This window comes from Crotalus tigris, unplaced genomic scaffold (assembly GCF_016545835.1).
Source record: "Crotalus tigris isolate CLP2741 ecotype Arizona unplaced genomic scaffold, ASM1654583v1 scf7180000018172.2679963, whole genome shotgun sequence".
NCBI classification, from domain to species: domain Eukaryota; kingdom Metazoa; phylum Chordata; class Lepidosauria; order Squamata; family Viperidae; genus Crotalus; species Crotalus tigris.
In genome coordinates, this window is record NW_024096864.1 from 356,337 (window position 1) to 428,425 (window position 72,089).

Consider the following 72,089-nt stretch of genomic DNA (forward strand, 5'->3'; position numbering starts at 1 on the left):
AGAAGGAGCAAGGATTAGACCACGGGTGTCAAAATCGCCATATCACGTGACGTGTTGCGATGTATCGCAACTTTTTTTGCATTGCCGGAGCTGGGGTGTTTGACACCCCTGGATTAGACTGACAGCCAAACTTGACTTTTGTGACCCCTACCAGCTGTGAATGCCCGTCCAGAAGAAAAGGTTCTTGTCAGGCGTGAAAGATCAAGTCCACAGATGAAGTTCCAATTAAAACGATTTGTTGTTACTCATGTCTACGCACAGGAATGTTCTCAACAAATGGTTAGCACCTGCTGGGAGTTAGATAAAGGGTCAATGAAATTCAAGAAGGGTTGGATTTAGAATGCTTGTGACTACGTAGGGATTCTGGTTGATTCCTCCTTTAACTCCACCCTCTGATTCTGCCACTCCTTATCCTACTGTTAGGAGGACCATTGTGCACACCACTTGGGAAATCTCATTATGACAGAACTTTTCCATTTCATAAGGAGCCTCCAAGTATACAAAATATAACTGAGTGGGCCCATAAAGACAGCAATGAAACCAGCACTGCTTATCTTCCCACACAGTGATGGCGAACCTTTTAGGGACAGAGTGCCCAAAACCCGCCTCGCCCCTGCCCCGTCCCCATGCCTCCTGCCCGCAGGGCCACTCACGGCCCGCCACAGCAGATTGCCCAGGTGGCCCAGCAGCGTCATGGAGGCCATGCCCTCTGCGCCCCGCAGCATCATCTGTACGCAATGGGGCGCGAGGATGGAGTCTTGTCCCCACTGCCCAGCTGTCATGTCCTTGGCTGCGCTTATCTGCACAGGCCACGCCTGGGGCGACTCTCCTCCAGAGGGGGCTGCTGGTGAGGTAGGGGCCATTGGGGTGGCAGGGCTGGGGTGATGGCGTGTATGCCCACGGAAAGGGCTCTGAGTGCCGCCTCTGGCACCCGTGCCATAGGTTCGCCACCACTGTTCCCACAGTACAAGATGGATGTTCATTGCACATGCAGGTATCCTTGACTTATGCCATAATGGGGCCTGACAATCACGGTCGTACGTCATGATGGTTGTAAACCAATGTGACTGACCCGATTTTATGACCTTTTTCGCTCTGGTTATTAAGTGAAGGCTGCAGTTGTTGAGTGAACACTGTGGTGCTTAGGCAAACAAATGGTTTGCTAGGGCACGGTTTTGCTGAAAACCGGAAGTAAATGCTGGGGGTTTCAGCAAAAATCACGGAAGGCTGGTTGCCGAGCGCTTGAAGCATGATCACATGACTACAGAGGGGAGGGGGGGGCACTGAAACTTGTAAGTACCCCCAAGGGGGGCCCTTATAACTCTGAATGTTTGCTAAGTGACGCGTCGTACATTGAGAACTACCTGCACCCCAAATACAAGCTATACATTCACTCACACAAACATCACTAACAACATTGTTGATGTCAGCCTAATAGCCACTTGCAAGTCAAAAAGCCTTTTGTAAAAAAACCTAAAAACCCAGCAATCTTGTTTCAATTATATTTTAATCAGGAATTAATATTAGTTCAAAGTTAACAAACCAGAAATCGTCATACGAACCGGTTGATCTTTTTTTCAGTTTTATTAGTTCCATAAGTCACTAAGAGCAATAAAACGTTCTTTTTATAAGCCAGCAAAGGAATGGCATTATTTTGTAACTGGAAATTACCCTAGGAACAAATACCGTATTTTCTTTTCTTTCTTTTTTAATGCAACCACTTTCTCTCCTTTTTGGAATTACTCACAGGTCTGTTTCAAATCAAAACTTAATGTTACGTTGGATAGTTCAAGAAAAAGTGGTTGTTTCCATGCCAACCGGCTCTTTTAAAATATTTTCTGCCATTTTATGTTCCACCTTCTCCCCTAAAAATAATAATAAAAAAATGGGTCCCCTTTGGCAGAGACATCCTGACTTTATAGAGTGATAATGTTGCAAGAGAAATTTGAAAGGCAGTCTGAAGTTTAGAAGCCGGTGTCTCTGCTAAGAATTTCTCTGGGTGCATTATAGTTAGTCCTCAGTTTACAACAGTTCATTTAAATGAATGTTCAAAGTTACAACAGCACTGGAAAAGTGACTTACGGCCATTTTTCACACTTATGACCGTTGCAGCATCCGTGTGGTTACGTGATCAAAATTCAGAGGCTCGGCAACGGACTCATATTTATGACGGCTACATAGTTCCCGGGGTCACGTGATCCCCTTTTGCGATCTTCAGTGGGGAAGCCAGATTCACTTAACAGCTGTGTTGCTAACTTAACAACTGCAGTGATTCACTTAGCAGCTGTGGCAAGAAAGGTCGTAAAATGGGGCAAAACTCACTAAACAAACGTCTCGCTTAGAACAGAGGTCCCCAACCTTTTAGGCACCAGGGACTGGTTCCGTGAAAAGAGGTTTTTCCAAGGATGGGAGAGTGCGTGGTTTTGTGTGCTGCCTGCATCCTGTGGATGGGGCTTTGCTTGTTTGTGTGGACCGTTTGCTAGCATGCTGCGGCCCGGGGGTTGGGGACCCCTGCCTTAGAACAGAAATTTTGGGCTCAGTTGTGGTGGTAACTGGGAACCCAGAATGGGGTGGAACCCATCAAGTGGATTGTCTGATTGATTGTTATCTCTCTCTCTCTCTCTCCCTCCCTCCCTCCCTCCCTCCCTCTCTCTCTCTCTAGATTAATGTTTTTACTTTTTGTCAGGGGTCTTCAAACTTGACAACTTTCAGACTTGTGGACTTCAACTCCCAGAATTCTTCAGCCAGCCAGGGCTGGCTGAGGAATTCTGGCAGTTGAAATCCACAAGTCTTAAAGTTGCCAGGTTTAAAGACCCTTGCTTTTTGTATATTGTTTTTTGTTTGTTTGTTTGTTTTGTAAGCTGCCCAGAATCTCTGAGAGTGAGCGGGTGGCCAGTCAAAGTTTCTTTTCATAACTAAATAAAGATTTCCCCAAGTTTCCTTCCCTTATGAAGAAGGCTTCTGTTGTCCTGCGAGGTGCTTGGAACGTTTCTGAGCATCCGGTTTTGTTAGCTATGACAGCAAGGGTACCCCAGGGTGGTTTACCGTGATTCATCCTTCCATTGGTTTGAAGCCTCCCTGGCTGCTGACGTTTCCCTAATCTGAGCTAGCCGCGCGGGAGGAGTTCCCTCTTAATGTTTTTGGGATTTAATTAAAATGTGGGAAGGCGGCCGATTCTGCAGACTGTGGGAGAAAAGATTGCAGAGTGAGAGAGACGGGAGGTTCACATACATTCCCTGTGGCCACCTCATCTCTCAGCAAGGGCAAAAATGCCACACCTGTCCCTGAGAATTTCAGCTCAAATGCTCTTCCCTTCAGGAGGATTTGCAGAGCCAATCTGAAACGGTTTAGGGTTTCCTGCCTGAGCAGGGGGTTGGACTAGAAGACCTCCAAGGTCCCTTCCAACTCTATTATTATTATTATTATTATTATTATTATTATTATTATTATTATTATTATTAATTACACAGTCAGCTAGATGTTCAGGCTGGATTTGGCATTTTTGTCTACTTATCGAGTCCTTACCAAGGATCTGGGATAGGCAGATGTGGATGTTTGCATTGATGATATTACAGATCTCGTCGCAGGATGGAAGCTGTTCCTAGCAAGGCTGCCTTTTGCAATTGACTGATGGCGAATTTGTCAATGCCGATGGTGTTCAGGTGGTGCTCCAGTGGTTTTGGGAATTGCAGCCAAGGCATCTATTACTATTGATACTACCCTTGCTTGCCTTTGCCACAGTCTTTCTATTTCTATTTGTAGGTCTCTGTATTTTGTTATCTTCTCCAGTTCTTTCTTGTCTATTCTCCGGGCACTGCCATGTCCACGATCCAGACTTTTTTTGTTGTTCTTATTGACAGTTGTTAAGTCTAGGGTATGTGGCAGGTGCTTGTCTGTTTGAATTATTATTATGATTGTGATTGTGATCCTTCCTCAAGCTGAAGGAACAGGGGGAGAGTGGAAAGTGTCAGCACAGAACTAAGAAGGACTTACAGGTAGTCCTCAACTCAATGACCACAATTGAGCCCAACGTTTCTGTGGTCAAGCGAGACAGTTGCTAAGTGAATTTGGCCCCATTTTACATTTCTAGCCACGGTTGTTAAGTGAATCCCTGTAGTTGTTAAATTGGTAAGATGGTCGTTAAGTAAAACCGGCTTCCCAGTGGACTCTGCTGGTCAGAAAGTCACAGAAGAGGATCACGTGACCCGGGACGCGGCACATGTCATAAATACGAGTCAGCTGCTGAGTGTCTGACTTTTGATCACATGACTCTGGGAACGCAGCAACGGTCATAAGTGTGAAAAACGTCTATAAGTCGCTTTTTTCAGTGCCGGTGTAACTTTGAACGGTTACTAAATGAACGTAAGTCAAGGACTGCCTGTAGTTTTGAGTTTAGAGCAGTGGCTTGGAGGACAGAAAAGAGTCAGTCCTTCCATACTTTATATTCCATAATGTAAGTCCGCAACCGAAGTCTTCTGACACTAGCCAGGAAAGGCTGGTTCAGCTCTCCTTAGTAAGTTCAGGGTGCAAATTCCTCATCATCGGGCTGAGTCTCCATTTGAGAACCATCTCCCACAGAAGAAAGGAAGGAGCCTTCGGGAGGGAAACACAAGCTGGCAACCGAGAGGCGATGCCACTGAGTCATTTCCCAGCTGATCAAGAGTCCAAACTTCCTTGCCTCCAGTGGACATTGTGTTTCCGCTGACAATAATACAGCTTCTTGGGAGGTGTCACTTCAGAACAAGTTGTCCTGGGATCTTTGCCAAGCCACGTGACTGATTCTTGTGGGATTCCAGAGAAAGACCGCGGGTCAATTGTCCACTCCTGTGGTATCAGAGGAAAGGGTGCACAAGGTCAGGGTCATCAGGCCAGATTGCGGAGATGTAAAAGGCAGGTTCTCCCACCAGAGATGAAGAACGGTTGCAGGAACTGGGTATGGCTAGTCTAGAGAAAAGAAGGACTAGGGGGGACATGATAGCAGTGTTCCAGTATTTGAGGGGCTGCCACAAAGGAAGAGGGGATCAACTTATTTCCCAAAGCCACCAGAAGGCAAGACAAGAAACAATGGATGGAAAATAATCAAGGAGAGAAGCAACTTAGAATTAATTCTCGACAGTGAGGACAATCAACCAGTGGAACGGCTTGCCTCCAGAAGTTGTGGGTGCTCCATCACTGGAGGTTTTTAAGAAGAGTCTGGACAACCACTTGTCTCAAATGATATAGGGTGGTGATGGCAAAACTTTTAGAGACCGAGTGCCCAAAAACCGTCCCGTCCCCCGCTCCGCTCCCCTCCCTGCCCACTCCACCCCACCCCACAAGCTCCACCCCCATTCCGCCCTGCCCCACCTGCCTGTAGGGCCACCTCCACGGCCTGCTGCAGATTGCCCAGGCAGTCCAGCAATGCCATGGCAGCCTCGCCCTCCGCCCGCTCTCCGCAGCGTCAACTGCACGTGACAGGCCACGAGGGCAGGGTCTCGTCCCCACTGCCTGACTGCTATATCCTTGGCTGTGCTGCTCCACGTGGGCCACGCTCGGGGGTAACTCTCCTCCAGGGGGGCTGCTGGTGAGGAGGGGGCTGTGGGGAGAGGTGGGGCTGGGGCAACAGCACATGTGCCCACAAAGAAGGCTCTGGGTGCCGCCTCTGGCACACGTGACATAGATTCGCCACCACTGATATAGGGTCTCCTGCTTGAGCAGGGGATGGGACTAGAAGACCTCCAAGGTCCCTTCCAGCTCTGTTCTGATTGATTGATTGATTGATTGATTGATATCTTCTACCTTATGCTTCAATTGGCCCCAGCTTCTCATTAATCCTGTGGGCTGAAGGCTTCCCAGTAATTTCTTCTTTATGGGGCAAGCTGGGTTGAGAGAAATCTGGGGCAGGAAACTGAATGCTGAGCCGTGCATTTGGTTCTGTTACCATGTTCCCAAGCTTCTGCAGGCAGTCCTGAACTTACAACCATTTGTTTAGTGACAGTTTGAAGTTACAGTGGTGCTGAAAAAAAATGAGTTACCACCCGTTTTCATACTTAACCAGTACGGTATCATCCCTGTGGTCACGTGATCAAAATTCGGATGCTTGACAACTGACTCCTATTTATAACGGACGCAGTGTCCTGGGGTCGTGGGATCCCCTTTTGCGACCTTCTGACAAGCAAAGTCAATGGGGGAAGCCAGATTCACTTAACAACCGGGTGACTAACTTGACAACTGAAGTGATTCGCTTAACAACGGTGGCGAGACAGGTTGTAAAATGGGGCAAAACTCACTGAACCATGGTCTCGTTTAGCAGCAGAAATTTTGGACTCAGTTCAGGTCATTAAGTCGAGGACTACCTGTATTATCATATCCTGTAACAGTTAAGTAGTGTTCCAGTAATTCACCTCACTGCTGCAAGGCACTCCAAGTTTTTTGTACCAATCTATTGTTAGTGGGAACTCTGACTCTTGTTAAAAACAAGAAACAAACAAGTAGCTTGAAAGCTACCTGAGAAAGGATTGATTTCCACAATGTTTCCCACTTCGAAGAATGAATTTGAAACTGCCAGGCCTTGGATCTGTGCTATCAGGCAGCGCAGATATCCAGAATATTATTTCCATTAACATGAAACTGGTGTGGAGAGCTGCACTTGTGAGCAGCAGATTGCAAAATAATCGCTCAAGGTTAGCAAAGAGATAAAGAGCATTGCATTGCGTCACGGCACATCAGCGTATTTACAAGCTTCCCAGGCAAGGGTGACATTTGGACCACTGTTGTGTTGTGTTAAAGTTTATTTCTCTATAATGTTCCACAACTCTTGCTGTTTAGGGGAAGGCTCAGATCTTTTCATCTTGTGCAGCTTTGCCTGTCCACCGAAGGAGAAAGGTGAGAAGGGAAACACGTGCTAAGAGGATAATAATAATAATAATAATCCACATCTGCCTATCCCAGGTCCTGGGTAAGGACTCGATAGGTAGACAAAATGCCAAATCCAGTCTGAACATCTGGCTGACTGTGCGATGATCCATAATAATAATAATAATAATAATAATAATAATAATAATAATAATAATAATAATAATAAAGTTGGAAGGGACCTTGGAGGTCATCAAGTCCAACTCCCTGCTCAGGCAGGAAACCCTATACCATTTTGGACAAATGGCTGCCCAGTCTCTTCTTAAAAACTTCTAGTGTTGGAGCATTCACCACTTCTGGAGGCAGGTTGTTCCACTGGTTAATTGTTCTAACTGTCAGGAAGTTTCTCCTTAGTTCTAGGTTGCTTCTCTCCTTGATTAGTTTCCATCCGTTGCTTCTTGTCCTGCCTTCAGGTGCTTTGGAAAATAGCTTGACTCCCTCTTCTTTGGGGCAGCCCCTGAGATATTGGAACACTATTATCATGTTAAATTAGACATACCCAATTTCTGCAACCGTTCCTTATATGTTTTAGCCTCCAGTCCCCTGATCATCTTTGTTGATCTTCTCTGTACTCTTTCTAGAGTCTCAGCATCTTTTTTACATCGTGGTGACCAAAACTGGATGCAGTATTCCAAGTGTGGCCTTACCGAGGCATTGTAAAGTGGTATTAATACTTCACGTGATCTTGCCAGTGGGAAGTAGCCATTTCTGGAATTGACCTCCTGCAGATGTGTGGGGAAGGGCACTCAGAGATGGTCTTCCTGAAGCAGCTTCGATTCATGTTCTGGCTCATGATGGACCCTCTGGATCAGAAGCTGCTGCCATTGAAGGATCCCCCATTCTCTGCAGTGGTTTCTGTCAAAAGTGCTTTCAAGCAGGGCACATCAACACCCAGTACTAATGTGGAATAATAAACAATCACTAGAATAATGATGTGTCTGCATAATTACTGGAATAATGCTGTGTTAGTAGCATGTGACTAACCTAATGTGCATTGCACTTGGATACAATGTATGTAGCAAACTCTCTCCATTGTATACCCATGAGAAACGAACTTAATGTATTACAATGTGTATTCCAATGTGTATTCCTTTGTTCCTGAGGAAAAAGAAAATATAAAACTGAAGTCTGAACCCGCCCTCGGGGTTCAGAATTGCTGGTTGCTAACTGCTTCTGAACCTGCGCAATAAATCTCTCTGCTAAAACCCTCTGGAATTCGTAAGAGTCCTTTCGTTTCCCACAAGAGTACCTTGGTTTTTCCCTGAATGATCTGAGCTCCCAACTGGTGGGGAATTGACCTGCCCCCCCTCCCCCCATTTCAAGTACCCAGATTGATGATTGAATTAGAAGCCCATTTGCAAAACTGCCATCCTGCTAGCAGCTTGGAGGCAAGACTTTTCCATCCCATCTGGAAGCAAAACAGATGCCGCATTGAAAGGGAAGCTGACTGCAAGCATCTCCAGACATTCCTTTTATTCCATTTAGCAATTATTTTTACTTTTAAAAAGAATACCGTAATCATACGTCTGGAGTGATTGATCTCACGAGGCAGCTCTCTTATTGCCTACCCTTTGGAAAACAAGACGGAAGAAAGACTCCAAGCGCTTCAATTTTACCATTTATCCAGTTGAATGAAGCAGTTATTGTACATTTTATTCCTCTTAGAAGCTGCTTTGGCAGCACGGTGGAAAAGCAGGATACAAATTTACCAATAAACCAAGAGAGAGAGAGAGAGAGAGAGAAGGAAGTAAAAAGTAAATGCTGTTCTCCTTCAGAAGAGGATGTATCTACAGGTAGTCCTTGACTTACCACCACAACTGAACGCAAAATTTCTGTTGTTCAGTTTTGCCCCATTTTACAACCTTTCTTGCCGCAGTTGTTAAGTTGATAAGTTAATAACCTGGTTGTTAAGTAAATCTGGCTTCCCCATTAACTTTGTTTGTCAAAAGGTCGCAAAAGGGGATCACATGACCCCGGGACGCTGGGACCGTCATAAAGGTGAGTCAATTGTCAAGCATCTGAATGTAAATCACATGACCCTGGGGATGCTGCAACGGTCATCAATGTGAAAAACGGTTTTAAGTCACTTATTTCAGTGCTGTTGTAACTTCAAACAGTCACTAAATGAATGGTTGTAGGTCAAAGATTGCCTGTCTAGATTTCTGATGGCTTTTTCCCCCCTGCTCAGTCAGGCAACTGTTGTGATTTTTCTGAAAGTGCCCCTTTTGAGTTAGACATAAGTATATAAAGTATTATTTATGCACAAAGATATTTCCATACTCCAGCTAGCAGAGAACTGACGAATGAAGTGGAAGGAGGGGGAGGGGGTTGGATAAGTCAAGATTATACAACAGGCCTTGGATAAATGAACAGAATGATGAATGTTTCTGCCTGTACGGAAGGAAGGAAGTGATTCAAAATAAGAGGGGCCTGATGCTTTCAGCTTATATAATTGCATCAACTGTTGAACCTGATCTAATTCCTTATCTCATTAAAAGACTAAGTGCAATTCTATACTTCCTATTCCAAAAAAAAAAAAAAAAAGATTCCGCTGGGGTTTAGTGGAGCTTATTCTTGAACATAGGCAATAGCAACAGCACTTAGACTTATATACCACTTCACAGTGCTTTTACAGTCTTCTCTAAGCGGTTTAGAGAGTCAGCAAATTGCCCCCAACAATCTGGGTCCTCATTTAACCAACCTGGGAAGGATGGAAGGCTGAGTCAACCTTGAGCCGGTCAGGATCAAACTGCTGACCGTGGGCAGAGTTTTCCTGGAATACTGCATTCTAACCATGGCTCTAGTATAGGAATAGCACTTAGACTTATATACCGCTTCACAGTGCTTTACAGCCCTCTCTAAGCGGTTTACAAAGTCAGCATTTCAGTGATCCTCATTTTTACCGACCTCGGAAGGATGGAAGGCTGAGTCAACCTTGAGCCCGGGCAGGATCGAACTGCCGAACTGCAGGGAGCCAGCAGTTCAGCAGAAGTAGCCTGCAGTACTGCATTCTGACCACTGCACCACCACGCCACCAATCCTCAACATACGACCAGAATTTCCACTGATATGAAAGGTGGTTGTTAAGGGAGCCGCCTCCAATTTTAGGACCTTTTTGCCATGGTTCTTAAGCAAATCACTGCAGAGGTTAAGTGAGTCTTGTGATCATGAAGCCCATCCCGTTTTCCCATTGACTTTGCTTCTTGGAAGTCAGTGGGACAAGTTTCCAATGGTGATCACAGGACCACGGGATGCTGCAACCGTTGCAAACACCCGCCAGTTGCCAAGTGTCCAAACGTTGACTACATGGGGATGCTGCAATAGTCATAAGTGCAAGGACTGGTCAAGAGTCGCTTTTTTTTAGTGTTGTTGTAACTTCTGGTGATGGCTACACAGATGTTGTAAGCAGTGGTGGGATTCAGCCGGTTCGCACCACTTCGGCAGAACCGGTAGCTAATTTTTTGTTGCCCAGATCCAGAACGGACTTCTGGAAGCGGCATCCACAGACAGAACTGGTTGTTCACATATTTGAATCCCACCACTGCCTCCCTCCCTTCCTGCCTGCCTTCCCCCTTTTCCTTCCCCCCTTTCCTTTCTTTTCCTTCCCTTCCGTTCTTTATCCTTCCTTCCTTCCTTCCCTTCCTTCTTTCCTTCCTTCCCTCCTTCCCTTCCTTTTCCCCCTTTCCTTCCCTTCCCTTCCCTTCTCTCTATCTCCTCCTTCCTTCCTTCCTTCCTTCCTTCCTTCCTTCCTTCCTTCCTTCCTTCCTTCCTTCCTTCTTTCCTTCCTTCCTTCCTTCCTTCCTTTTCCCCATTCCCTTCTCTCCCTCTACTCTCTCCCTCTATCCAGTGGTGGGATTCAGCCAGTTCGCACCACTTCAGCAGAACCGGTAGCTAATGTTTTGTTGCCCGGGCCCAGAACAGACTTCCGGAAGCGGCATCCCACACAGAGAACCGGTTGTTCCCCTATTCGAATCTCACCAACCGATTGTAAGTCAAGGACCATCCGTATTCAATCAACTACCCTCGGCTTAGGATGGGGGACCAAAACATCACAATTGTCCCAACACACAAAGAAGACACATCGCTACCAGCTGTTCCTGAGCCTTAAAGTTCTCCTGTTAGTATCAGCAGCAAAGCTGTGCCTGGAACATACAAACACCAAGCAGAATTAAAAGCGGGGGGGGGGGGGATGCATGCACGAGGTTCACTTATTTTTGGTTTCAAGACAGAGTGGGTGGCCATTTCCCACAAAAAACGCCATTCCTGATTTTCTGCCAAGGATACTTAATTTCAGCAGACTCACTTAGAAAGGGATGTGGGGGAAAAAAATATTTGCTTCCTTGCTGATGTTAAGCAAACAAGCTCTTGGGGGGGGGGATCTGAGGCAATCCACATTAAGGCATTCCAAGTCAAAGGTTTGTTCTAAATTGTCTTTTTTTTTTTTAAAAAAAAAACTCATGGAATTGAAGTGACTTCCCTCCATAGCTCTCGGGGGTTACACGCATTGTTATATGGTGCCTTCTGGACGAATTTAAGTTTTTCACGTATTTTACTTCTGCATTATTTGCAAACAGGACAATATCTTTGCCCATTTCAATAGTCAGGAAAAAGCGTTGGAAAAGAGCAGAAGGAGAACGATTTTCAGAGTGAAAAAGAAACAAGTTTAATACAGGTAGTCCATTCATTTAGTGACTGTTCAAAGTTACTACTGGAAAAAAGTGACCTACGACTGTTTTTCACACTTACGGCTTGGTCATGTGATCAAAATTCAGATCCTTGGGCAACTGGTTCATATTTATGACTGTCCCGGAGTCACGTGATCAACTTTTGTGCACTTCTGACAAGCAAAGTCAATGGGGGGGAAGCCAGATTCACTTAACAACTGTGTTACTAACTGAACGACTGTCATGATCCACTTAACATCCGTGGCAAACAGTCGTGAAATGAGGCAAAACCCACTGAACAAATGTCTCACTTAGTAATGTAAATTTTGGGCTCAGTTGTGGCCGTTAAATCGAGGATTACCTGTAAATACCCAAACATTCAATGTTTTTAAAAAATGTATTGGTTGTCCTCTGCTGCTGCTTTGAAATCCTTTTTCTTATATAATAGTGGGCTGTTTAGTCCTTCAATAAGCAGATAACTGAGGCACGTATAATAAATTGGATGCAATCATCCTGCTAGGAAGTGCTAACCAATGACATCACTGAAGATAAAGGAAGATATTTCAAAGGGCAAGGCAGATAGTCCTTGACTTACGTCCATAACTGAGACCATTGCATGTTCTTAAGTGAGTTGTGCTTGATCTTACAATCTTTTTCGGCACAGTGATTAAGCAAATCAAGGAAATAATGCAGTTGTTAAGCAAATTCTGCTTCTCCCATTGACTTGCCTTGCAGAAGTTGATTGGGAAGGTCACAAATGGCAACCGTGTCACCCCAGGATGCTGCAATTATCACAAATACATGCCAGTTACAAAACACAGGGGTTGCCACAAAGAGAAGGGGGTCAAGCTATTCTCCTGAAGGCAGGACAAGAAGCAACGGATGGAAACTAATCAGAGAGAGAGAAGCAACCTGGAACTAAGGAGAAACTTCCTAACAGTGAGAACAATTAACCAGTGGAACAACCTGCCTCCAGAAGTTGTGAATGCTCCAATAATACTGGAAGTTTTAAAGAAGGGATTGGACAACCATTTGTCTGAAATGGTACAAGGTTTCCTGCTTGAGCCGGGGGTTGGACTATAAGACCTCCAAGGTCCCTTCCAACTTCTGTTGTTCTTGTTGTTGTGATAATGATGATGGTGATGATATTTGATCACCTGACTATGGGGATGCTGTGACAGTAGTTAAGTGCAAAGACCGGTTGAAGGTAATTTTTTTTTTTTTTAGTGTCATCGTAACTTTGAATGATTCCTAAAGAAACGGTGTTAATTTGAGGACTCTCTAATTCCAGACCAAACGAACCTTCCACTGCAAATCAGTCAGGAGGGAAGGAAGTAGACACGCATGCAGGCAAAGAAGTGGGTAAAACACTATGCTTTTCCATAGCTTTCTTGGCAGTCCAAAAGGTGCTTTTCCAAAAGGCAACTGGATTTTCTTTCTTTCTTTCTTTCTTTCTTTCTTTCTTTCTTTCTTTCTTTCTTTCTTTCTTTCTTTCTTTCTTTCCTTAAAGCAGTGGTTCTCAACCTGTGGGTCAGGACCCCATTTGGGGTCGAACGACCATTTCACGGGGGTCGCCAAACAACGCAGTCCGCCATTTTTTCCCCCTTTTCCTTAGCTGTGCTACTCCCTTGTATTCTATTGGCTTTTGAAAGCCAATAGAATAGACTCTCTTGAATAGAGTCTAATTCTATTGGCTTTCAAAAGCCAAAAGGAATTGTCCAGGCTGTCTCTGCCCTGCTGAGCCCGCCAAAAGTCCCATTCTGCAAACGGTGCTGCACCAGTTGAGTAGTCCTCGACTTACGACCGGTTGGGGGTTACAGCATTAAAAAGGTTGAGAACCACTGCCTTAAAACATTTCACTTCTCATCCAAGAAGCTTCTTCAATTCAGAAGCGAAACATTTCAAGGAAAAACAAGCTGGGAAAGTCCAAGTTGCCTTTTGGAAAAGCATTGTTGGGACAGCGTGACCTGGATAACCAAGAATCTCCATAGACAGCTTTCCCAATTGTTTTTTTTTCTTTCAATTAAACCCTGATTTGTTCCTTGAATTAAAATCACAGGAATATATTAACCTTACTAACATCTACTGTAAGGCTGAGCAAGGAAGTCAGCAAAGGTGCTTTGGAAAAGCATCTCCCCAGAAATGAAGCCTCTCTCCCTGTCCCTGGCTGAGTCCCCAAATGTCGGCCTAGCAGCCCCTCTGCTTTCACCAGGGAATGGCATGTAGATGTGCAAACAGCTGGGGACACCTGTGGACAAGTGCTCAAAGTAGCCGTGCAGCCCTGGCCAAGAACGTGTCTGCTTTAATATGTTGAAGAGAAACGCTTTGTCAGCACTAACCTGCTTTTGCAGAGCGCCTCTTTCGAATGCTTTGCATTGCCTAATATCCAATGCTTTCCCCCAGAGTATTCTTTACATGAAACATGTTTTAACTAATTCCATTCTAAATGGTTTTTACTGCATTTTAGTATAACACGCAAGTCCCCTGGACTGCAAGGCGATCCAATTGGTCAGTCTTACAGGAGATCAACCCTGACTGCTCTTTAGAAAGCCAGATCCTGAAGTTGAAACTCAACTACTTTGGCCACCTAATGAGAAGGAAGACTCACTGGAGAAGGGCCTAATGCTGAGAAAGATGGAGGGCAATAGAAGAAGGGGACGACAGAGAATGAGGTGGCTGGATGGAGTCACTGAAGCAGGAGGCGTGAGCTTCAATGGACTCCAGAAGATGGTAGAGGACAGGAAGGCCTGGAGGAGATCAACCCTGACTGCTCTTTAGACGGCCAGATCCTGAAGCTGAAACTCAAGTACTTTGGCCACTAATGAGAAGGAAGGACTCCCTGGAGAAGAGCCTGATGCTGGGAAAGATGGAGGGCAAGAGAAGAAAGGGACAACAGAGAATGAGGTGGCTGGATGGAGTCACTGAAGGCGTGAGCTTCAATGGACTCCAGAAGATGGGAGAGGACAGGAAGGCCTGGACGAACGTTGTCCATGGAGTCGCGATGGGTCGGACACGACTTCACAACTAAGAACAACAAAATATAACGTGTTTGGAACTCTGCACCTTGATATGGCCCCCGGGCTATTCAATAAAGATTATTATTATTATGAAACAGAGAAACTGGCACTGCAGTAGCAGTACTAGAAGGCTAAAAGAAAAGAATGGAAATGATTGTGAGTATCTTTCTGAAAAAAAAACTGGGGTTTTGTTTGTTTGTTTGTTTTAAAGTCAAAGGGCCTTTCTGAAAGGTAAGCAGGAAGAATATAATTGGCAAAACTGTTCTCTTTTCTGGGAAGGCGAGAAAGTGTGGGAAAGAGGTTCGCTGAGGGAATAAATAAGTCAATGAAATGAATTGCTGGTCAATTTGGATCTGAAAACAGGAAGTTCCTTCTTTGTATAAGGCGGAGTTTGTTGACGGGGATTCACAGTTACAAGATAATTAGTTTCGATGGTGTTAAAAGGGAATTAGGTTGAAGCCCCGAAAGAGAGCCGATAGGGTGGGCAGCTGATAGCTGAGTGGAAAACAAGATTCAGTGATGGCCATCACATTTTAGTTGCTGAGGAGCAGATAGACAATAATCATAGCTGCAAAATGTTTTGTTGATCTCTTGTGAGCATCTGGAGAAACGGTGGCAGGAATCAAGCTACAGGTACTGGTCAGCTTTTATGACCACAATTGAACCCCAGATTTTTGTTGCTAAGTGAGACATTTTAGGACCTTTCGTGCCACAGTTGTTAAGTGAATCACTGCAGTTGTTAAGTGAGCAACACCGTTGTTAAATGAATCTGGCTTTCCCATTGACTTGGCTTGTCACAAGGTCGCCAAAGAGATCACACGACCCCAGGACACTGCAATGGTCATAAATGCGAGTCAGTTGCCAAGTGTCTGACCAGGGGGATGCTACAACGGCCGTAAGTGTGAAAAACGGTCATCACTGCCTTTTTTCAGTGCTGTTGTAACTTTGAAGGGTCACCAAATGAACTGTTGTAAGTCAAAGACTACCTGAATATTCAACTAATCCTACGGGGATCTTTTTAAGTTCCTTTGTTTACAACAGTAACACCTCTGCAGTCTCACATCTAAATATTTTTTCCAACTTTTAATGCCATCTTAACCTGAATAAGGTTAATTGGGATAAATCTAACCAAAGCGATGGAACTTACCTTTAGTTGCAAAAAGATTTGTTTGGTTGAAGTGGAATATGTCTTCAAAATAATTATCTTTCGATGTCAAAGATCTTTAAAAAAAGAAAAAGATAAAACACTCCTCCCCCCCAAAAAAAACATTCTAAATGTTTTCTTTGTTGACTCTAGATTCTTGTTTTTCAAAGCTTGCAGTCGTTCAGCTTTACTTTGATGTGATGCTGTGAAAGCAAGGTCAGTTTGACACACAGGTCAAGGGTATGTCTTCCTTCAAAAAGCTGGCGGCTCTTTCAAAGTCTTTCTATAGGTTTTTTGTGGACTAATCCGTTGCTCTGATGGCCAGTGACTCAGAAGAAAGGTAAAAAAAAATCCAGAGATACTGTGAGACTGCTTTGTTTTTCTCCTTTGGACCTGGTTTCATGTCACCGGTTGTAAAGGTTGCTGAAGATCTTCTCTAGATGTTCTGCATCTTCCAAGGTAGTGGCTGACAGACAGTAGATTTTGGAATGAGAAGCATATACAGGCAGTCCTCGACTTACTACAATTCATTGGGTGACTGCTCAAAGTTACAACGGCTTTGAAAAATGTGACTTAGGACCATTTTCACAGTTATAAGCATTGCAGCATCCCCAGGATCAAAATTCAAATGCGTGGCGACTGGTTCATATTTATGACGGTTGCAATGCCCCAGGGATTATGCGATCACTTTTTGTGACCTTCTGACAAGCAAAGCCAATGAGGAAGTCAGATTCACTTAACAACCGGCTTACTAACTTAACAACTGCAGTGATTCAGTTAACAATAATGGCAAAACTCAACTAACAAATGTCTCACTTAACCACTGATGTTTTGGGCTCAGTCGCGGTCATAAGTCAACAACTACCTATATAAGTCTACTCATAAGTAATATTTTTCAAGTAGTAGGTACTCAAAAGTAACAAAATAGACCTGCCACTGAAGATAGCTTATTCCTTGCGCCTCAGGTGTCCATGGAGATAAGAAAAAAAAAAGTGACATTGTGATTATAACCACCCAGTGTAAGAAAACCAAACTTTTTTTTTTTCCAGAGGGGGCTTCCCTCATGCAATCACAGTCCCCATCTTTTCATGACAAGTCAAAACATGAGCAGCAAGTCAAAACATGAGCAGAACCATGACGAAGAAGTAGAGCAGACATGTCAAACACAAGGTCCGGGAGCCAGATGCGGCCCGCAAAGTGGTTTCATGTGTCCCGTGAAGCCATCCTGGAAACAGTGAGGGAACAGCCCCCACTGCCTTGGCCCTGGCCCAGGCCAGCCGGGAGCCAATGTACAATTTTGTGGTGGCCATCTATGCTGAAATGCATTCAGTCTTAGCTCCACGAGGCCGTCTAGAACAGTGGTTCTCAACCTGTGGGTCGGGACCCCATTTGGGGTCGAACGACCATTTCACGGGGGTCACCAAACAACGCAGTCCGCCATTTTTTCCCCCTTTGCCTTAGCTGTACTACTCCCTTTTATTCTATTGGCTTTTGAAAGCCAATAGAATAGACTCTCTTGAATAGAGTCTAATTCTATTGGCTTTCAAAAGCCAATAGGAATTGTCCAGGCTGTCTCTGCCCTGCTGAGCCCGCCAAAAGTCCCATTCTGTAAATGGTGCTGCACCAGTTGAGTAGTCCTCGACTTACGACCGGTTGAGTAGTCCTCGACTTACGACCGGTTAGGGGTCGCGGCATTAAAAAGGTTGAGAACCACTGGTCTAGAAACAACGAGGAACCAGCCCCTGCCATGTCGGCCCCGCCCCCTGGGTGCATGCTGGGGAGGTGTCACCCTTTGTGAGCAATGAAGAAATGCACCATCGTCTGGAAGTGGCCAGCAAATGGCCCTCACCTACTTCACATATCCGGATTGATGGGCTCCGGCGGAGGGGTTTCAGCAGGCAGTGAGGCTCCTCCAGTGGACCATGCCTTGGCACTTGCCCCGGTCCCACCCCCTTCTGCCAGAGACCCTCAGATCTCTCCCACTCCTGCCCAGGCCCCCCACAGGCACCCTTGACGCGAACGATGTAGAGCTGGCCATGCCCATCCAATAGGCCACACCCACTCCGTCCACACCCACCCAGTAGGGAGACCTGCACCATAGCAGCACCACTAAGGGGTGCATTAAGCAGGCATTCGATCCAACAGGTGGAGGGAAGTCATTGTCAGAAAGGGCTCATTCACTTAAAAATGTTATGGGCCGGGGGAACGCAACACAGCATGATGTACAAAGAAAGTCGCCATATTATACGTGATTACAAAAGGTTTGGTACACGTGTGCCTGGCTGAGAAATTCTGGGAGTTGAAGTCCACCAGTCATAAAAGAGCCAAGTTTGAAGACCCCTGGTTTAATACAACAGTGTGGTGTCTTTGAGGCATGTTGAACTAATAATTCCAGAGGTTTGAAAATAAAAGTCTAGGCAACATTTCTTTGTCTTTCCAAATTTGATTTATTATGTTGAGAAGAGTACAACAACAGAAATTGATGTGGCAGTATGACTTTTCCCATTATTTCCACATTAAATCCTGCTGCTAAAATGTTTTTAATTTTTCAGACGTGGCTGTTAGATAATACTTCACTAATAATGCAACACTGGAAACAAAATCTGTAATCTTGAACACCATGTTGATCATATAAATCCCACTGCTAGAGAAGAGTGGCTAATTTATTCATATCTCAACCAAGAACAATACAAGCAATTGTTTTGTTCACGGTTACACAATGGAATTGCCCAATAATGAAAGAACTGCATATATGTAATTTAGGACCTGTTTTTCCATCATAAAAAAAACATTAAATGTAAATATAATTATTGTGGGTTCTGTCCAGTACAGTCACATTTACAATAAGAAAAAAATGGCACTTGAACCTGAATTATTTCAACTGGCTGTAAGGGGTCTATTTTAAGTATAAAATAGGGTGAATCTAATCAATTGATTACTGTAATCATTATTCATCTTCTAGTCTACATTTTTGTTAAAAATTGGGTGGAAAGTAAATCTTGATAATAAATGATTAACAAGAGTAAACAAATGTTGTCCCTGACAACAGAATCTCAAGCTGCAGTTACTGTAAATATTGGATGATACACAAGTTCCCCGTTCTTTCAGTGAACTAAAAAAATATTTTTCTTCCCACAATATTTTATTGCTTTTAACAGTTCACTTTTTAAAAACTTTTTAAAAAGTTTGCTATGAAATTAGTTGAAAATGTGAAAGCACAATGTGTATCTGTAGTAAGGCAGGATATCAAGTTTCCCCTTCCCATTATAAACCTAGGGGCATAAGCCTTAAAAATCTTATAAAATCACAGGATAGTTTATAATGTCTTTTGTGCAAAAGAAGTAACTTAGGAATAAGCAAGGAACAAGTGAGGAAGATGCTGGAGAGTGGATAAATCCAGCCTTGGGACGTGGACAAATTTGCATGTGTTTCTGAAAGTGATAAATAAAAAGTACGTAGAATTCCAGATTTGCCTGCTGCTGATAAAGTTACATTCATCAGGAAAGATATGTTTTGGATTGTCACCTTAGCTGAATTTCCAAAGTGTAATCTATAGAGAAGTTTTAAAACTGATTTTTAAAAGGGATAAAGAATAAAAATCAGAAGAAAAAAAATCCATTTTGGAAGAAAGATAGAACAAGAGGAAATCCTAGCTTGGCTTATGTAAAACTTGGGTCTTCCTTCACATTTTGCATTATGGTCTTGCTGACTATCCCTCACTTCAGCCTTCAAAACTAAGACGTTGGACACCAAAGAGTTACTTTGACTCCTGAGCTAAAACATAAGAGTGTTGCAGAAACAACAAAAAGTCAAGCAAACAGAACTCGGATATCAATTCATCAAATAATTGAAGTAAGTTCATAGAACATACTGTCCTGCTTGGAACAGGGCGGGGCTGGGCATATAAAAATGCATCTGCCTGAATGAGTTCCAGTTTGTGCCAGGTGGGATTCCATGAATGGTATGCCAGGGTTGAAAAAAAAAAAAACCTTTTCTGGCCATAACCCATTTTATTTTAGATAGGAAAGACAATCTCACGACCACCTCAACTGATAACAGGTGGCTTCTAGATCCTCCAATGGTAAAACGTGGTTCCTGAGCTTCTGAGAATAAGACTGTTTCATCCAACTCAGCTTACTGGTGCCCAGAAAACTCACCAGCTGCCTTCACGCCTTTCCCTGATCCCAGTTTGAAACTAGGAAGTCTAAATGTTTGGGGAGATTCTCAATCATCCAGGTCATGCTTGTCCCAAAGGACTTTCTTGAAAATGTTTCATGTCTCATGGCAGATCCAGCACAGGCTTTAGGTACTAAACCTGGAAACTGTTCAATCTTTTCTGTGGACACTCATTGTTTGACAGATGTTTAGTGCTTTCTCCACTTCCTTCAGATTAAAGATTCTTTAGGAAGGCAATCAATTCTGTCTTCTGGTGAAAATTTACACCAAGACTACCCACTGTTATGGTTCTTGGCATGATGTTATGGTTCCGGCTAATGAAACACTTCAAAGAACTTCCAGGCATTGATTTTCCTAAAAGTCATTTATTGTTACAAAATGTCGGCACAAGCATAACGAAGGCTATGCCAAGATCTAAATTCTCTTCCCCTGAGCAATTGAATTATCAGCATGTTCCCTCCCTAAATTAGCTGTCATATATCACGTTATCCAATTAGTGTGAAGGTCAAAGGTTCCCTTCCTCTCTTTTTCCCGGGCTTTTCCCCCCACCCTCTTCTGCTCTGCATTAACTCTAAAAATACCAGACAGTTCTGCATATTGTCAAAGCAAGAATATACAGTATTTGCAGCGTTGACATCCACATTCTGGTACAACAAGCCTCTCTTCCATACAAACTTACAGCCATTATAACCAATCGTATTAAGGCCCCATCACCCAGCTGAGTACTGAAAAAGCCTGAGCTATTGATATGATCATGACTAAATAGCCTGAATACTTATGGTCTGTTTTAACTGCTTATCCCAAAGATGTTTTGCCAAAAGGCAACTGGGCTTTCTTGGTTTCTTCCTTAAAAATGTTTCACTTCTCATCCAAGAAGCTTCTTCAGTTTTGAACTGAACTAAATAAACTGTATGCTATTCAGGCTATTTAGTCATGATCATATCAATAGCGCAGGCTTTTTCCGTACTCAACTGGGTGATGGGGCCTTAATACGGTTGGTTATACTGGCTGTAAGTTTGTATGGAGGAGAGGCTTGTTGTACCAGAATGTGGGTAGTCTTGGTGTAAATTTTCACCAGAAGACAAAATTGATTGTCTTCCCAAAGAATCTTTAATCAGAAGGAAGTGGAGAAAGCACTAAACATCTGTCAAACAATGAGCTTCCACAGAAAAGATTGAAGAGTTTCCAGGTTTGGTACCAAAAGCCTGTGCCGGTTCTGCCATACTCAACCCATTAGGCATTCATGCTGACTCACAAAATTGGATTTCAGGGGTCTGTTCTACTGCAGGAAACATTTCTTAACAGATGAAATGCTTGCAAACATTTCAACTTTCCACCAATCTGATCAAAAGCTTCAGGGCTGCCAATAACCAGTACTGCAAATCTCTCAGCATTTTAAATTAGCAACCACGTGGAGTCTTTGGTGCTCTATGAGTTTGGCTGTTTTCTTGTAGATATTTCATGACCCAACTAGGTAATATCATCAGTGCTAGAAGGGAGTTGCCTAGTTGGGTAAAGAAACCTCTGCAAGATAACCACATGAAATTTTCCACAATTCAACCCTGAGCTATACATAATCCCTTCTATCGGTATGAACAACTGTTTTCTGACTTCTAAGAGAAATGTTTGAATGGCCAGTTTCAGTCTCAAGAGCTTTGCTAAAACCAAGTTAGTCCCCTCCATAACTGCAACAACCCACTGGCTTTGGCTACTGTGTCTGTACAACGCACCTACATTCTTCTTGTTACAGTACTGTAGTTGCTAATCCTTCATACGATAGACGATGACGTTAAGGAGAAATATCATGTGATGGAATGAAGGAGAAACTTCCCAGCCGTGAGAACATTTAACCAGTGGAACGGCTTGGCTTCAGAAGTTGTGGGTGCTTTATCACTAGAGGTTTTTCAGAAGAGACTGAACAGTCCTTTGTCTGAAATGGGGTAGGGTCTCCTGCATGAGCAGTTGGTTGGACTAGAAGACCTCTAAGGTCTGTTCTGATTGAGAATTGAATTGATTGAGAATTCTATCTTTAGCCCTTCCGTGTTACCCTTATCCTGTACACCCTGTCCTAGTAGAAATTTCACCAAAGCTAATATACATTCATAAAGAGAAACTCTGCAGGACTGTTTATCTTAGTAGCATGTGCGCGGGAACTGTACACCCATCCCCCTCTGTACCAGCTTACAAAACAAACTTCCTGCTGGCCACACGGGCGAGAGTACACTGAGGCTGGCGGTGGGCCAATGGAGCATGTTCCTTTATGCAATGCAGAATGGAGAGTGATGACTCAGAGGGCCTTTAAGCAACAACTGTTTATCTGAGCCACTCCCGAAGTTACTATATGTAGGTGAGCTCTGCCCAGGACTACGAGGAGTAGTCACAGAGTAATCGTAAGAATCTGAAATGCGTAAACAGCTTCAGAGCATCTGGTGGATTTCTCTTTCATGAACATTTGGCACATGCCGGACTTTCAATGCACGGTCATTGTGTGTCCTTTGTGCGCAGGCAAACAACATGTGGCGCTCTTCGGGAAATGGCCCACAATAAACAGAGTTTGTGTTGACAGAGAGAGGCACCGGGATTATGATTTCGTTCGGGTTTGTTCGTTTTAACTGTTCTAAATTAACAACTTTATCTTTGGTTCATTGATCTAGGAAGGAAATCCTGTGGTTTATGTTTCAGGTGAACTTTAACATATCCATAAAGTTTCCGTCACGTTTATCCGACACCTACAATCTGATTACAAAGGGCTGCTATCAAATATAAGGAAGGGGGGGGTCAAACAAACATATCTAGCATAGCAGGGAGAAAACTAAGTGAGAAACATGGCCTCTTTGATTCTTACTTTGGGGAAAAGGTTGTTTTTTTTTTTACTGTTCATTCTCATAGTTTTGTCTTTTAATACAATGTCTTTGGGGTTGGTCTTCTAGTACAAGTTTTCTCTCTATTCCTTTCATCTTATTTCCCATTTGGTCGCTTCCTTAATTTCTTTCCACGCTTGTTCCACATGACGTTGACACAAAGTTGGAACATTCCCATGATTTCTCTGATTTTCCTAAATAGATACCTTATCCTTTCTGGTCTGTTATTTTCTATTTGTCTTCACTCGGAATTCAGATATAACTCTTTATCTCTTTTCAGCTGTTACTGGATTAAGTTCTTTAATTTTCCCTAGATCATTCTGGCTTTTGCCAGTTTCTTTTTCCTCTTAAGCTATTTTCATGGCCTTGTTTGATACTCTGTATGTTGTTGCCTTCTGGCTCTGTTATACTGTATATTTGCTGGCTTCCAGTTTTATACTTTGGATAGGGTCAAAAGACTAAATCAATACAAATTCTATTCTGTTCTGTTCTAGTCTAGTTCTTCCCCTTTTACAATCATTTAACGTCTTCCCACAATTCCTTGGGCTCATGTCCACTAGGTACAGGACTTTGTCTCTCAATTTTACATACTTCTGGGAATGGATTCTAGGTTGCGCCTAATTGGGATCCAGTCTTTTCTAGGCTTTTTCAGTCTGATGTCTATTTCTGTGATTAAGAACCAAAGGACTGAATTGGTCATTGACAATTGTGCAATTCAGCCTAGAGTTTTTCCATTGTTGCTACAGAAGGTGAAATGTATATGATTTGGAGAGGTCCAGGTGTAGAACCATCTTTTTGTGCTGTTGAAAGGTGTGTCACATACCTTACTTCCTATACAGAAGTCTATTAATCATTGTCCTGCACCACTGGGGGTTCCTAGTTCAAATTTTCTAATGTTTTCCATAGAGGTCTCTCCAACATTTGCATTAAAATTGTCAATTATGAGAACACCTGTTTTTGGTGTTTAATCTATTACTCACTGTAAATTTCCATGGACTTCTTCAGCATCCATTGTTGGTGAATACACCTGTATACTCATGAAATGGAATGGCTGCCCTTGGATATTGATGGGAATTATGATGTCACTGACTGAGTATATCTTATTCTAGTGCAGTAATAAGTTTGGGGATGCTAATTGCTACTCCATTTTTTTCTGTTTCATTTCCAGAATACAAGTGTGAATTCATTTGATTGGGAATGTGCTATTCCTGTTTGTTTACTTCTAGACCTGACTGTCCTTATCGGTGTCACATAAAAAGACCGCAGTACAGATATTTGTTTAACAACCACAATCGGGACTGGCAACTTGGTCATTAAGTGAAGTGGTGGCTAAGTGGTGGCAACTTGGTCATTAAGCTAAGTGGTGGCTAACTGCTTATCATCTGAATTCAGCTTTCCTGTTTTACAGAACAGTGAAGGTCACAAATGTGAAGATGTGTTGCAATTACTTTTTCATCGCTGCATCATTGCAATCACTAAACTACGGCCACCTGTATCTATGTCAATTGAGACCATTTTATTTATGTTTATTCTAATTGTATGAGGGGCAAGGCCAGGTAGATTCTTTCACTTCTCTTGCTATTGTCTATGATTTCCACAACATGGATTTATGCACTCACATTGGTATATAATTATTGGAGGTGGCTTCACTTTCAATGGAAATTATTCCATGCCCAGAAAAATACAGTTTTACATTAGATCACCACTTTTGTTACAGAGATGGAGAAAATTGGAATTTGCATGAAACTGTTCTTTCCACACATGTCCTAAATCCTGTTCATTTGGCAGCTTCTGTCTGGAAAAAGGAAAACCTTCTCCAACACTTGCCTAATTAAATAAAATGTACTAATAAGAAATGGATGGATTTTTGTACAAGTCCATTGGTTGAATCCTACTTACATATTCCAAATTACAGAATAGCTCGGTGAACGTACACACTGTGTAATCCCTGGGTTTGTAAACAGGAAATGCTAATCAAGCAGTTATTTTCCTATAGGTAAAAACGCTTTGTCATGGCAACTGTCAAAACAAGTCGATGGACTAAAAAGAAAGAGCAAGTAAACAAATGTTTCCTGGGAATGTTTTTTTCCACATTGCCTGCAGCAAAAATTCTGAGTTCAAGAACTTGAATACAGTAAGCCCTAATCACCTTGTGGTAACAAGAGAAGATAAATTAAAACCAACATTGTCCTTAAAAAGGGGAGTTTTCAGGAACTGTCAGGATGCTAATTTAATAGCAAACGCAGGGCACATTTTCCGAGTATTGCTAATATTGAATAGTTTGGAGCCCACCCATTCCACTTTGTCAGTGCAACCACATTACAACTGCAGCTATTATCACTGCAATGTTGTAATAACTTTGGGCGATCTGCTTCTGCAACAGATCATATATTAAATGCATGCAGAGATAAAAAATAACTCTTATGAGATGTATTTGAGACGTTTTAAACGAAACGTTAAAATAATAAATTGAAAATGGTCACAGTTAAATTATGGGAAATTACGACAATCAGGAGAAATTATATGAATGGTTTTGCAACGTCTAAACAGTTCAGGAATGTACATCCTTCATGTTGGGCCGAAGAAAGTAGGCTGATTGGGAAATGCAAAATAGAAAGGGTATGCGAGTGGCAAAACAGCATTCCTCTGCTCTCAAATAGCATACCACATCCTTGATGTTTTGTTCACGGATGACTGTGGGCCTTTAAAAAAACTTTGATTGCAATCTTACACATTTTTTAATAGGGCAAATCTCACTGAATTTAATAAAGCTTCCTTCTGAGTAAGCATGCTTAAAATAATATATACTACATAGAGACGACAGCAAGTATGGACTAGAATTGGAATTTAGATAATGTTAAGGTCTGCCATTGCTTGACTGTCAAAAGACTGACCTCTGGATAAGACTATGCTCCATTAAGAAGCAGTGTTTATGTTCCTGCAGGAAGTCCTTCAATGCCATTGTTAGAAAGCTAATAGAAACAAACTGTACTACTGCGGAAAATGACTGATTTACAACTCAGAAGAGTCTTTAGCTGAATCTCCTGTATCATTTTTTTTTTCCTGCTCTGTTCAAAGAGTGGCACAAAGATACAGTAAGCAGCACATGTAGGCTTATTAGTTCAAATAAAAATAACGAAAGCCAGGAAAGGGATCATGGCTGAAACTCCCTTAAGAATCCAAGAAGTATCTTGAGATAAGCTCCTTTGGCGTCCTGCCATCTGCAGATGCATCTGCTTTCTGGAACTTCACTTTCACTTGTATGGAAGGAGAGCATCACCCATACCTGCCCTTTCACTCTCTGAAGCACAAGATCCGTGTTCATAGCTGGACTATGAGAGAAGACCTGCCATGTGGATGTCAGGGAGCCATGCCTAATGCTGGATGCTTAAAGAGCTAAACCAGATCCAAGTTGCATAAACTCCTCTAAATCATTAGGCAAATCCTGCGATTCGTTGAATGTAAGCTGAAGAAGAGAGTCAAAAACGGTGCATCCTAACCAACATTTTCCCATCAGTTCAAATGAAAATGACTGCCAGAAGGTAAACACAGAGCAGCTGCACAATCTCTAAAGAGGAGGTATTCTCTTTGGCACAATTCAATGCCTTCTCTTCAATGGTCTCAGAACGATGAAGGCATTCCATTTGGGGGAAAATTGTAAATTCTTTCATTGCATTGCCCATGTTATGCTAGTGGACTTTGATAACCCCACATAATTCCCTGATAATCCTGCTAATGTTTACAATTTTTTCCCCTGATGTACATGTGACCCTGTTCTTTTAAGCAGAGCCAGTTTTTACTATCTGTAAAATGATAGTTGATTCACTAATATGAATCTAATTTGGGCTAATTTGTTTTACAATTAGTGCTTATCTGTATATAATTTGTTTATACTATTAAGCTACACTGTGTACTGAATGGAAAGAAAGAAAAGGAAGGAAAGCAAAGAAAGCCAGAAAACAAGAAAGCAAAGAAAGGAGGGAGGGAAGGATGGAAAGAAGGAAAGAATGGAGGGAGGGAAGGAGGAAAGGAAGGCAACAAAGAAAGAAGAGGAAAGGAAGTGAGGGAGGGAAGAAAGAAAGAAAAAGAAAGAAAGAAAGCAAAAAAGAAAGAAAGAAAGAAAGAAAGAAAGAAAGAAAGAAAGAAAGAAAGAAAGAAAGAAAGAAAGAAAGAAAGAAGCCATTTCTGGAATGTGGAATAAAAGAGGGAAAAGACTTCTTGTCATTTTTTTTCACCAAAGTATAAACTATAGCACAGGAAATGAACAATGAAAATATAGTGAGTAAAACCATCCAAGAAAATGTTCTAAAAGATAACTATAAATTTTCCACAAGCAAATAGATATAATGTAATGACTAGATACACATAAACAATGTAAAACAGACATAAACAACAGCAAACAGGCAGTTATAGAAAAAAAATCTCTGTTTCACTAAAGGACCATTGAGTCTTCATATTCCCGGTGAAATAAACAGCATCATCTCCTGTAACCGAAATTAAATCTCAGGTCCAACATATAGTGAGGAATATCTCAAATCTTACAAAAACGTGATTAATCTTTGCTTTTCCGATAATACATAGCCTTGAGTTACACTGATGTGAACTAACAGAATTCCTTTCAATGAAGATGCCCAAGTTCTAACAACATTTCTGTCTTTCATCAGATGAGAATTAATTGGATACTTGCATTCCTCTGATGCTTTACATATGTTATCAAAATGATTATTATTCAACAGGCTTGTTTTTGCAATGTTCTGTTCTTAACTGCTAGTAGTCATGTAGGCTTTCAACAATTGCATTTTCATTATTTGCTCCTCTTTGCTGTGTCACCAGGTTTATGCTCATATTTAAGGGAATAGTCATCTTTGTATTAGGTTTCCCACCCGCCAGATATCATCTTATAGAAGTAGTCTGGTCAACAATTTCTACTCTTGACTTTTATCATCCCTATTGTTCTTTTTCAGGTATCACAGATCTTAAAAGCAGCTTTGGTGGTCAAAATATCTTGTCTGCAGGGGAAACACTAAGCATTCCTTGTTTACTGAACAGATTTGCAGCCTTCCGGATACCGAGAGTCTCTTACGTCTCTGATACGTTTCAGTTTTTAAAGAGGAGCTTTTAAAATAAGCCCTCAAAATCAGAAACGCAACCACTGCAACTTCCTCAAATATGATGACCTCGGTTTACTCGAATTCAGGGCCATGGGTGAACTTTCCACTGTATTTTACACCCCCAATTTAACATTATGCAAACGTACTGAAATAACAAGGCAATGGATAAGGCATTCTTTCAAGCTTTTTATGAAACCCCCCCCCCCGCCTTATTGTCTCTTTTTATTTCAGGGTTAACAGATGTCAAGGGGGGGTAATTGAGAAGCGCGTCTTCAGCCTCCTCCTCAGAGCGCCGGCGCGTTGTACACGTGTTCGCGCTTTCACACGTTCCCACTACCCCCGCCGCCGTGGCCTGGGCGTGGCCCGCGCGGCCCCGGGGCACGTGGTCGAAAGTCCCGCCCCGCCCCTCGCGCTTCCCAGCAGAGGCGACGGTTGGTTTCGCGCCCCTCCCGCCGCTGCCAGCGCCGCCGCCGCCTCTTCCAACGGTCGCCCGCGCGCCGACGGGTTGTTTACTTCGCCGGCGGCTCCACCCACTCCTCCTCCCCCCGGCCCTCGCGCCTGGCTATTGGCCCTCGCCGCGGCCAATCCCGGCCCTCGCAGGCCCTCGAGGCGGGCGCGGCGAGAGAAGGCGGGGTGCGTGTGTGAGGCGCCGTTCCTTGAAGAAAAAAAAAGTTGTAAAGGGGGGGGAGAAAAACATCCACCCTTCTCCGCCAAAATGCCTTCCTGCCCTGCTGATTGGCCGGCGGCGAGGGCATCGTGCCCGCCGATTGGTTGCCCCAGCTGCTGCTCCATCTGCAGCGGCCGGCCTCTCTGTGTATGTGTATTTTTTTTTTTTTTCTCAGTCACTCATCTTACACGCACGCACGGAGCGGCTCCGGCCTCCGCCTGGCGTCGATTCCACTGTGTGAGACGATGATTGGACGGCGCCCAAGCCCCTCCTTCCGTGCCTTCTTGTCTCTCAAAAACACACACATTACACACCTCGGCGACGGCCACCCCCCCCCCAACTATTAATCACTCCCGCCGTTCATTGGGCCGAGCGGCCGCCCGTCCTTCTCAAAGAGGCGTAAGAACCCACCCGCCAGCCAAGGGCGGGGTGACTGACGATTGGACCCTCTGAGCAAACTCCGCCGACTCCCATTGGCTGCCGTCCCGCCCGCTCCTCCAGGCTCGGCCGCCGAGTCTCCGCGCCCCGCCTTCTGGGCGGGCCCAAGCGCGGCCTCGCCTCGCGGCCCCCCCTTTTCCCTCCCCGCCCGCTCGCCCGCCCGCGCGGGAGGGGGTGTGGGTCACGTGATGTTTTCGCCGTGGTGCCGCGGAGCCTGCTTGCTGGTGTGAGGAGAGACGCGGGAGAGTCGGAGCAGCCCGGCGCGTCTGACCGGCGGCCGAAGGGTGGAAGCCGCCGCCGCCGCCTTGCCTGTCTCCTCTTAGGCCGGGAGCCGCCAGCTGGGCCGGCGCCGAGGAGAGAGAGAGAGAGAGAGAGCCGCGGGCACTCATGTCGGGCCGGGCCTGGGAGACCCTTCCCTTGTGAGAGCGGCTGCTTCCCTCGCCTGGCGTAGCGCTTCGGACCCTGCCCCGGCCCCTTAAGATGGCGAGCGGGATGCTTGGCCCCGCCGGGGAGGGCGGCTGCACCGCGCTGGAAGGCAAAGACGAGGCGGCGGGCACCGCGGCCGGAGCAACAGCAGCAGCAGCAGCAGGCACGGGAGACGGCGTCGGCGGCTCCTCCAGGCTGGCGGCGAATGAGGAGGACCAGGAGCCGGCCGAGAGCGCTCCCTGCCCGCCCCCGCCTCAGCCCCCGCACCATCTCCTGCTCCTGCTGAGGAAATCGCCCAGCAGCTCCCTCTGCCTCGTCCAGGAAGAAGATGCCCTGTTGCTCGGGGACCCCGCCGCGCTGGGCCGAGCAGGAGCCCCTGCCACCCCCCTGGGCCGGAGTGGGCCTCCGGTGACCTCTGCCCGGGGCTGTGCCCTGACGCCCCCGGCCAGCATCACCTGGGGGGACGACGTGAGGAAATGCGGCTACCTGAGGAAGCAGAAGCATGGGCACAAGCGGTACTTTGTGTTGCGGGCGGAGAGTCACCTGGGCCCGGCCCGGCTGGAATACTATGACAGCGAGAAGAAGTTCAAGAGTAGCTTAAGGGCGGCAGCGGCGGCGGCGGCTGGAGGGAATGTGGCCCTTTGCTGCCCGTCCCCCAAAAGGGTGATTCCTCTCTACCAGTGCTTCACTGTCAGCCGGAGGGCAGATGCCAAGCATAAACATATCATTGCCCTGTATACCAAGGATGAGTACTTTGCCATGGTGGCTGAGAACGAGCCCGAGCAAGAAGGGTGGTACCAGGCCATCAGTGAGCTCATGAGCCAAAGCAAGAGAGGGTTCTTGGAGCAGGAGGACCAGACCGATCAGCAGCTGGACGACGACGATGAGCACTACGGAGCTACCCTCCGCCCAGGAACGGTGTTCAAAGAAGTTTGGCAAGTCAACGTGAAGCCTAAGGGGTTGGGGCAGACCAAGAATTTGACAGGGGTGTACAGGTTATGCCTTTCCAGCAAGGCCATTCACCTGGTCAAGCTCAATACTGAAGTACCCTCCGTCCATTTGCAACTAATGAACATTCGGCGATGTGGGCACTCGGAAAACTTTTTTTTCATTGAAGTGGGCAGGTCAGCCTCCATTGGACCAGGTGAGCTATGGATGCAAGTAGATGATTCGGTGGTTGCCCAGAACATGCATGAGACTTTTCTAGAGACCATGAAAGCTCTAAAAGCCTTCTCTGAGTTTAGACCTCGCAGCAAGAGCCAGTCTTCTGGTGGTGGCAGCAGTACCAACCCTATTTCCTTCATAACTACCAGGAGGCATCTTGGTAATCTGCCCCCTAGCCAGACTGGCCTACAAAGAAGGTCCCGAACTGAAAGTATTACAGGGGGGACTCCTCCTACTACCAAAAGCAGCAGTGCTTATCGCTTCAGAACTTCTAGTGAAGGGGAGGGGACCATGACCAGACCATTTAGATCAGTTACTGGAAGTCTGATTCATTTGAATACTGCAAGGATGAATTTGGGCCGCCAAGAAGGGAGTGGACGATACGTTAGAGCAGCATTTAGCTCTTCTTATCATACTCGGTCTGCCTCTCTGCCAGTTTCTCATTTTCCTTCTACTACTAGTCCCATCAGTGTTTCTTCGGGAAGCGGGCATGGCTCAGTGACCGATAACTTTGTAAGGCCTTCCAGTTCGTCTGTGTGTGGGTCCCCAAGCGATGGAGGTTTCATTTCCTCAGATGAATATGGTTCTAGCCCTGGAGACTTCAGGTACTTTCGCGTCAGAAGTAACACGCCAGATTCCTTGGGTAATACTCCACCAATCAGAGAAGAAAATTGTCTAAATGAATACATGTCCATGAACAAACAGCAAACGGATAATAGTTCAAGAGATGATTACCGGGAGGCTGACAAATGCTTTAGAAAAAGAACATACTCGTTAACTAAGCCTGCTTCAGTACCAGGACAACAGAAAACAGCCCAAACTACTTTAGATGAAGATTCCTCAGGAAGCCACGGACGCCTGTCTTGTTCTGAATCACCAAGATTTAAAAATAACCCTGAACTTGAGTATGAGGAATCAATTCTTGATTCTGTATGTAATCAAAGCAAGAATAAAGCCAGAGACGATGGATACATGCCAATGATGCCAGGAGTTGCATCTTCTCTTGCAAGCAACAGTGACTACTTGCCAATGACTCCTAAAAGCACATCTATTCCAAAGCAGGTCAACAGTTCCTGGTTGTCAACTCAGGCTGATTCTAAAGGATATATGATGATGTTTCCCCGGACTGTCTCTTCACCTATACGTAATCCCTTAACTGAGTTTAATTCTAAATCTGGCCCTGAAAAGTCAACAAATAATGAGTATATGGATATGTCTCCTGGAAATTCTGCTGCTCCAAAGCAACCCTGTGATCCAGATTATATGCATGCCAACATCGATTCCAAAAATTTTGGCTCATATTTCTCTCTCCCACGAAGCTTTAAGGCTGTAACCGGGGAACATGATGAATATGTTCCAATGTCATCACCTGGAAAATTATTGTATGTTGGATCTGAAAATGGGAAAAGCAACGAAGTTCTGGCTAATGGCCTTTCCAGATCACCCCATCTGAAAAGTTCAGAGGAAGGCCTCGCGCAGAACAGGATTACTAGGCCTACAAGACTTCCACTCGGTACTAGAGGTAGTAACACCATACCAAGAATGTACGATCGCACAATTCCACTTGAGCCATCTAGCCCCGGTGAATATATAAATATAGATTTTGGTGAGAAAGCGAGTAACACGCCGTATTCCTTATCTGCAGAAGGATCTCCATCATCTCTTGGTTCCAGTAGTGACCATAGGCAGTCACCGCTTTCCGACTACATGAGTGTTGATCTGGACGTCCAGTCCCCCAAAGCTGCTAAAGAACTATCTAACTCTTTGACGGACATTTCAATTTATGCAAATTCAAGTCTCTCTAGAAACCTGCCTGATGCTGATTACGCTAGACTTTCATTTGGTACGGCTTGTGTTAGCACAGCATGTGGCCGGATTGATGACTACACCGAGATGACCTTCAACATGGCAGCCACACCACCTGGACCATTTGCCACAGAAAGCAAAAACGGATTAAAGATTGATAGTCCTCCTTCTATAGTTAACCGACTGTGCATTGTTGACCAGTATGCTGGTCACAGGGACTTCCCTCTCGCTAATCCGGATCCTCCCGTAGTACCTAAAGTCATTCGAGCTGACCCCCAAGGAAGGAGACGGCACAGCTCGGAGACCTTTTCTTCTGCAGCCACTGTGACCACCTCTTCCTCTTTCTTTACTGACAGTAGTAAAAGGCACAGCTCGGCCTCTTTTGACAACGTGTGGCTGAAACCGGAGGAACACATTTCAGATGGACACGAAAGCAAGATGTCCAGAGATACTTCAACTGGGTTTCAGAATGGCTTAAATTATATAGCTCTAAATTTGCGGGAGAATTCACTAAACTGTGAGGAGAGCCCTAGTACACCAAATTGCCACCTCTCAAACGGTACTCTAAACCTGGAAAGTGGAGTATATGTAAGCATAGATTTCAGCAGATCAGACAGTTTGAAGTGCAACTCCGCAAGAAAAGGTTTGTAATTGTGGCAGGCACCCGCTCTAATGCTTAATGCATGTAAAGTTTCAGTATATTATTTTGAAATGCAACTTTATAAAATGTTATGGATGTACCTTAACCCTTTTCATTTCCCAAACCTTTTCCTTGGGTGGCATCACTATATAAGGCACTACTATCCCTTAAACAGAACCCTTCTTCTCTGTTAGATTGCACACCCACCACCCTCAAAATATTGTGGGTGTTCAGTTGCAGTCAAGGAAAACTGAAAGGTTCTGAGCAAAAACAACACTGACCAAAGAATTAAATCATTATCACTAAATGTTGTAACTCTTTGACATGATATGCTTCCCCCCCCCCTTGTTAAATTGTCCTTATTATGCTTGGTAATACAGTAGCCAGATTTAAAGTATTTGGGTAGGCATAAATCATGTTTGCATCTGTAATTCCCAAGTTTGGATCAAAAGTTTTACATCTTTCAGTATAGTAGCAAAACAATAGCTGTACACGTTCTAAAGAATTTTGAACCATCTGTTTTAAATCCTAATGTTTCAGATGCCTGAAATTTATTTTCTCATTCATAGTTTTAGAGATCCCTTGCAAAACAATTTACATTTTCTCAGGTCTTGGAGAAGAAATGCTCCAATTACAATACAGTCCCCCCCTCTTATGTTTTTTTTTTTCCTGTGGGAGGAAACAGGCTGTAGGCCAAAGCGAGATTTGCAGCATTATTTATACTATTTTAACTTTAAAATATAGTTTTATAAAAGTAATTATTACAATGAATTAAGTTGGATTCTCTTCCCCTAAAGATTTCTGGGAGCAGTAGTTTTTGGAAGAGAAAGAAAAATAGAACACACCTCAGTGTGCTCTATTACATGATTACATGATTCTAATTACTGTTTAAATTATGGTCACTTAGCAACTAATGATTATTTTCATGTACTTTCTGTACATAGTATTTAAAAATACCAGAATGACAACTGAGTAATAGATTACTATGGTTTTTTAACAAGAACTCTTTGACTGTCCCTCCATGTTAAAGACATTATAAAAGTGTCCTAGAGTCCAACATTTTGAACAATGTTTCTGTGTACATCTTACATTTTGGGGTCGGTTTCTAAAATTGAGTCCCATGTTAGAGCTCCCATCATTTGTGATTATTGCTTATATTAGCTGAGGGTTGGGGGGGGAGGGATGGGGTTGTAGTCCAACGCTTCCTGAAGTCACCAGGATGGGAAAGTGCTTTACAGCCTATGGAAAAGCTTACATAAAAGATGAGTCAGTCTGTAAGCAGGGCACTGGGGATTTAGAAAAATATGCAGCTTGCCTTGGTGTTCTTTTCTCTTGTTTTGACTTTGGCGAGATTCAAAGCGTTCTCCCTAAGCTATTGAATTTCAGTCGTGTGGAATTCATCTTTTTTTAAAAAAATTAAGTGCACTCAGCTCAGTTTCATTAGAATCAAAACTAGTGAGACCTTATATACTGCTTTGGAGCTGCTTTAAGAAAAACTCAGTTTATATCTCAAAGGGTAATTGTACTTAACCAGCATATACATATGTGAAGTGAGAAATTGGCTTTCTGTATCTGACTGTAACAATTTTAAACTTTTAGCATGTTACTATCTTTTTGCTATTGATCCCTCACTTGAAAACTTAGGAGAAAGGTTGCATTTGCCCCTGCTTAATTTATATATTACTCCATCCTGAGGTTTACCATAGTAACTCTTAAATATGAAAAGAGATGAAAAGTTTGGGACTGGGAGTGATGGCAGTTGCTGAGTTTGGTAGAGTTTAAGATTCTGACTGTTATTTCCTTATTCAAAAGCTATGGGACCTGCAGTTTGTGTTTATAAGAGTTAGTGTATTGTAGGCAGTTGCTACCATCCAGCCCAGAATTATGAGCATTTAAGCTCATTGACCTAGCGCTCCTTATTTTCCATCTCTCGTATGATTAATCACCATATTTGAATAAAGCCTGTTCCCAGTGGTAAAAATGCTTTCCTGCTTGGAAGTAATTGGGAGCTTTTCAAGTCCTACCGAGGTAGTGTTTTCAAGTATCTCTCCTTAGTCATTGCACCAAGTGGAACCATGAAATATAATAATGTCAGAGTAGGTAGCTTACGTCTGTCTTGTTGCTATGTTCTGGCTTTATTTGTAAAACACCACAAAGTCCAATAACACTTTATTCTGACATACTGTAGGAACCCAACTTTCGTGACTAGTAGGGCTTCGTTTTGTCGCGTGAACTTTGAAACAAGGATAAAGTGAATAAACAATGACCATAGCTCAGTACATTCTGTGAATGCAGCCTTTCTCATTTCATCAGTGAGCAAAGAAAGCAAGAACATCACGACACGCCTATTCAAACTTGCTTAGGCTACTTCAAGGCTGTGTCTGGGACATGTTTGTCTCTAGATGTTACAGCCTTAATAACAATCTAACGTCAGAGGTGTTTCCAGTATTCTGTGATTAAGAGCTAACCATCAAGGTGCAGCTTCTGTTTATGATACAGGCTGAATTGCTCATTTAATTTAAGCATCCCCACTGAAATTTTCTAACGTTGTTTGTGTGTAAAATGCAGCAGATTTCCCATAAGTATGAATTATGAATCTGATTCTTTTACTCCAAGGCATCATAGTTTTATACAAACATTTCTGCTCAAAATTGTAAAGCAAAACGTGAGTTTCACGTAACGTGTTGAATGCACCTGTTTTTCTCAGCATGTTTCACATTTGGCTTACTAATGTGTACGTCTTTTGCTTAAAAAGGATTATTGCTTGAACATATTGCCTGTAGTTTCTGCAAATAGAGCTCAAAAGGGTTTGTTCTTCCAATCCTTAAATATACTAATTAACACAAAAACTTAATGAACTCTGCAAAGTTTCGTTGTGAGAAGCAAGACTCATCTGCCAGGCATTGCGCTGTACTGAAGTTCCCATTTTTCCTGGGATCCAGATAAAATATTGCTAGCAGTTTTTTTTCCTATTACTAGGCCCCTCCTCCATGCTTTTTATGAATAGGAAGAGTTGATTTCCTCTTGCCAAACAACTGGAAACTAGGGAAGCAGAACATTATATTGTGATAAATTGAAGGTGACATCTTGTGAGCAGGAGTAAACATTAGACTGAAGTGAATTGTAACAAAACACCAGTCACTTCTTCTCACAGAAAAGTCCATTCAGACTGTGGCAGTTTGTAGCAAAGGAGTGGAAACAAGAGTATCCAATTCAACTCTACTGTTTATTCTCCCAAGCTTGTATTTGAAGCTTCTTTTGGCAAGTGGTTTTAGGAAGAAGTGTCAAGCAAAAAGTCAAGAATCTTTCCCCAATCTTTTTATTTCTTCTTCCAGAATGCTTCCCCCCCCCCAAAGCCGGTTTCGTTTTTATTTCCACATAGTCTTAAGTTTTTCTAAATCAGTAACTCCTCAATTGTATTGTTTTGGCTGATGCACTTGGAAAACCGTTTACACCGCCTCCCCTTATAAATAATTAAAAATGCAACATCTGATCAAGAATCTTAAAATGGAGGCAATTTGGTACAAAAGAAAAACTTAACCCAGATTTTGTTATTTACGTTTCAGATTAAACAAATATCAAAAGATTGAAAACTACTGGGAGAAAGCGTAGAGGCTAATCATTCTAATAATACACTTTTTCAGATGTTTTATAACTTTGGAGTTCCACGTTCTGGCACAATTGCTTATATATGATGCACGTATATGAAGTTGGTAAATTGTGGGCAGTCTTCCAGAGTGCAAGGAAAGTTGTTTCAGATACAGGTAGTCCTCGATTTAGGATCGCAATTGAGCCCCAATTTCTGTTGCTAAGTGAGATATTTGTTCGGTGAGATTTGCCCCATTTCTTGCCATGCTTGTTAAGTGAATCACTGCAGTTGTTAAGTTGGTAACACGATTGTTAAGTGAATTGTGTCTGCATGTCATGAGGTCGCCAAGGGCGATCGCATGATCCCAGGACATTACAGCCATCACAAATACAAGCCAGTTGCCAAGCATCTGAATTCTGGGGATGCAGCAATGGCCACAAGTTGTTTAAAATATCGTATATGCCAGCGTATAAGACGACTTCCGCAAGCGCTAAAATTGGCGCAAAACACGGGAGTCGTCTTATACGCGAGTCGTCTTATATGCCAGAAATACTGGTAGTTTCCGGCATATAAGATGACGTTCTAGGAATGCGGCTCAGCGACAAAGACGGGGGTCGTCTTATACGCCGGGTCGCCTTGTACGCCGGCATATACAGTAGTCGTAAGTCACTTTTTTCAGTGCTGTTGTAACTTTGAGTCATCACTAAACAAATCACTATTGGAGGACAGTTTAGATTGCAAGAAGAATTAAAGAACAAAGAAGTATTGTTGACTCTAGTTACCTTGCTTGCAATAATTACATTGATTGTAATCATGAAAAGAACTCTTCTTCTACTTTTGACATTGTCCTGTTTATTTGACCTGAGAAAATTCCATTCCAAAGCACCATCTGTAATAGAAATATTAGCATAGTATTTCACAGCCTGTACTCGTAGAGCAGTGGTTCCCCGCCTTTTTAATGCCGCGACCCCCAACCAGTCGTAAGTCGAGGACTACTCAACCGGTCGTAAGTCGAGGACTACTCAACTGGTGCAGCACCGTTTGCAGAATGGGACTTTTGGCGGGCTCAGCCGGGCAGCCTGGACAATTCCTATTGGCTTTTGAAAGCCAATAGAATTAGACTCTATTCAAGAGAGTCTATTCTATTGGCTTTCAAAAGCCAATAGAATAAAAGGGAGTAGGACAGCTAAGGAAAAGGGGGAAAAAATGGCAGACTGCGTTGTTTGGCGACCCCCGTGAAATGGTCGTTCGACCCCAAATGGGGTCCCTACCCACAGGTTGAGAACCATTGTTGTAGAGGGAGCTAAATCTCTAGTTGGCTACAGGGCTGCACCTGCCATCTTACTCCCTTCGGATACTTGGGGCTACATGTGTCATGTAGACCTACCCACCCAATTATATATTATCAAAATAATCCACTTTTTCTAATCATGACTTGTTTAGCAAATCATGGTTTAATATGGTGTGAAATGTGCATGTACAGCCTGCTCTTACGTGCTCAATTTAATAACACACTTTCTGCATCGTCAGTTCCTATCAGTTTCATACTCAAAGCATTTTTTTAAAGTCTTTTAACATCAGAAGTGCAAATCATGGTTTAATTTTGTTTGCAGTTCTGATTTTTTTTTATTCAGGTTGTAGTTTATCAGTTTAGATAAACTACAAATGACAAACGATGAACAAATGACAAACCAGAAAATACTTTGTTAAACTGAATGTATAAAAATAAATTGCTTGCTTCCATGCATGTTGTTCACTCCCAGTCTTCTAAATTTGAGAAGGTGACATATGGATATTTGACATCATACTATGCTTAAAAGATGCAAAGAATTATTTTAACCTGCAACTTGAGAAGCATTTTAGTAGGGAAAAAAGCACAAGAAGTGTTAAACTAGAATTTTGGTTGAAAAGTTTCATATGTAGTATATTGAAAAGAAAAGTGTGATTGTTGGAAGCTTGGCTTGTATTTCTGTTTAAATTACTAAAACAAGGCATTTCTTTATTAACATTCTGTGTCTTGCAATAGTTTAATGGAATTGTTTCAGTTTTAGTATTCTTTAAGCATGTTTTACTCATCTGAATTTATTGATTGTTCAGTGTGCAAATCTGTCTTAACACACAACAGAATCTATTATGCTACTGATCAGTGTTGGAAGATATAATAGCATATAATATTTGCATTGAATTATATGATTAAAGATTTTCCTATATAAGAATAGCAAACAAAAATCTCTCTGTAAATTGTTAACGAATTAAATGTCCAAGCTTCACAGTTGAATCTGCATTTTTGTACACCTTAAAGTAATTGGCACTTCAGTGCAGTCATAAATGAACATGAATTTGGGTTTTAAGATCCTATCTGAAGGTACAAAAAGCACTTTATAAGTTTCTTCCTAAAACATTTAGGAAGAGAGATCTGAATAATCGCAGGAGTCTGAGAAAAGAAATCTGCATAAGCAAAAGCGAACAAAAAAGTGACACGTGGCTGCAGTTGTATTGGAATGATGTATTCTCTTTCAAATATCGTGCAGACAGAAGTGTCTGTTATTCTGATGTATTGTTAGCAACATCTCCCTAAATTTGGAAAGGCAAATGGGAAGAAAAAGTAGAAAGTTTAGCAGCTGGTGGATTGTCCAATATTGGGATCCTAGCATGCATTACTTATTAAGATTAAATACCCAGGATCTGGTTTGTTCTCAGATGCATAGTTTGCTCACCTTTGGGACACAAGCCAGGTCTGGTTTTGAAGCTGAACGTTTCTAAGAGGTCTAGGGGGAGAAATGTGAGATTTAAAACATGGAGATTTTTGTTTACAGTACATAATACAAGAAGGTTTTCGTTAAAAGTGAGGAAATATCTTTTAAAAACTGCACAATCTTACTCTGTGGAAAGGGATGGGGAGAGGAAGAAGAGAAGGAGAAATCCTCACCACTGTTTGCCCTAAAGTTATGACTCATCCATAAACTGTTTGCATGACCCAGAGAGCTGCTGGCTCAGCCCACCCTGCAAATTGCTGTTTGTTTGTTTTTTTTAAAAAAAAACTTGGGTCATGTGTAATTTTATTAGGCATCTGAAAGGCAGCCTAATGACTACCTTGGTACTGTACATGTTGAAACAGAAACCGGTGGCTTTCTGAGATGAATTGGCTAAACTGAAGAAGGCAGAGCATCAGCTCATGCCACAACTATTGCAATGGCCATCATTCCCTCCTGTTGCTTTATGATCGGGATTTTTCAGCCACTGAAGCTGTAGCTAAATGCTAAAATAAACTTCACTCAGATTTTTGCCTGTTAGGCCATTGTTGAACACACAGGAACTGTTTCAGGATAGAAACAGTACTTCCAATAGGTAAAATAGCTGTTTGCCTGGCCTCTCATCCCTAGACCAGAGGTAGGGAACTTGGTTCTTTTATGACTCATGGACTTCAACTCCCAGAATTCCTGAGCCAGCCACGCTGAGGGGAAAGGGAGAGGTTTCCAAGCTGAGCCATGCTGGCTCAGGAATTCTGGGAGTTGAAGTCCATGAGTCATAAAAGAGCCAAGGTTGCCTACCCTTGCCCTAGACCAGTGGTTCTCAACCTGTGGGTCGGGACCCCATTTGGGGTCGAACGACCATTTCACAGGGGTCGCCAAACAATGCAGTCTGCCATTTTTTCTCCCTTTTCCTTAGCTGTGCTACTCCCTTTTATTCTATTGGCTTTTGAAAGCCAATAGAATAGACTCTCTTGAACAGAGTCTAGTTCTATTGGCTTTCAAAAGCCAATAAGGATTGTCCAGGCTGTCTCTGCCCTGCTGAGCCCGCCAAAAGTCCCATTCTGCAAACGGTGCTGCACCAGTTGAGTAGTCCTTGACTTATGACCGGTTGAGTAGTCCTCGACTTACGACCGGTTGCGGGTCGCGGCATTAATAGACAGATACAGGTAGTGGCACGATAAAGAACCCTAAATTAAAAACAGAAGTTTTATGAATGGATTCGGGGGGGGGGGGAATATAAATTGTCACAGAGATGGATTTCTAGTACAAAAGGACTTTCCTTTTTACCCCTTTGGCCCAATTTCTGTTCTACATGACCTCCCAAAGCCCGGATGTATATATTGGGTCTTACCTTAATAAAACACTACAATTGGTGCTTGCCAGTATACTGTATGCACCCGTAAATGTTACTATGATTTTGCGTCCCCCTCTTAATGACCGGGCATTATGCACAATTATTTGAAATGGGAGGCAGCACATTGGAAATGATTAAATACTTTGAAATTTATTTTGGGAATAAATTATTTAAGAGCCGAGATTTCCTTTTAGGGTGTCAATGACAGAGGCATCCCACTGTTGCTTTTGTCTACCCATGTGGAGGAAGATTTCCAGTTTAATTTCTTTCCTGTGCAAATCAGATTATCCTTTCTTATATGTGACTTTTGTCCCTCCTCACAGAATCCTGCCCCTGACGTGCTTGGGTTTTTTTTGTTTTTGTTTTTGTTTTTTACATAGAGGAAGTGTTTGATCTTTGATAACATTCAGATATGATTCTAATTTGCTAATAGAATTATTCCGCAGAATTATTCCACATATTAACATGTGATTCAGTCCTTCGAGGCAAGAAAGAATGTGGGTACATAGAGAGCCTTGTTGTTAGGGGAGGACCAAATCCAGAGGGAGGAATTTTGTAATCACACTGAACTTACATAGTGGGATAGATGATTGTTTGAAACACATTCAGTAAGTGGCTTTAGCATAAGTGAAGGGGAGAGCTACTGATATTTTGCAGTGGCTGGAAGAGAGATCATGGCTGGTGTAATTCTAAAAACTCAACCTTCTCACTTTTGTTCTGCTTTTGGAAGTAGAGTTGTTGATTGGGAGGGCAAGTGTTTCATTTATCTCTTGTTTCCAGTAAATAATCTTTCGTAAGTGTGTCATTTACCTCAGATCCCCAATTCCTGAATGATGATAAATCCCAGAAATAACAAAGTTTAGGATGGTTGACTATATACACACACATACAAGTCTCTTCTCTTTTGCATTATCTGAAGTATAAAAATACCTTAATTGCTGCTGCTTTCATAAAGAATTAAGGGTAAAAATCTTTATGCTGTTACGTTTTTGTCCAGTAGTTCCAAAGAAACATTCGTAGGGAGTTGTGAATAAGCCGCTGGATGATAAAATTCTTGCTTATCTTGTCTGAAAAAAGTATGCAGAACTTTGGAATTAGTATCAAAAAGTAAGAATAAGGTAAAATTTTGGATTCTTTTTGGGTCTGATTCCCCCTCAGTTATAATTTTGTTTCATTATTTTAATTCAACTGTGTTAATTCTGCAGGAAAATCTTAAGTATCCATAGAATTTTGCTTTATAATCCTTCTTACTTGCTTTGACAAGGGATAGTTGGGACAAGCCTCTTCACCTCCAGTGGAGAGCCTAATCCTATTCCTGGGTATAAATTGTGTAGCAAATAACAGCATTTGCTGTTAGGCCTGTGAACAGGGTTTCCTTATTTCAAGGATGCCACGTTCAACCCTGGTGGTAAATTACTTTGCATACTAAGTTGTGCAACAATTCACTAGAAAAAATGGGCAAGTTTTTTTCTCTGTTGGTGTTTCTTATCTTTTGTAGTATTGTGAAAAACCATCCAACTCTTAGAAAAGCCGCTGTGTGCAAACAGCTTACAGTGACCTGCATGTGCTTTGGTTTCTTTAAAAGTTTAAATTTACTAAACCAATGGATCACTTGGTTTATCTCAGTATGAAAAACTTTGAGTCATCTGAATGTCTTCTGTGTTAAGCGGTGAAATGAAATTAAAAAAAAAAATAGGGAACTCCTTTTCATGACATCATTCTAGTTTATTTTGAATTACAATAAGTGTATTTGTAGTTCCTTTATAACAGTGTCAAAAATATTGCTACATCTGTAATATATTTCTAAGGAAGAGATCATGGAATGCCTTTTGTGGAGCAGAACTTTATAATATGTCTAGACAACCTAGGATCTGTTGCTTCATGCTTTGTAAATATTTACTTACTTAAAGAGAGAGAAACAGATTGACCACGGGCTGGTACAAAGGCAGTGGGAGCAGGAGCGGCTTTTGATTTCCTGCTGGCTTCCCCATTGACTTTGCTTGTGGGAGCATCGAGAAGATGAAGATTCTTGAAATTTCAGTTCCTTTGGAGTAAGGAGTCCTGCATTTGAGCACATTCTTTAAGTTAGCACATTTGAGGTACTTTGATTTAAAAATGTTGCCCTGTGATGCACCATTTTGGGTAAACAAAGGTTACAAACCTACACCATTGAGAATTTTAGTAGGACATAGATTCTAAGGCAAACGAAACGATAAGATGCCAGTTGATTGGACATCACTCTAGTAAAATAAATATCACTCCGCAGAAGTATCCATTTATACTCTTTATCATTTACATACCTGTGGACTGCCTTAAACAAATGCAGGACAAGTTAATCTTCTGGACAGCTGAGACCGTACAGATTACATGTGGCACCTTAGAAAAGAAATTTGGCAAACCTCCATGATAGTTGGGAAGACCAAGGTATGGACTGGCTTCAGTGGAATTTTTTTATGTGGTTTCATAGCCATAAATTGTCCTTGGAAGTATCTGAATGTGCCAACCAGGATTTTAGTTTGAATTCCCCTAGAAACAATGTGAGAAAGAAGTGCCTCTCTCTTTCCCCTCCCATTTCAGTTGCACTAAAATATTTTTGTTCTTTTCCTAGACTGATGGCATTACCATGGAAACCATTGTGAGAAGAGCAGGCTTTCCAGCTGGTATCTCCATAATTGTGTGGTGCTTTTGGAAGCAGAGCCCATCTCCAGCTAACTCTGTTCCCTTCCACCAGCACAGACGTGGACACGCATCATTGGAATGAGATTTCACTGAGGGGTGGTGGAGTCTACAGTCAAAGCGCTAATCCAAATGAACTTTTGTCATGGATGAATTTGGAGGAAAGAGAGGTTTTCTCTCTCTCTCTCCCCCCCCCCCGCTCTCTGGCTCTCCTAGCCCCATCCGTGAGACGATACGAATGCTTGAGTAGAAAAACAATAACTTCCTGCACTACTTCTACATCTCCTGCACCAATTGTTTTTTGTTTCGAGAAGTCGCAGTATCAGAGAAGCTTCCTATGCTGGGTTTGCTTTTCTAGTACTTGAAGGGATGGCTGAAACAATTTATCATTGGCTTAGAGTTATTATTTTTTCTGCAATTGTAAACCCATTTTGAGAGGACGGGGAACACATGTCAAGGCGATAATCCTAAGCAAAACGTGTTTGTAACTCTCGACGAAATCAGTAGATCATAGTTTCAGAGCTAGAGGCCTGCAGCTAGTCTTTTGGATAGCAAATTTCCAACACACCACACACACGCACACACACACGCACACACACAATACTCCCAGTTCCCATTAACTAAAACAGTAGAGTCTGGGAGGACGCTGTTTCCATTGCCTGCCTGTTCTTGCATGCACCATAGCGATGCTCTTGTTTACCTTTCTCTCTAGAGGAGCTACCATTTTTTCTTCTCCCTCCCACCTTCGGCAAAATAGTCCTTTCTCGATTGTTCCTTTGGTGGCCCCTTGGAAAGGGGCCGCTGATGGTAGCTGCAATTGTTGGAAAGCAGGTGAACTAACTGCCAGTTGGTGGGTGAGAGCACCTAGCGTGCTTCCTCTTTTCTTCTTGAAGAGAATGAAGCAAGCAGAGGTCCTAGTTTTGTACTCCGTTACAAGGGAGTAAGCGTCAGTGAATTTATTGGTACTTAAAAGGCACTCAACGCATGGAATGGGGCCGTAAATGAGCAGTCCTCTCTCATGCTGATTGATCCCCACTAGGTGATGGTGAAATTTCATAGCCGCAAAGAGCAATTTGCTATAAACCAGAGAAGTGGTACTCTTTTTGTTTGTTTGTTTGTTTGTTTAATTTCACTTTACGGTACAATAAATTTATGAGTCCTATATCTTTTTTTAAAAAATAAATAAATAAACCTATGTCCTCTTAAGTTTAAGAGTGTTCTGAGAATATTTGGAATGTAAAAATAGAACTGAAGAATTGGTTGTATCTTGATTATAGTTAAAAGCATTTTCTTACGTCCCTGTATAGTTACTTCTATGACTTTTAAATTTTGGATAAAATGGGGAGTTGATTTTTTTATAAGCTGAAATGGGGGGGGGGGAATTGCAACTGTATATTAATTACCCTTGCATTACCATGTTAATGTGCTGTAGAGCTTTTTATAGAGAGAATCCCTTAATTTTACACTTTGATAAAAGATCCCTTTTATTTGGAGCCCATTCTTTTATTTTCCCCTAAAGTTAGCAAAAAGTGTAACTAATACTTTATTATTATTAATATTATTATTATTACGCCTACTTGGGGAAAAGAAGACCTTTCTTACTAGGGGTGTTGTTTAAAATTGGAAATTCAAAATTATAGCGAAAGCTAGGTACATCATATTCTAGGCTTCCGCCATTAGAGAGCTTGACGCTAGGGTGGAGACACTGAGTGTGCATTAATAATTAGAAGCACTGATACTAGAAGGAGTTGAAAACAGGACACAGATCCTCAGGTGCCACGTGGCTGGTATTCCTTTACCTTGAATATTGTACAGATACGAAGTGCTGCCTCATGTTTTGACATCTGATCTTTTGTAAAGCCAATTAGATCCTTTTCAGTTCTGATGTCCATCACCATGTACTGGAATCTTTTTTTGTTTGTTTCATTTAACGTGCTTCTCGCCTAACGGTCTAGGGAACTTTTGCCAAATATAGCCGATACCGATGAATTTACGTGGAGTGCTGTAATCAGAAAGGAGAAGAAGAAAAAGTTGCCGAGTTTAAAAGCACAGATGAGTTTCTGAATTTACTAAAGCAGGATTTTCAAGAGTAGAGTTAACGAGTTGCTGCTAAACAGATCTTAACTTTAAAACTATGACCACTTTTCTAGACCGCAGTGCTGTCCTGCCATGTCTTTTTGGGTTAAGATTCTATAAATTAGCAATGCAATAGGCTAGTCCTCACCAAGCGAGCCTCCCGACCAATTTGTTTAGCTTGCCCGTCCCAGAATCCTGGGCGTCTGAACACCTCTGGAAGGGTACCAATTTGGAAGAGGCTGCAGAAGGTACTTTTACATCTCTTAGTTGAGTAAATAAAATTGGGGTGTGTATGTGTGTGTATGACAGTTCAGAGAGATGAATTGTGAAAAAGGTTTGATGAAAGCCACATGCGCTACATACAAATTCCCGAGGCGGCTGTAGAGCACTGATTTTACAAATGCTGAATCAATGGGTAACCTCACAACTACTGCTACAAAGACTAACAGGTACAGCATAATAAAATATGCAATCTTTCTCGTCTTAGTTTACAGCAAGTAACTTATTCAGTATTGTGCTGGAGGACCATCTGCTAAACACATCGCTCTATGTGGGCCACCTTCCAGCCACCCGTTCGATGCTGCTGTACAATACAGAGAAACCAACGATGGAACAATGTCCTGTAAATTTTTAATTTGATATTGGACAGTTGTCTGTACAAACTAAAGACATATATGATTGAAAGTGTTCATTATATTTGCTATTTCTGCTTCACTGATCTGTTTAAAGGTTTTGAGCTGATTGATCTGGCTGTGTCTTCCATTGTAAATATTGTTACATTGTTTTTTTCATGGTAAAATGCAGCACATTTTGCAATTTTGGGAGACTAGCTTGAAGCTCTGTATAGTGTTTATATTTATCTGAATTGGCTTTCCATAGAGCTACTTGCAGTAAATGTGTTCATGTAGTGAGTGGTTGAGTGGTTCTTTAGACTCCTGACTTAAAAGAGTGACACACACCCGTGTTCAATTCATTTTTAAGAATGGATTTAAATCTTTAAAATGCTTCATGTATACCTTTTCAGCTAAACACTTCTCTGGGTTGTTCTGAATGCCCCAGGGTTACTATTTTTTTTTTAATTCATTCAAAACTATAACAAGCACGAGCCCAAGTGTGATTTAAATGAAAGTATGATTTAAGGCACTTTTTAATGTGTTATAGTTTAACTCCTATACAGCTCCCCTTTTTTTTCTTTAAAGCAGGGGTGTCCAACCTTGGCAACTTTAAGACCTGTGGACTGCAAGCCCCTGAATTCCTCAGCCAGCTCGGCTGACTGGGAATTCTGAGGATCGAAGTCCAGAAGTCTTAATATTGCCAACATTGGACACCCCTGCTTTAAATGGAGCATGGGAAAAGCGTGTTTAAAGCAAGGGGGTTGCGTTGTAAATCATTCCCAGTCATTCACTTCATTCACAGAAAATGCCTTTCCAAATGTCTAAAATAATAATATGAGCCAGAGGTCATGAGTGGCTTGTGGTCATTTGTATCACAGTTCTGAATTTCAGGAAATGCCACAGTTGTCCCAAAGTCCCCCCTTCCCATGTTTCATTGCTCCAACAAGGTCATCCCATGCCTAAAAAAAAACTGGTTCAAAGGAGCATCTGAATTAAAATGGACACAAGGGAAACACTTATTTTGGGGTGTACTCCAGTAATGAAATAGTACCCTATAAACAATCCAAAATAGGAGCTGTCTGATATCTGAAAATGGTGTAAAAACCTCTCACCCTTTCAGCTGGATGAATTCAAGCTTCCCATATAGTTTTCATTACTAGGATTATACATTTGATAGAGGCTATGAGCATCACATCCCCAAAGAACTAAAACAATTCAACTCTCCTAATCGTTGTTAATGTTCGTCAACTGTCTTCTCCAAAGGTAGCTCTGGTTGTGGCCAAATAAGATCCATGGTTTAACCCCGTGGTGGCAAACCTATGGCATGTGTGCCACAGGTGGCATGTGTGGAGCCCTCTCTGTGAGCACGCGCACCCGTTGCCCCAGTCCTAGTCCTTCAGCTGAGTTTTATAAAACCTTTTCACTTTGGGCCTCCACCACCGTGTGCAAAAAAAAAAAAAAAAAGGTTCAATCAATTTCAACTTCTTGTGTGGGTGGGGGAAAAGATCTTGCAAAGTTGGAATTGATCGATTGAACTTTTTAGTCCCACCCAGTCTGCCATTACCACCGCAGCCACGCCCACCCAATGGGCCATGCCCAACCGGCACTCGACAATACATAAGTGGGTTTTGGGCTGCAGTTTGGGCACTCGGTCTCTAAAAGGTTCGCCAACACTGATTTATCCCATTCAAGAGGTGCCAGCTTCTGCGCAAAGCTGGTTTATGTATATTCCTTTAACCTCACAAGTTAGGATTGGAACTGGAGAAAGAAGCTTAGATAGAAGAGTTGAAATCTGGAGACAATGTTAACTGTGCAATTTGGAAAAATGTGGGGCACCTTTTTGAACAATAGAACTTGTCCTTTGAAGAGATCCTCTATCTGTTTCTCTCCAGCTCTTTCAATTTTTGGCTTTAGCTTTGATCTTTGGATTTGTGTGTTAGGGGGAGATACTATAAATGTTACATGTGACACTCTCCCCAAATCCCATAATACTCCCTGGAGCTCTTACAGACCTTCCCCCCCCTGGAGATACTGGCCTAATCACGATTTCCCCTTTCTCTGTTCCTTCAGCCCTGTTGGACTAAAGTTAGCAGGATCTTTAAGAATCTCTAAACCTCTGATGCCGGAAGATTGATCTGGACGTATTAAGTGCTCATTGTGATACCTTGCCTTAATCTTGCCACAATTCTAAAAGTCAGCCTGCAGATTGAAAGCTTGAAGACAAAGACAGTTATTTTCCTCCTGGAATAAATTGAATTAGCAAAGGAGAATATTCATAGCTCAGGGTTGAAATGAGGGGTGCTTTGTGCTCTCTGAGCTTGGTAGTTTTCTTGAAGACATTTTGTTACCCAAACAGCACAGATGATGTTAACTAGTTTGGGTAATGAAATGTCCGCAAGGAAACAGCCAAGCTCAAAGAGCACCAAGGACTCCTCATAAATTTAATCAAATAGTCTCTCTGTATTTTAACCCAGTCTTCTAGAGCCACTAGAAGTTATTCCCCCCCCCCCAAGTCTTGAATTTGAGACATACGCTTAAAAGGCAGAACCAATCTACACTCCCTTAATTATTTAGATAGCAAAACTATTTAGATAGCAAAACTATTTAGATAGCAAAATTAGTTAGCGATAGCAAAACCAAGGGCTTTTGTTTTTTTGCCTTTCCTAGGGTGGAATCCTATCCCAGACAAAAACTGTCACAGAAGTTATTAAGCTTTTCCTGTGAGACTACCTCCTAAGGTATTAACCGAATGCAACGATTTGTATCATCTCTGTGTGTGTGTCATTCTATGCAGTTACCTTTTGAAGCATGCATTGAATTTCAGGTGCTCCTGGAATCAAAACAGGAAATATTTACAGGGCTTTTCTTTCTAACTGGACTTGCTTTCTCTGGAGGAAACAGGCAAGCCTTTCTCCCAGAGATTAAAATCGTAACCCACAGCAAAATCACTCTGTGTACTGCATGCTTTCCAGATGAAGCAGCCCATGCAGCCCAGCTCCCCTTTCTCCTGGCCTCATGTTATAGCAGACAGCATATGTTAGGAAGAAAAAGGAAAGGGGGGGAAAAAAAAGGCACTCCTGCTACATAGCAGAAAGTCATACGAGCAGTAAATAAGGCACATTATCCAAACAACGGTTGGATAATGGTTTTTACTTTTTGTTTTGTTTGTTTTTTGAGCAAAAGAACTGCTGAAGGGGTTCTGCTGGTGAGATGACTTGCTGAACCTGGACAATGGTCAACGCTTCTGTTTCAGAGGCTTTGCTGAGGTTCTGGCCACTTAATAATAATAATAATAATAATAATAATAATAATAATAATAATAATAATAAAGGTGGAAGAGACCTTGGAGGTCATCTGGTCCAACCCCCTGCTCAGGAAGGAAGCCCTACACCATTTTGGACAAATGGCTGTCCAGTCTCTTCTTAAAAACTTCCAGTGTTGGAGTATTCACCGCTTCTGGAGGCAGGTTGTTCCACTGGTTAATTGTTCTGTCAGGAAGTTTCTCCTTAGTTCTAGGTTGCTTCTCTCCTTGGTCAGTTTCCATCCGTTGCTTCTTGTCCTGCCTTCAGGCGCTTTGGAGAATAGCTTGACTCCCTCTTCTTTGGGGCAGCCCCTGAGATACTGGAAGACTGTTATTCTGTCCCCCCTCGTCCTTCTCTTCGTTAAATTAGACCTACCCAATTCCAGCAGCCTTTCCTTATATGCTTTGGCCTCCAGTCCCCTGATTATCTTTGTTGCTCTTCTCTGCTCTCTTTCTAGAATCTCAGCATCTTAACTTAACTCGGCTCCTCTCCAGAACAGGGGGACAACTTCTCCAAGAGGACCAGCAGTTTATAATAATAATAATAATAATAATAAAATTGGAAGGGACCTTGGAGGTCTTCTAATCCAACCCCCTACTCAGGCAGGAAAGCCTATACCATTTCGGACAAATGGCTGTCCAGTCTCTTCTTAAAAACTTCCAGTGTTGGAGCATTCACAGCTTCTTGAGGCAGGTTATTCCACTGGTTAATTGTTCTGTCAGGAAGTGTCTCCTTAGTTCTAGGTTGCTTCTCTCCTTGATTAGTTTCCATCCGTTGCTTCTTGTCCTGCCTTCAGGTGCTTTGGAAAATAGCTTGACTATTGACAACAGTTTTGACAATAGTATTGACAAACTATTGACAATAGTTTGAAAGACCCTCCCCTTTAGGTTTTTTTCTCCCCCCCCCTCTAAAATAACCAGTGGAAGTTAGTGCTTAGAGGGTAGAGAGAAAGAAAGAACAGAATTGGGCTTTAAAAAAACCTGCCGGTTTACCCTATAAATGATTCTCTGTAGAAACCTGTCTTTCCAATTTCTTAGGAGATAACTTCCCCGTGGGATTTTCATTAAAATTATGTAGAAGTCTCTCCAATTTCTTTGGAATTTTTCCCCCGTGGGATGGCTGCATGGATGGGCAGATAAATAAAAGAGACAGGAAGTCAGATAGGTTTCACTACGAGAAAAAGGGCCAGTGGTGTGTTTTTCTGTCGCAAGAATGCATTTCTGCTTTGTTCCATAGCCTTGACTGCCCATCACCTCCAAATGTGAAAATGCTCCACAGGAAGTGTTCCTTCTAGATGTGATTGGTGGGCTCTAATAGGAGGCAGAAGGCTAAGATCTCCAAAGTCCACTGAAAAGGACAGTCAGATGCATTTCGTCCTTTAATCTGGTCTCCAGGCAGCACAGAATGATCTAGAAGCCACTATGTCCTCAGTACTATTTGTATCAGGGGTCTCCGACCTTGGCCACTTTAAAACTTGTGAATTTCAAGGACTAGAATTCCTTAGCCAGTCTGGGGAATTCTGGGGTTGAAGTTCACAAGTCTTAAAATCGCCAAGGTTGGAGTTCCCTGATTTATAGGACTTAATTCATGACTGCTCTTTTAAAGGCCAGATCCTGAAGTTGAAACTCAAGTACTTTGGCCACCTAATGAGAAGGAAGGACTCACTGGAGAAGGGCCTGATGCTGGGAAAGATGGAGGGCAAGAGAAGAAGGGGACGACAGAGAATGAGGTGGCTGGATGGGGTCACTGAAGCAATAGGTGTGAGCTTAAATGGACTCCAGAAGATGGTAGAGGACAGGAAGGCCTGGAAGAGATCAGCCCTGACTGCTCTTTAGAAGGCCAGATCCTGAAGCTGAAACTCAAGTACTTTGGCCACTAATGAGAAGGAAGGACTCCCTGGAGAAGAGCCTGATGCTGGGAAAGATGGAGGGCAATAGAAGAAGGGGACAACAGAGAATGAGGTGGCTGGATGGAGTCACTGAAGCAGGAGGCGTGAGCTTCAATGGACTCCAGAAGATGGTAGAGGACAGGAAGGCCTGGGGGAACATTGTCCATGGGGTAGCGATGGGCTGGACACAACTTCGCAACTAACATGACTGTTGCTTTAGATTGCATTGATAGGATTTGTCTTAGTCCTTTTGGACTGCCGTTGAGTCAGCATCCAAATGCATGTCTTTTTTTATATATATAGAAAACATGAATGACAGCTCAAGGACCACAGCACCTTCTGTGGCTGAGAAAGGATGGTTGATGCTGTGCTGGGCAGTATACATTTTACTGAGCTAGCCTGTCTTCTCTGAGAAGTCTAGTTGTTTTTTCCTCAGAATTATCTATCTGGTCAACAAGTAATACCGAAGCTAATCTGTCTTCGTGAAAACAACTAATAGCCCTTCATGCAGAGACTAATAATTAACTACTTGGAGGGATAAAGTACTAGTAAACATAGAAGTCAGAATAACAGAGTGGGAAGCGACCTTGGAGGTCTTCTAGTCCAACCCCCTGCTCAAGCAAGAAACCCCTGACCATTTAAGACAAACCTCTTCTTTAAAGCCTCGAATGATGAAGCACCCACAACTTCTGAAGACAAAGCAGTTCCACTGGTTAATTGTTCTCACTATTAGAATGTTTCTCCTTAATTCCAAGTTGCTTCTCTCCTTGAATAGTTTCCATCCATTGTTTATTCTCTTGCCCTCTGTTGCTTTGGAAAATAGGTTCTCCCCCTCTTCTTTGTGGCAGCCCCTCAAATATTGGAACACTGCTATTATGTCGCCCCTGGTCCTTCTTTTCACTAGAACAGATATACTCAATTCCTGCAACTGTTCTTCATATGTTTTAGCCTCCAGCCCTCTAATCACCTTCGTTGCTCTTTTCTGCACTCTTTCCAGAGTCCTGACATCTACCATTAACTGCCTTCCCACTCCAGCAGAGAAGAGTGGACCTTATAGAAGACACTTCCCAATGAAAGCTAACATGTCATTCGCAACCCTTCTGAACTTAACAAAAACAACAACAACACTACACTGCAGGGCAGTCTAGATGGCAAAGGTGTATCCCATACAAAGCTGACTGAGATGCTTTGAGAAAAAGTTGGAAGGCCATAAAAAATGAGGTTTCAGGAGCAATTCTGCCCCTGTTCATCATTTCCCCCATCAGAGACAACCATTCTGATAGTACAGAACACCTTATTTGAGGTTATCTGGTTTGGGTTCTAGATAGCCCAATCAAAGGACAAAAAGAATTACTCATTTTGGTTCAAGAGACATTAGCTGAGGATAGAGCAGTGATTCTCAACCTGTGGGTCGGGACCCCATTTGGGGTCGAATGACCATTTCACGGGGGTCGCCAAACAAGGCTGTCCACCATTTTTTCCCCTTTTCTTTGGCCACGCCCCTGGCACCCGGTGATGTATAAGTGGTTGGGGGTCACCACAACATGGGGAACTGTATTATGGGGTCGCGGCATTAGAAAGGTTGGGAACCACTGGGATAGAGGAAGACCTTAAGACTTCTATTAATAGTGATTGATAGCCACAGATTGCTAGATCCTAAGAACATATGTCAAGATTACGTCCATGTCGTAGGCCTTAGGGCCTCCACCCTCTGCCATCTCTTCATACTACAGGCTAAAGTTGAGAATAATCAAGGGAGCCCTGTAATTTTTCATCCAACAGAGCAGAACGACAGATTGTACATTCACCATTCTTGATGTGAGATGGTAATTCCAGACCAAGGATCAAATTAGGCAAATGGAGGCTCAGGCTGTGGTTTTCCCGTTCAAAGGATGGGCCATTTCTTTCCTGAGACTTGAGTCTAATATTTACAGACTTTTATTTTTTCAAATAAGCAAGTCTGTATTTTTTTCCCCACCACCCTTGTGAGACCATTTTGGATGGTCTTGCTGATCTGGAGCTGCATAAAATGCCAGCTCTTTCTCCTTTTCTGTCATGTTGTCTGCATTTGATGGGTAAGCCCTTTGCACTCTGAACAGTGACACATTTATGGATTTTAACTACGAGAACCGCTTTCTTATTATCTACAGCCACAGCTTATTTTTCAACGGAATTGGAAACACAGCCTCTCTGTGTTTTATTTTTCTCAGGCAAAAAAGCAGCATTACATTGATACGCCTGCTTTCTTTTTCATCTTAATTATGAATATTATATCGCCAACTCTCCCTGACACCCACGTGCCTGAATCTACTCAATTCTTCAACTTCATTAGCCTTGCCCCTTCGCTTTAGGATATTTAATAAGCCAGGATTCATTTACATCCTTGGTCGCGATGTTTGCTGGTGGGTTACGGACAAGTTTTGTTGACACCTTTCAAAGAGTTTGGTCATATGTTACGAGTGGATGATGGATTAGGAAAACTTATTCTCTTTGGCCCAGTAGAAGGGGTAGAAGCACTGGAGGATAATGGTGGATGAATCGGATTGAAGAGAACATTGGAAAACAGTATCTATTCTAGAAGAACTATAGATGATCACCAGGTGCAAATCAAGATGTGGTTCAGTTTGATGGCTCATCCCTAATTAATCCATTGAGTAGTTATATTGTCCTCTCTTGTTCACTGCCTGCCTGTCTGACCATCACCGGTGACTATGTTTTGCTTATTGCCAAGCTATAACTGTACTTTGCATGATTCCTTGTAGTCATTCACTTTACCGGCTGCCTTCTTACAGGAACCTCTGCTAAAAGTGTATAGCAGTAGGTGAAAGGCATAGAATAGAACAGGGCTTTTCAACCAGTGGTACATCGGCACCTGGCAGGTGGTACGCGACCATCCTAGAAAAATGGTAGCAGAGAAGGGGAATGAGCTGAACTGGTGGCAGCACTGCACAAGCCTGAGCGAGAGATGACTGGAGCTGCAGGGCTGTCAGGGCTCAGCAGAAGCACCAGGATCAGTGCCGCTTTCCAGCTAATCGGTGCTTCTTCCGGGCTGTCAGGGGTCAGTGGAAGTGCCAGGATCAGCGCCAGGCTCTAGTTGGAGCTTGGTGCTGATCCTGGTGCTTTTGCTGAGCCCTGAAGAAGCGCCGATCAGCTGAAATGTTGCAGCATCTCCAGGGTCTTGTGATTTACATTCAGATGCTTGGCAACTGAATTATATTTATGACGGTCACAGTGTCCCAGGGTCATGTGAAGTGACCAAAACCTGCTACAACCACCCAGCAGACGGGGGGAATAAAAACCAAACACCCCCACCCCATCCCCGCTGCCAATCCTCAACAGAAATGCTCACAACAGTGAAAACCTCGGACAGGAGGAAGAGCGCTGCTGGGCGCTATCTTGCTTGGCTGTGGCTTGGGGGGCACTTTTTTCAGTGCCATTGTAACTTCAAACAGTCACTAAGCGAACTGTTGTAAGTCGAGGACTACCTGTACTTTATCACTTTTTTCCTTTTTGGGGGGGGGTCATCAAGTTTTTGACCCCTTGCTAGGCGACTGGTGGTACTCGTATGCTGCCATATCCTAAAAGTGGTACAATGGGTGAAAAGGTTGAAAAGCCCTGGAATAGAATACAGAATAACAGGGACCTTGGAAGTCTTCTAGTCCAATCACCTGCTCAAGCAGGAGACCCGAGACTGTCCAATCTCTTCTTAAAGATCTCCAATGATGGAGCACTGACAAACTCTGGAGGCAGAATACCTCTGAAACGGAACTTTGATGCTTGGCAACCGGCATATATTTATGATGGTTGCAACATCCCAAGGTCTTGCATTAGGCTAGGATGCAGGAAACATCTTTGATTGCTTTTTACAGCTTAGGTCAGTGTTTCCCAAACTTGACCATTTTAAGGCATGAGGACTTCAACTCCCAGAATTCCACAGCCAGCGTTGCTGGCTGTGGAATTCTGGGAGTTGAAGTCCACATGCCTTAAAATGGTCAAGTTTGGGAAACACTGGCTTAGGTCAACCTTCAGCCTTGACGTTCAGCCACTACTGAGCCCAAGATGTCTGTTGCTTAGTGAGAAAGTTGTTACGTGAGTTTTGTCCATTTTTACGACTTTTCTTGACACGGTTGTGAAGTGACGCACTGTAGTTAAGTTAGTAACGCAGCTGTTGAATGAATAGGGCTTCCCCATCTGCTTGTCAGGAGGTCGCAAAAAGGGATCCCATTTTCCTGGGACGCTGCAACCGTCATAAATATGAGTCCGCTGCCAAGCATCCAAATTTTTTATCCCGTGATGCTGCAATGGTACAAAAAATGGTCATAAGGCACTTTTTGCATTGTGCCGTTGTAACTTTGATCGCTAAATGGACTGTTGTAAGTCAAGGACTACCTGTATTTCTCTCCCTGACGTGTGGTACAGCCTTGGCTTAAATTGCAGGGGTCTCCAACCTTGGCCACCTTAAGACTTGTGGACTTCAACTCCCAGAATACCTGAGCGAGCTGCTGGCTGAGGTATTCTGGGAATTGAAGTCCACAAGTCTTAAATTGGCCAAGATTAGGGACCCCTGGCTTAAAGAAAGCAACTTTCTGGCTGGCTTGGTTGTGAAGATAAGAATCTGCAGAGGTCTCAATCCAGCTTGCAGAATTTGCTCCTGCCAGAACAGGAGAGTCTTGAGCAAATGCCTTAAATATGCATTTGTGAAAACAACTGCAATTCATTGGATAGACACGTAAGGCTTTGCCTAGGGGCCAAGTTATAAGTGCAACGTCTCCTTTCCAAGTAAGTCTGGTGGAACAACTCCTTGTTTCCATGCTGTTGTACGTCACTCTTTGGAGCCTACTTTAAATCAGTGCCCGGTTCCATTGAAGCATATTAACTTTGCAAGATTTATGACTGGAACACGGAGGATATACTATGCCGTGTCAAACGTAGAAGTCATTAATTGGCAACCATTATTGGTATTAATAAAGGAGAATAGTTGTAACTCAAGGTAGACATGAGGGGTCCTTGGTGCTCTCTGAGCTGGCTTGTTTTCTTGCAGACGTTTCATTACCCAAACTAGGTAACATTATCAGTGCTAGAAAGGAATGAGGTTTGTGGAGATGAAGGAGAAGGACTGTGGAGTTCTTGGTGCTCTCTGAGCTTTCTTGTTTTCTTGCAGACGTTTCATTACCAAACTAGGTAACATCATCAGTGCTAGAATGGAATGAGGTTTGCAGAGAGGAGGAGGAGGAGGAGGAGAAGGAGAAGGAGGACTGTGTTATCTCTTGTGTTAATGTATACATTCACACCTGTTGGGCAAACTCTAATGTCTTGGGCTTGCACTTAGATCTTAAAAGTGTAAACAAATGATCTATGGAGAGTTCATATATTACATTTTTTTTCCATGGAATAGCACACCCTTTCACCTTTGTACACACAGAGAAAGAAATGGTGAGTGGGATTGATTTAAAGCCACTAAACACATTTTTAAAAATAAAATAAAAAAATCACATGTTAAGATTCTTGCAGGTCAAATGGACGGCTCACAAAATTCTCTTCAATCTCTTGGTCCTAAAGTATAAACATTTCACTTCTATTAAAAACATACCACATGAACTCATGTCAGTCAGTTACACCTTGATTGCTTCATCAATATTTGGATAGTCCCATTTTTCTTTTAGAAAAAAGGGTTCCCTGCTTGAAATATAATTAAAGCATAACCATAATTCCATTACAGTATCCAGTATCTTAATATACAGGATCCTTCATTCCAGTATCTAATCTCTTGTATAAACAGACGCATGAGCCAAACTAATTAAGTCATAACTGTATTTTGCAAAAGGAACAGCCTGACCTTGCAGTAAATTATCACCCAAGACAGAACATTATTTTTTCCAGTTTAAAAACATAATTTCCATTTTGGAGAGAGAGAGAGAGAGAGATGGGAGAGGGAAGGCTTAAAATGGCCTAAGAATGCTAATTAAATATTCTATAGTATCTTTCAGGGGTCCCAAACCCTAAAGAGAAGACCACTTGCCTGCGGAAGAATTAAATACATGCTGTTCTCTACTTACAACCATCACCTCAGATGGGGACTGCAGCTGAGAAATTAAAAGACGCTTGCTCCTGGGGAGCAAAGCTATGGCAAATCTAGACAGCATACTGAAAAGCAGAGACGTCACCCTGCCAACAAAAGTGCATATAGTCCAGGCCAGGGTTTTCCCAGTTGCAATGTATGGCTGTGAAAGTTGGACCATAAGAAAGGCTGAGCGCCAAAGAATGGAGGCCTTTGAACTATGGTGCTGGAGAAGACTCCTGCGAGTCCCTTGGACTGCAAGGCGTTCAAACCGGTCAGTCCTAGAGGAGATCAACCCTGACTGCTCTCTAGAAGGCCAGATTCTGAAGTTGAAACTCAAATACTTTGGCCACCTAATGAGAAGGAAGGACTCACTGGAGAAGGGCCTAATGCTGGGAAAGATTGAAGGCAATAGAAGAAGGGGACGACAGAGAATGAGATGGCTGGATGGAGTCACTGAAGCAGTAGGTGTGAATTTGAATGGACTCCAGAAGATGGTAGAGGACAGGAAGACCTGGAGGAACGTTGTCCATGGGGTCGTGATGGGTCGGACATGACTTCGCAATTAACAACAACAACAACAACAACTTACAACCACAACTGAGTCCCAAATTTCTAGTGCTAAGCAAGGTGGTGGTTTGCCACGGTTGTTAAATCACTGCAGTTGTTAAGTGAATCTTGTTAAGCAAATCTGGCTTTCCCTATCGACTTTGCTTGTTGGAAGCCAGCTGGGAAGGTCAGAAATGGTGATCAATGACTCCAAGATAGTGCCATCGTCATCAATACATGTCAGTTGCCAAGTGCCCAAATTTTGATCACGTGACCATGGGGACGCTGCAACGATCGTAAGTATGGCAACCGGTCATAAGTCACTTTTTAAAGGGCCCTTGTCATGCTCAGACAGTCACTAAACCAGTGGTTCTCAACCTTTTTAATGCCGCGACCCCCAACTGGTCGTAAGTCAAGGACTACTCAACCGGTCGTAAGTCGAGGACTACTCAACTGGTGCAGCACCGTTTGCAGAATGGGACTTTTGGCGGGCTCAGCAAGGCAGAGACAGCCTGGACAATTCCTATTGGCTTTTGACAGCCAATAGAATTAGACTCTATTCAAGAGAGTCTATTCTATTGGCTTTCAAAAGCCAATAGAATAAAAGGGAGTAGCACAGCTAAGGAAAAGGGGGGTAAAAAATGGCGCACTGTGTTGTTTGGCGACCCCCGTGAAATGGTCGTTCGACCCCAAATGGGGTCCCGACCCACAGGTTGAGAACCACTGCACTAAACAATGGTTGTAAGTCAAGGTTGAGAACCACTGCACTAAACAATGGTTGTAAGTCAAGGACTATCTGTAAAGGCCAAAACTACTTGTCAGAGGCCATCAAATAAATCTCTACTAGGAGTAAGATTCAGATAGGAGCCAGCCGTGTGCTGCAGCTGCCAAAAAGGCCAATGTAATCCTAGGTTGCATTAACAGTGAGATAGAATCAAGATCACGTGAAGTATTAATACCACTTTACAATGCCTTGGTAAGGCCACACTTGGAATACTGCATCCAGTTTTGATCACCACAATGTAAAAAAGATGCTGAGACTCTAGAAAGAGTACAGAGAAGAGCAAGAAAGATGATCAGGGGACTGGGGGCTAAAATATATAAGGAACAGTTGCTGGATTGGGTATGTCTAGTTTAATGAAGAGAAGGACGAGGGGGGACATGATAGCAGCCTTCCAATATCTCAAGGGTTGCCCCAAAGAAGAGGGAGTCAAGCTTTTCTCCAAAGCGCCTGAACGCAGGACAAGAAGCAACGGATGGAAACTAATCAAGGAGAGAAGCAACCTAGAACTAAGGAGAAACTTCCTGACCGCGAGAACAATTAACCAGTGGAACAACCTGCCTCCAGAAGCGGTGAATGCTCCAACACTGGAGGTTTTTAAGAAGAGACTGGACAGCCATTTGTCTGAAATATTATAGGGTTTCCTGCCTGAGCAGGGGGCTGGACTAGATGACCTCCAAGGTTCCTTCCATTATTCTGTTAAATGGAAGGTGATGAACTTCCTCAGATTTTGAAATAACAGAATGAAATGAAATGGTAGAAGCCCTTCTTAAAATACCTGGTTTGTTGTTTGTTTGTTTGTTTGTTTTTTTTAAAAAAAAACCATTTTGATTTGGCAGGACACTGCATACATTTTGACTGTGATTTTAAAACTCTTATTCAAGTGCAATAACGGGCTGGGGAGGGAGAAGAGAGAGAGAGAGAGATCTCCCACCCAACAGCAAGGAAAATATCCTGAATTAGTGCCTGTTTTCTTCAAGGAGGGGCTCCTCTCAAAAGCAAGATCCCTTATAGCTCATGTGGCTCGGTGACTCATGCATGGAGAATGCCTACTAGCAAATTCCATACACTTTAAATAACAAAGTGGATCTGTGCATGCAGGCATCAGTGTGGGATGCAGCAAGGGGGGGGAGGGGGGAGAGAGAATCACCTTCTGAATTTGAATCTGGTTCTACCTTGGGTGTCTCGCACCAGGAGCTGACCCAGAGGTTGTACCAGGTAACAAAGTTGGAGATTTAGCCGCTTGTTCAAAGCAGAGATTTCTCCCACTATCACCCTGCCACTCCCGAGCCCACTTAAGAAAACTTCTTAAGCAGGAGGGTATTAATAAATTTATCTAGGGGTGGGGAAAAAAAGCAAAGAGCCAAGTTTATCGAATGTAAGTTTGTTGGTTGGGTTATATTGGAGGGAAATTTTTGTGTTTATTGTGGATGAATGGTTGTTTAAAAGAAATATACACCTCGGCGTGGAGAAGATGGATAAATTACATGCAGAGTAAATATGGGATTTAATGGATAACATTATGATTAGAGTGGATATGGGATTAAAAAGCATTATTTAGATTATGAATAATTTTTAGTTTTTCATTTGGAATTGCTTATATTGTTATTTTTTTTAAAATTTGCTTAAATTTGTTTTGTATTCGAGTTAAAGCACATTATTGATTTTGTTATTTGTATAGTTGGATAAGTTTATTTAGAATTTGCTTGTATATTTGTAACCCTGTAACCAGCTCTGGGAAGTGAGGGGGGGAGGGAGGGAGGGGGTTATTTTAGGGGGGGGGGATATTGTTAAAAACTTGTATAACACTTTTTAATAAAAAAAAAGAAAAGAAAGGGGGTTTCCTCCCCCCCTTCGGATCTGGAAAGGGAAGAAAAAAAATTGTTTTGGAAGGAGAAATCCTCCAAGACTTCTTTGATTTTTAAAGAATCTTCCCCTCCCCTTTCTAAAATAAAAAAAAAAGTTACTCTCTGAGCCAGCTTTAGGAAGCCTACCTAGACCCCAGTCAGCAGCTCTGCAAACGGGAGAGGAGAAAACAACACCGCTGGGTGGTGTCAATCCCAACGCTCAAAACTGGACTGCAGCAAAGACACCCAGTGCCATCCCATGTCCTTCTTTTACCTCCATGCCCCACCGAGTGAGCTACGGCAGCTGGGCGGGGACGGTGATAGAAGGAAATCAACATGAGTCCATCCGGAAAAGAAAAAAGCATCTGTGTCAGTCCTAGGCCAGGAACTAGATTCCCTCCCTGAGCGAGGGTAGGATCTGATCATCTCAAAATAATAGCCTTGGAAGGGACCTTGGAGGTCTTCTAGTCCAACCCCCTGCTCAAGCAGGAGCCCCTGGACAATGGCTGTCCAGTTCCTTCTTGAAAAGCCCCAATTAGCAAAGCAAAACTTCTGGTGGCAAGGCGTTCCGTCCATTTCCTGGGTTTTGTACAATGCATCGAGCTATCAACCATGCTGGGCCATCGAAAGACGAAACAACTCCCCCCCCCCGACTAACCAAGTTTAATACTAACCGAGCTTAGCGCATTTTTGTAAAGGCAGCCAGCCGGTCCCCAATGGCTTTACTTTGTGCAAACTCATTTATGGTCTGAAGTTTGGTTAATTTGTTGTTACGAGAAAGAAACATCGAGATGAACGCTAGGAAAACTACACTACACTAAAAATGACCGGACAAGTAGAAGCAACGAAGAAAAGGAATAAGCTCTTTTTTCCCCTAATTTTAAGCCCCCAGAAACATCGATTGAGATGGGCAGCTCTAGGGAAGGAAGGAAGGAAGGAAGGAAGGAAGGAAGGAAGGAAGGAAGGAAGGAAGGAAGGAAGGAAGGAAGGAAGGAAGGAAGGAAGGAAAATGTATTGAAGCCTAGGCTGAACAGCCATCAGCCTAGGCGCCTTGAAAAAGGATTCCTGGATGAAGTAAGAGGTCAGACTGTATGACCTCAATGGTTCTTCGCTGGTTCTAGGGTTCTGCAAATGCCAATCGTTCCTAAGTGAAAAGGAAGCAAATAATCTCTGATAGAAATAAAACCAAAAATGAATACCGACAGTTACTTTTGGAATTCCACTTCACCAAGTTTAAGTCGGATGGGGAGAAATGACAACAACAACAACAATAGGATTAGCGTCGGTTTAAGAGGCCCAACCAGTTTTGGAGCTGCTTCTTTCCACTGGGGAAAAAAGGAAGCCCAAATACTTCCAGTCCATTCAGGAGCTGAACAATCGTGCCGTTCCCTGAAGGCAAAACAAACGATGAAGCAACAGAAACTAAAAGTCGGTAACCACCATTGTTGCATTTGCATTACCCGTCATTCTACGATAGGGCTGGGCAGATTTCCAGGTCCTGAGAGTTCATTTTACACAACTTGCAATCTATGTTAGAACCTTATACACAAGATAGGTATGCACTAAGGCAGGGGTAGGCAACCTTGGCTCTTTTATGACTCATGGACTTCAACTCGCAGAATTCCTGAGCCAGCCAAGCTGGCTCAGGAATTCTGGGAGTTGAAGTCCACGAGTCATAAAGGAGCCAAGGTTGCCTACCCCTGCACTAAGGATTAAAGCAGTGGTTCTCAACCTGTGGGTCGGGACCCCATTTGGGGTCGAACGACCATTTCATGGGGGTCGCCAAACAACGCAGTCCATCAATTTTTTTCCCCGTTTTCCTTAGCTGTGCTACTCCCTTTTATTCTATTGGCTTTTGAAAGCCAACAGAATAGACTCTCTTGAACAGAGTCTAATTTTATTGGCTTTCAAAAGCCAATAGGAATTGTCCAGGCTGTCTCTGCCCTGCTGAGCCTGCCAAAAGTCCCATTCTGCAAACTGTGCTGCACCAGTTGAGTAGTCCTCGACTTATGATTGGTTGAGTAGTCCTTGACTTACGACCGGTTGGGGGGTTGCAGCATTAAAAAGGTTGAGAACCACTGGATTAAAGGATGACTCCAGGCAGCTCTCTGTTAAGTGGTGGGGTGTTGAGTACATCTGCACCCCCACAAATCCATGATTATTTTTTTACATCTCCCCTTGTTTCAGCAAGATACTTCAGGAACCCTTAAGCAAAACCTTCTAGTGAAAAAAGGACCAGGGGTGACATGATAGCAGTCTTCCAATACTTGGAGAGCTGCCACAAGGAAAAGGGGCTCAGCTTGTTTAACCAGAGCACCAGAGGGCGGGACAAGAAGCACTGGGTGGACACTAATCAAGGAGAGAAGCAACCTAGAACTGAAGAGAAACTTCCTAACAGTGAGAACAATGAACCAGTGGAGCAGCTTGCCACAAGAAACTGCGGCTGCTCCATCCCTGGAGGCTTTTAAGAAACTAGAAAGCCATTGATCAGAAATAGTATAAGTCTCCTGTGAGAGCCGGGGGTTGGACTAGATGACCTCCAAGGTCCCTGTAACTGCTCCCACCGATTCACAACACTGCTCAATTTTTCCATCTTTGCTCCCGGCAAAAGCGCAACCATACTTGTGGATATGCTGCCATCTTGTGGAGAAAACAAAGTCATCTCAGTTTATTACTTCGCTCATTCCCTGCCATTTCTTTTTCCTGAGTATTATTTTTATTTTGTTTTATTATTTTACTTTACTTTATTTTATATTTTACTTTATATTATTATTATTTTATAATATATTTATTTTATTATTTTACCGCTTCCTTAACTCATGTTGCTGGCTACAATCTGTCTAAAAAAAACCCCAAAAGCTTGTAGCCTCGCCCAGTTTTATAAACTACTAGACCACCCGTGTGTGCCCTGTTGGGTCATTGTTTCCAAGGTAATTCCTTACCTAAACAATGGCTCAGTATGACTGAGGTGGGCAAAATATCAGTGGGAGCAGAAGCAACTTCTGATTTCCTGCTGGCTTCCCCACTGACACTCTTTATGGGAAGCTGGCATGGCTCATTGAAAATGATCACATTACTAGTGCTGATGGTGGCAGTCTGGCAGCCCAGCAGGCTAAGCACATAAGTGCCACAATTTTGCCAAATTTTAATCCCATAGGAGGCATAGATTCCAAATTTGGATACATTCTGTAAGTTAGCTCATTTGAGCTAGATTGATTCAAAAATGCTTGCCCTAAGATGCAGCATACTAAAAAGCAGAGACATCAACCTGCCAACAAAAGTGCGTATCGTCAAGGCCATGGTTTTCCCACTTGCAACGTATGGCTGTGAAAGTTGGACCATAAGAAAGGCTGAGCGCCAAAGAATGGAGGCCTTTGAACCCTGGTGTTGGAGAAGACTCCTGCGAGTCCCCTGGACTGCAAGGCGTTCAAACCAGTCAGTCCTAGAAGAGATCAACCCTGACTGCTCTTTAGAAGGCCAGATCCTGAAGTTGAAACTCAAATACTTTGGCCACCGAATGAGAAGGAAGGACTCACTGGAGAAGAGCCTGATGCTGGGAAAGATTGAGGGCAATAGAAGAAGGGGACGACAGAGAACGAGGTGGCTGGATGGAGTCACTGAAGCAGGAGGTGTGAGCTTCAATGGACTCCAGAAGATGGCAGAGGACAGGAAGGCCTGGAGGAACGTTGTCCATGGGGTCCCAATGGGTCAGACACGACTTCGCAATTAACAACAACAACAAAGTCAAGGATTACCTGTATGTAGATGGTGATGAATGATGAATGATGGATCCCTCTCCCTTAAAATGTTACACACAACTCTACAGCCTCTATAAAGTAAAGGAAGACAAATGTTGGCTTTACTTAACCAAGATTGGAGGAATCTGGTTTGATTCCTGTTTGGTACCTCTATTTGCTACCAATGTACAAGCATGTATCCAACGTTCTCCATAGGCACCATGTAAGATATTCATAAGATGTTTGATTCGGGGGTGGTTTCATTGCAAGGAACCACAACACAAATATGGAAATCTGCTGAACAACTGACAGGCAGCCAGCTATGAACGAAAATAGCCTTCACTAGTTTTTCACTTTATTTCAGTCAAAAGGATTTTCAAAGTGTACAGTTATTTGGATAAAATACTAGACATTATGTCTGGGGAAAAGTGGATTTGGGTGTGCATTGTGTGTGTGTGTACATGGATAATATAAACTTTGTGCTACCTGTATACTTTGAAGGTATGGTCAGCTGAACCAACATAAATTAATATCATTCAAATGAATGACTTTTTGTTCCTGTGGTTTCTTAATCAAAGACTATAAAATTGTCTTCCTGCATAAGATGCCCTTTGATCATTTGGATCGTAAGGCCTACAATTCTTAATCAGCATGGCTGTTAGTGGTGTTTCCTAGCTAGAGGCTACAGGCTCTAAAAGAAAGGGATCAGTTTTGGCAAGGAGGCTGCTCTAATATTTCACAGGATGTGCGAAAATAAAACCCTTTAAAAATGACCTTTCTGGCTTTTTTGTTGCTCTTATGGACAAATAAAATGATCAAGAGAGTGGCATACAATACAGACATTAATTAACAGCTCTGTTTTCTTTTAAAAGGCTACAACATTATTAGACATTTTTCAAATAAAATGTGAGCCAAACTTGGGGAAGAAAATAAAAAAATTTAAAACTCAGTAGTAGCTCGCTGGGAGAGAGAGAGAGAGAGTGGTGAGTAGTAGTGAGTGAGTGAGAGAGAGAGAGAGAGAGAGAGAGAGAGAAAGAGAGAGAGAGAGGTGAGTAGGAGTGAGTGAGAAAGAAAGAGAGAGAGAGAAAGAGAGAGAGAGAAAGGGAGAGAGAGAGAGAGAGAGAGAGAGAGAGAGAGAGAGAACAGATCCGTAGAAACTATTTCCTGACTTAGAATACGGTGTCCTGCTTTTCAGTTGACCTTTTTCAACTTTTTTTAATATATATATATATATTTATTTTTATATATTTTTAATATATATATATATTTATATATATATAGGTTGACTTGATTTCGTTTGGTGACGTCAGTGAGCTTAGGCAGGCTGGCTTGTGTCTAAATGATGGAGAAGTTGGAAACTAAAAAAAAAATGTGTTTACACAATATACACATTTCATTACTTACAAAGGAAAAAAATAATAATAAGTTTAAACGTTTCATATCAAAATCTGGGAATACAGTAGGATCGATAGCACCACAATGTGGGGTTTCTTGGCACAGCACAGTCTCCTCCTCATAGGAATTCCTTTATTTTTTGTGGGGGGGGGGAGTGGCACCTTCACTTTTGGGGGTCAATTTGGCAAAGAGCACATTTTCAGTCCTTACAGGAAAAAGGTTGACTTCTTCAATCTTCCCAATCTTCCGATGCCTTGGCTATCTTCTCCATCGTTCCTTCAACCGATTCCTTTAATTCATTTAGTAGCCAAATTTCTAACCCGCCCCGGTTCCCCAAATGCAACACGTTGGTTTTGGGGTTCTCCTTCAGGGAGAGGCGCTGAGATCTGCATCAACGTGAGGGAGTGTCTCTTCTTCAAACTTCTTCTTCTTCTTCTCCTTTTCCACAATAGCACCAATATTATAGCTGAAGGACAGTGCATTAAAATATTTCTCAGTTGCTGTGGTGTAAAGTCTGACGCATTACGTCCTCTTCATGCAAACTTGGCATCGACTGATACGGGCCCGGAGGTCACCAGCCTTAAGAGTCTCCGACTGAGGTTTACTGGGCAAGGGAAAGGCAAAGAAGGACACATCGTGAGTTGGTGGAAAGTAAGGATGGAAAACATGTAAGCTAGGGATGTCCAACCTTGGCAACTTTTAAGACCTGTGGACTTCCAACTCCCAGCACCAAGGACCCCTCATTTCAACCTTGAGCTCCAAATAGTCTCTTCTATTCGTAACCAAATTAATTTTTGATTTGGTTCTGCATGCCATGTGAATCCAATCTACACGGCTGGCATCCATGATGTTTCCGGTGAAACCGGTCTAATAGAACACCTGGTCTACTGCTATGATTACTTTTGCCTTTCCCTTTAACTCTTTGTCAGCAAAAATCTAAATTTACACACACACACACACACACACACACACACAAAGTTTTTTTTTGGACAGACCAGTCTGATTAATGCACCTTGATATTTTGACTGCTATACTGCAGTTCTACTTATAATCACTTTTGCCTTGCAAGCTTGCAATAGCTATTCTAGTCTCCCATTTAACTCTTTAACTCTTTGTCAACAAAAAAAGAAATTTGTATATATATATCTATATGTAGATATATCTATATCTATATAGATATAGAGATGGAGATGGAGATAGATATAGAGAGATATAGAAATAAAGATAGATAGATATAGAGCTAGAGCTATATATATATATATATATATATATATATATATATATATATATATATATATATATATATATAGAGAGAGAGAGAGAGAGAGAGAGAGAGAGACATATGGATATATGTAGATATATATAGATATATATAATTTTTTATAATCCAAATGCTTAATTTTATCAGCAACATATTGTCTGGGTTTCCAACAATTTAACTTACAAAATCATTTTGTTTTTCTAGCCATTGATAAAAGGTATCCCATGTTCTAAAATATACTGAATCTTCTTTCTCTTTCATTTTCAATGTCAATCTATCCATTTCTGCACAATCTAAAAAAAAAATTAATTAACTTTTCCTCCGTTGGTAAATCATTTTTCCAATGTTCTGTGTCTTAGTATGTTGAGGGATCTGACCTGAATCCCCGGGGTTCAATTCCACCAGCTACAGCTAAGGAAATCAGAGCTTAGTAGGCTGTGTGTATCCAACATGTACACTAAAAAAAAAAAAAAAAAAAAGGAAAGAGGCAGACTTACTTGAACATTTCTGATATTTCCACAGTGGCCAGCCAAAAACTGTATGAATTGGCGTAATAGTTGCAGGTCCCTCGGCCATGGCACTCAATGAAGGGAGCTGAGCGGAATTCCTCAAGACAGGAGCCAGGAGAAGCCAAGGCCTGTCCGGATCCTTCTGCTCCCGCACTGGTGTGCTGAAATAAACCAAATCACTCTAGGTCAGTGATGGCGAACCTTTTAGAGACCGAGTGCCCAAATTGCAACCCAAAACCCACTTTTGTATCACCAGGTGCCGGGTGGGTATGGCCCACTCGGTGGGCGCAGCAACAGTGGGCGTGACAGACTGGGTAGGCGTGGCCACTGGATGGGTGTGGCTGCAGTGGTCATGGCAGACTGGGTGGGCATGGCTGGGGTGGGCGTGGCCACCTCGATGTTGCTTATGGGGAGGGAACACCTGTGGGAGCTGGGCAGGACAGGGTTGGGAGAGATCCAGGGGGTCTCTGGCGGGTGGGATGGTGGGCTCCCCAATGGCAGCTCCAGGCTGGCTGGCCTTAGGCCAGTGATGGCAAACTTTTAGAGACCACGTGTGCTGGGGTGATGGCCATAGATTCGCCACCACTGCTCTAGGTCAACCAATTATCATCTTAACCCAGTGTTTCTCAAGCATAGCAACTTGAAGACAGGTAGACTTCAACTCCTAGAATTTCCCAGAGAGCTGGTTGAAAGCCAGGGGTCCCCAACCTGTGGGCTGCGGCTTGCTGGCCACCGGGCCACAGAACAGGCTGGCCAGTGCGTGTACGTTGAGCGCACTCAGCCCCACTTGCGCTAGTGCCGCTGCCACTACGAAAACGGGACACCGCACAGCAAAAACAGGGCGGTGCCAGCGAGTATCATGCAGGCACTAGCACCGCCCTGTTTGTATCGCGCATGTTCACGGCCCTGTTTGTGCATGTGCGTGCGTAAAATGCTTTCCCCTCCCTTTCTCTCTGATCCGCCAACTGAGAAAGATTGGAGGTCTCTGTTGTAAGCCATCCAGAACATAGGTGGAGAGATGAATAATGCCTCTTGCTAACACCCAAGTTTTGATCACACGACCACGGGGATGCTGCAATTGGTATCAGTGTGAAAGACAATCATAAGTCACTTTTTTTCAGTGCCGTTGCAATCTTGAACGGTCATCAAATGAATGCCTGTAAGCAGAGGACTACCCGTGACAACAGAATCTTGAAAGTCTGGTCATGTCTTCCTTTAAAAGTTCCTTTTAATGATCTCCCCACCTCTCTGGGCTTTTTTTTTTTTTAATTTTTGCTGAAGGATGGTTTCCACAGGCCTCTGATTCCTTTTCTAAGCTCATTTCCAAAACTCCCTGTGTTCTTTTAGGACAAGGGTTTTCTTTCTTCCTTCTTCTTTTTCCCCACTTCTCCTGGTCCTCTCACCCCGAGAAGGACTACTAAGAGGAATGGAATTACAGGCACCTGAATTGTCATTGTACAAACATTTAGTGAAGGCACCACGTACCATCATGAATGAATATCCGATCCATAGCGAGTTCCAGCCCTGTGGACACGAGGGGATTTGAATGGTCTGGCTGTGGACTGCTATGACCATCGCAGGAGCTTCACAGACTGTGCAACTAAAAAAGGGAGTAAGCAGGGGGAGAAGAAGGAAGGAGAAACTGTATGAAAAGATTGAACACAATAACAGTAGAGTAATAGTTTGGCAGCTTGTCTCATCCATGGGTCAACCAGATGTTCTAGGAAAGTCTCTAAGCAAGACACACGTTCGGAAATGTCCTCCAATTTGCTCTTCTCGTCCATTGGTATTTGGTGACCCCCTGTCTCCAATCAGGGAGGCTCCATTGAACCAGGAAGGTTAATAGCAGCTCATAAATTATTTCTCTAAGAATGGGTTGATATAACCCCCTCTTTTAAATGTGTCTAAACTCATCATATAAAGAAAACCTGTATAAGATGGTTTACAGATGGCACCTCCCTCCGGCCAGATTAGCCAAAATGCATAATGGATATTTATCTATGTGTAAAAAAGAAAAGGGCACCTTTTTTCATGTATGATGGACATGTAGAGAAGCACAGGTGTACTGGCGTATGGTCTGGGATTGGGCAATAGAAATGACTAGGCAAAACATTCAATACAAACCAGAGACATTACTATTAGGAATACTAGAGAAAAATGTAAATAAAGAAGACACATATTTAATTATCCATGTGGTCACAGCAGCAAGGATACTATTTGCTCAAAAGTGGAAAGCAATGGAAGTACCGAGTGAGGAAGTCGTAATAAAGAAAATAATGTATTGCGCAGAACTAGATAGGATAACTAAAAGATTAAAAAATCAGGAAGAAACAGAATTTTATCGAATATGGAATAAATGTTATAGATGGAGGGGGAAAAATGGAGGTCACAGTAAAGAGATAAACTGAGATAGGGACTAGAAATGTATAGTTGTATATAGGTATATTATATGTAATTAATGTACAATATGGACTGAGATGTCAGTCAAAGGCGATTTACCATGTTCAATGTTTTTAATCCTTTTTTTCTTTGTACTTAATAAAATTTTAAAAATTAAAAAAAAATGTGTCTAAGCTAAGGTCAGGAAACTGTATTCCACTGGAGATTATTAAAAAGAGCTTGGACAGCCATTTGTCTGGAATGGTCTAGGGCAGTGGTTCTCAACCTTTTTAATGCCACGACCCCCAACCGGTCGTAAGTCGAGGACTACTCAACCTGTCGTAAGTCGAGGACTACTCAACTGGTGCAGCACTGTTTGCAAAATGGGACTTTTGGCGGGCTCAGCAGGGCAGAGACAGCCTGGACAATTCCTATTGGCTTTGGAAAGCCAATAGAATTAGACTCTATTCAAGAGAGTCTATTCTATTGGCTTTCAAAAGCCAATAGAATAAAACGGAGGAGCACAGCTAAGGAAAAGGGAAAAAAAATGGCGGACTGCGTTGTTTGGTGACCCCTGTGAAATGGTCGTTCGACCCCAAATGGGGTCCCGACCCACAGGTTGAGAACCACTGGTCTAGGGTCTCCTGCTCAAGCAGACGGTTGGACTAGAACAGGGGTCGTCAACCTTGGCAACTTTAAGACTTGTAGACCTCAACTCCCAGAATTCCTCAGCCAGCTTTGCTGGCTGAGGAATTCTGGGAGTTGAGGTCCACAAGTCTTAAAGTTGCCAAGGTTGAGGACCCCTGGACTAGAAGATCTCCAAGGTCCCTTCCAGCTCTATTGTTCTGTTATTTTGATACTGCTAGAATTCAGCCTTCCCAGTATTGTAGTGATCAAGAATTAGAGAGCTATCATTTCAACCCTGATTCTAAGCTACATCCGGTAAAGCTCCCCAAGTTAATTCGGGGTTAGGAAAAGATAAACATGATGTTTTGATGTGTTGAGTTTAATATCCATCTCTGGAAGGCCAACTTTGAGTCCTAGGCTGCAATAACAGAGGGATAGAATCAAGTTCATGTGAAGTGTTTTATAAGGCCTTGGCAAGACCGTATGTGCCCAAACTGCATCCAGTTTTGGTCACCATGATATAAAAAAAGATGTTGAGACTCTAGAGCAGTGGTTCTCAACCTGTGGGTCGGGACCCCATTTGGGGTCAAATGACCCTTTCACGGGGGTCGCCAAACAACGCAGTCTGCCATTTTTTCCCCCTTTTCCTTAGCTGTGCTCCTCCCTTTTATTCTATTGGCTTTTGAAAGCCAATAGAATAGACTCTTGAATAGAGTCTAATTCTATTGGCTTTCAAAAGCCAATAGGAATTGTCCAGGCTGTCTCTGCCCTGCTGAGCCCACCAAAAGTCCCATTCTGCAAACGGTGCTGCACCAGTTGAGTAGTCCTCGACTTACGACCGGTTGAGTAGTCCTCGACTTATGACCGGTGAGGTGGCGCAGCAGTTAGAGTGCAGTACTGCAGGCCACTTTAGCTGACTGTGTTCAGCAGGTCAGCGGTTCAAATCTCACCGGCTCAAGGTTGACTCAGCCTTCCATCCTTCCGGGGTAGGTAAAATGAGGACCCAGATTGTTGGGGGCAATGTAAATATATATATACATTGCTTACTGGTGTACACCGCTTAGAGAGTGCTTGCACTTAAAGCGGTATATAAGTCTCATAAATAAATAAATAAATAAATAAATTAAAAAGGTTGAGAACCACTGCTCTAGAAAGAATGCAGAGAAGAGCCTGCACAAAGAGGATTTGGACTGGAGGCTAAAAGATACAATAATTGATTGCAGAAACTGGGTATGTCTAGTCTAATGAAAAAAGGACGAGGGGGGACATGATAGCAGTCTTCCAATAACTCAGGGGCTGCCCCAAAGAAGAGGGAGTCAAGCTCTTCTCCAAAGTACCTGAAGGCAAGACAAGAAGCAATGGATGGAAACTAATCAAAGAAGTAAGGAGATAGTTCCTGAGAGAACAATTGACCAGTGGAACAACTTGCCTCAAGAAGTTATAGGTGCTCCATCCCTGGAGGTTTCCAAGATTGGACAGCCATTTATTGGCTGTGCTATAAGGTCTCCTGCAGGGGGTTGGACTAGAAGACCTCCAAGGTCCCTTCCAACTTTGTTATTCTCTTAGTTATTTGTCATTCTGTTACTTTGTTGTCGTTCTGTTATTCTGTTACTCTCTTACTCTGTTAACTGCTCTTTTACTATCGAGTCTTGAGTTCTATATGGAAATGTAGTTGCTTTTCATATG

The 72,089-nt window shown here is 42.9% G+C and overlaps 2 protein-coding genes across 5 annotated transcripts in view; one reads left to right on the top strand and one right to left on the bottom strand.

Moving 5' to 3' along the window:
* Positions 1 to 29,115: 29,115 nt before the first annotated feature.
* IRS4 (insulin receptor substrate 4) lies at positions 29,116 to 46,367 on the top strand. Its single transcript, XM_039348723.1, has 2 exons — positions 29,116 to 33,011; positions 43,313 to 46,367. The coding sequence occupies exons 1-2, from the start codon at positions 29,453 to 29,455 to the stop codon at positions 43,315 to 43,317; spliced, it is 3,564 nt and encodes a 1,187-aa protein (XP_039204657.1). The 5' UTR covers positions 29,116 to 29,452; the 3' UTR covers positions 43,318 to 46,367.
* A 19,224-nt stretch (positions 46,368 to 65,591) lies between these two features.
* Positions 65,592 to 72,089, bottom strand: part of COL4A5 (collagen type IV alpha 5 chain) — a 138,058-nt gene continuing 131,560 nt past the window's right edge. For all 4 annotated transcript variants that reach the window (XM_039348727.1, XM_039348725.1, XM_039348726.1 and 1 more), the window contains 3 exons: positions 68,883 to 68,997; positions 67,386 to 67,558; positions 65,592 to 66,231 (listed from right to left, as the gene is read on the bottom strand). In XM_039348727.1, the coding sequence (XP_039204661.1) occupies positions 66,150 to 66,231; positions 67,386 to 67,558; positions 68,883 to 68,997 (370 nt within the window). In that variant the 3' untranslated portion in view covers positions 65,592 to 66,149. The remainder of the gene's footprint in view (positions 66,232 to 67,385; positions 67,559 to 68,882; positions 68,998 to 72,089) is intronic.

Bases quoted from the DNA above. Each gene is read 5' to 3' on its own strand.
- IRS4 (XM_039348723.1), top strand. From the start codon at position 29,453: ATGGCGAGCGGGATGCTTGGCCCCGCCGGGGAGGGCGGCTGCACCGCG.